General features: G+C 45.1%; 1 long non-coding RNA gene and 1 pseudogene across 2 annotated transcripts; both read right to left on the bottom strand.

Moving 5' to 3' along the window:
• Positions 1-22,640: 22,640 nt before the first annotated feature.
• LOC122709201 lies at positions 22,641-55,567 on the bottom strand (annotated as a pseudogene).
• An 8,701-nt stretch (positions 55,568-64,268) lies between these two features.
• Positions 64,269-66,607, bottom strand: LOC122708778. Of its 2 annotated transcripts, none has more exons than XR_006345310.1 (3): positions 66,480-66,607; positions 65,102-65,309; positions 64,269-64,395 (listed from the first exon to the last, which is right to left on the bottom strand). It is a non-coding gene; the product is annotated as an uncharacterized LOC122708778 (long non-coding RNA). The 2 variants fall into 2 exon arrangements; XR_006345311.1 differs by lacking the exon at positions 66,480-66,607 and adding an exon at positions 66,128-66,264.
• Between the last annotated feature and the right edge of the window lie 5,482 nt (positions 66,608-72,089).

The following is a 72,089-nucleotide window of genomic DNA, read 5'->3' as shown; positions in this document are numbered from 1 at the left end:
AGCACGTTTTAAATGTGGGGGTGGGGTGGGGTGGAGAGAATAGGACAGGGAAATAACAGAGCACATTGTATGTAGTAAAGAGAAGTATTGCTTTGTGAAACTGACTCAGACGTGTGTGCACAGTGTGTGTGCTTGTGTGTGCAAGCATATTCTGACTGTGGGTTGTAAGCAGAAAAGTTTAAAAGCTACCCTCTGATGTATCAGATACTTATAGAAGTAGAGTTCCTCGGTGTCTGGGTCTGGAGACAAGATCGTTACAGACTGAAGAGACCGTCGGGCAAGCCGTGATCCACGAAGGGCCGGGGAGGGGTCAGGGAGGGGCACCCCAGGATGCGAAGCTGAGAAGGACGGGCTGTGTGGAGGGCAGGGTGGGGGGCGGGACGGGCAGAGCATCGGGTTCCAACCCTGCTGGGTACAGCAGGCCTCAGTGGCAGCTGTGGCTCCCATTCAGTTGAGTGAGGGGCTCCGTCTCCCCCTTACACATGTGGGGGGATCAGGAAGGAAGCAGCAATGTCCAGGGGGCTCCAGAGGCGACTTCCGGCCGCACAACAGCAGACCTGCAGTAGGCAGCTTCCCTTGCTCTAAGTAAACTTGGCAGGTGTCTTGATCATCTCCATTTTTAAGGAGCACGTCTTTCCCATTTACGTCTCATCCTTGGTGGGTCACATCAGTCAAAGAGCAAGCATTTGGAATTCATATCAACCTGTTTATTTTATTTCTAAAATAATTTTTTCACTGAATCTTTTCTTTTAGTGCCCTATGTATTTTATCCCCATTACACTTAACATAAAGTGGGGTACATCTGAAAAAACAAACAGAACGATAAAATGAATGCTGGTTGAAATGCAAGCCTGTGGAAGGAGCAGCTCAGCCTCTGAAGAATAAAGGATGAACCAGCTCGGAGTCCAGCCCGGCAGCATCGCCAGGATGCCCAGCGCCTCCAAGGATGCAAAGCAAATGTCTGAGACCCACGTGATCCTTCACCCAGAGCAGGACCCTCAGGATCACATGGGGAACTAGAACTTTATCTCCAAGACAAACTTTGAAGCTTTAAACAAAAGCAGAGCTGCGCTGACACTGAGCAGAAGGGGCTGTTTCTGTGTAAATAAACGCGTCCCACAGGCTAACGACCTAACTGCCATTTCAGAGGGTCTAACCTTCCTCCGAGGCTGACCCAGAGGGAGGGCCATTTACTTCAAGCTAATATAGACACATCAAAGGATAAATTTTTTTTTTAATTCTTTAACTGGAGGGTAATTGCTTTATAATGTGGTGCTGGTTTCTGCCATACAACATCAGGAATCAGTCATAACTATATACAAATATCCCCTTCTTCTTGAGCCTCCCTCCCACTCCCAAAATGGATAAATTTGAAAAATCATCTTTCTTAAGGAAAAGGGGGAGAAAACCTTATTTTCAGATAAAGGGCTGAGGGGGCATCCTGGTGAACCTCAGTGCTGCTCCAGCTTTAGGAAACAGGGAAGGAACAGTCCATCCTTAAAAAATTACTTGCCTATCACTGGTTTCAATGGCAGGAAATTATTCCTGAGAAAAGCCCTCTGTTATTCTTTCTCAAGTCTCAGGGATGATGAGCAGCAGCCCTACAGCCTGTTCACTGGCTCCCTCCTTCCCTCCCATGTGGTTGGATGGTCTTGAGTTTCCCTCTTCTGAATCTCCAGTACAGTCCAGCAGGACTGAGGGAGTCAGTGTTTCTTCTTGGCACCTCCTCAAGTCCTGCCTTTATTCCGCCCATGCAGACACTGGGGCTGTTCGTAGCACAGGCCTCTGCCCTGCAGCACCTTTTGGCTTTTCCCTCCTGTGCATTAAAGCCAGAGAGGCCCAGGGACGCTGAGCCTTTGCATGGCCAGGCTGGTTAGAAAAAGGGAGAGGGGCTGGGGGGCGCTGAGGGGCCTACGAGTGGGAAGCTCTCAGCAAGATGCTGGCCTCTTTGTTTCCATGGAGGGTTTCTTGCCAGGAGTCCCAGCAGCATCCAGCCACACCCTGCACATCCCACAGCTCCCTCTAGCCGTTCAGGGGCAGCTCATCCTGGGAGGACTGGGAGTGGACTTGGGGGGTGCCCAGGGTCCTGTGGCCACAGCCTGAAGGCAATTACACCTCCCTGCCGCTGCTCCTCCAAGGGCCTGCGCTGCAGTGTGTGAGACAGGAGGCCCAGGTCCACGCTCTCCAGGGTCCACGTTCCCTGCTCACCTTCCCAGGTCTGCAGAGACCAGGCCTGGCAGATGTGGGGACGGATCTGACCATGCTTGAGTTGTTAGGGCCCCAGCTGACCTAAAAGGTGAATTGGAAATAGGCTGAGCTCAGGGAAGCTGCTCACGCATGGAAATGTCATTTGATTGCTTGCTTCACTTATACATTTGCGGGTGTGCTAAGTCGCTTCAGTTCTGTCTGACTCTGTGCAATACTATGGACTGTAGCTTGCCAGGCTCCTCTACCCAAGGGATTCTCCAGGCAAGAATACTAATGTAGGCTGCCATGCCCTCTTCCAGAGGATCTTCCCAACTCAGGGATCTAACCCATGTGTCTTATATCTCCTGCACTGACAGACAGGTTTTTTGGGTTTTTGTGTGTGTGTGTGTGTGTTTCTTATTACTAGGGCCACCTGGGAAGCCTCAGCCTTGTCAAAAACTGCTATTTTCTGTTTTTTTTTTTTTTTTTTTGATAGCAGCCATCTTAATGGGTGTGAGGTGATATCTCATTGTGTTTTTGATTTGCATTTCCCTACTGATTAGCAATACTGAGCATCTTTTCATATGCTATGCATATGTCAGTCCACTTTATGGTGGCCCGTAAGTCCCTTAGGCCCTGTTCACTTGTCTTTAAACTCTTCTATTTCTGTTCCTCAGACTCAACAATTTCACTTACACATTTATACAACACTTGGGGCTTCCCCCGTGACTCAGCAGTGAAGAATCTGCCTGTGATGCGGGAGCCTCAAGAGATGCAGTTTCATTCCTTGGATCAGGAAGATCCCCTGGAGGAGGGCATGGCAGCTCACTCCAGTATTCTTGTCTGGAGAATCCCATAGACAGAGAAGCCTGGCAGGCTACAGTCCACAGGGTTGCAAAGAGTTGGGCACGACTGAAGTTACTTAGCAGCAGTGTACAACACATGCTTATACAATTAGGGGGGGTTAAACCGCTGAAGAAGTCTTACAATTCAGTTCAGTTCAGTCGCTCAGTCGTGTCCGACTCTTTGCGACCCCATGAATCGCAGCACGCCAGGCCTCCCTGTCCATCACCGGCTCCCGGAGTCCACCCAAACCATGTCCCTTAAGCCGGTGATGCCATCCAACCATCTTATCCTCTGTCATCCCCTTCTCCTCCTGCCCTCAATCTTTCCCAGCATCAGGGTCTTTTCAAATGAGTCAGCTCTCCGCATCAGGTGGCCAAAGTATTGGAGTTTCAGCTTCAGCATCAGTCCTTCCAATGAACACCCAGGACTGATCTCCTTGAGGATGGACTGGTTGGATCTCCTTGCACTCCAAGGGACTCTCAAGAGTCTTCTCCAACACCACAGTTCAAAAGCATAAATTCCTTGGTACTCAGCTTTCTTCACAGTCCAACTCTTACATCCATACATGACCACTGGAAAAACCATAGCCTTGACTAGATGGACCTTTGTTGGCAAAGTAATGTCTCTGCTTTTTAATATGCTGTCTAGGTTGGTCATAACTTTCCTTCCAAGGAGTAAGCATCTTTTAATTTCATGGCTGCGATCACCATCTGCAGTGATTTTGGAGCCCAGAAAAATAAAGTCTGACACTGTGTCCACTGTTTCCACATCTACTTCCCATGAAGTGATGGGACCAGATGCCATGATCTTAGTTTTCTGAATGTTGAGCTTTAAGCCAACTTTTTCACTCTCCTCTTTCACTTTCATCAAGAGTCTCTTTAGTTCATCTTCACTTTCTGCCATAAGGGTGGTGCCATCTGCATATCTGAGGTTATTGGTATGTCTCCCAGCAATCTTGATTCCAGCTTGTGATTCTTCCAGCCCAGCATTTCTCATGATGTACTCTGCATATAAGTTAAATAAGCAGTGTGACAATATACAGCCTTGACGTACTCCTTTTCTTATTTGGAGCCAGTCTGTTGTTCCATGTCCAGTTCTAACTGTTGCTTCCTGACCTGCATATAGGTTTCTCAAGAGGTCTTGAGTCCTACATTTTTTACCAGGAGTCCACAGGGCTAGGAACTGGGGAAGTGCTATGTCGCTCAGTCGTGTCCAGCTCTTTGCTGCCCCATGGACTGTAGCCTTCCAGGTTCCTCTGTCTATGGGATTTCCTAGGAAACAATACTGGAGTGGGTCACCATTTTCTTCTCCAGGGGATCTTCCCAACCCAGGGATTGAACTCATGTCTCCTGTGTTTCCTGCATTGATCGGTGGACTCTTTATCACTGAGCCACCTGAGATGCCAGGAACTGGGGAAACACCATACACTTTGTTGTTTCCTTCTGTGTCTGGCTGTTTGCCCTGAACTTGGCCCACTTATGGGTCCAGGTGAAGCTCAGGCTTCATACGGCAGGAACCACCCCACGCTGGGCCATCCAGGCATGACCCAGAGCAACCTGCCCTCTAGAGGAACTGTGAATCCTCTGTAGTTGCCAGGCTCCAGGAGGACTCAGCCGCCTGGATATGGCATTGGGGAGCCTGCACGGCCACAAGTGGATGGTGCATCCATGGCTGTGGCTGGCTCAGCCCCACCAGGCTATCAGCTCCCCTCCTCCATGGAAGGCTGGGCAAGGAGGACTCCAGGTGCTGACAGCTGTGTCCCCCTGGGCTGACGGCGGCCTGTAGTTTCCCGAAAGGCTGCGGGAGACTCTTCCCTCTGCCCTAGGCCCACCACCATCCTGTGGTTCTCCTCACCTCACAGATGAGAACACAGGCTCCCTGAGGGTCAAGGAATTGATCAAGGTCCCATAGCCTGAACGAGGCAGAGTCTTCATGCTGAGATCAGAGGTGAGCTGTCATGCGCAGCACCTTGTATCTTGTGGGTAACTTCATGCTGGCAGGACAGCCCAGCCACCTAAGAGTTCTGCCTCAGTGATACTGAAGCACTGGTGTGTGTGGTCTTTCTCGCACATCCAGAGTGGCCTGCCCTTCCCCAGGGGGCTCTTCACCCTTCCCTGGACTGACTCACCATATGTGCAATGAATTCTCCCACTCAGTGTCTCCCTCCCCCAGAGAGGAGCTTTGTAGGGTAGAATCTGTGGGTCAGGTAAGATCAGGGACCTCTGTTGATTGCTGAAAACAGCACACGATGGGCTCTGGCTGCATACCCGCCCTTGGCGAGACCCAGGCTGCAGAGGGTCTGTGTTGCTTGTTTGCAAGGACAGGGGTCATTTCTCTGGGAGAACAAGCGCAGGTGACCACATGGTTCTTATTCCCATCATTGGGAATCGCCTCCTGGAGAACCAGGAAGAAAGTAATGATGAACTTCGCCCCAGTTTTCCTTTCTTTGGCTGCTTAGGCAGAGATGCCTTAAATTTTCCTTTTGTTCTGTTTGAGGAAATCTTATCAGGAGAGAAGCTTTCATCAAGACGAAAGGATCAAGTCCTGTTTTCTGGTGATCCGAGCCTCCCCTTGGCTCCCGCTGGCCTCCTTCTAGTGTGCAGGCCCCTGTAGCGGCTACAACACACCCTTTGTTCCACGTGCCCAGGGGAGCCAGGGGTAGGGGGTGGGGGTGGCGGGCAGCTGGCTACAAAGACGTTCCTGTGCTTACCAAGCCTAACCTTGACACCTGGCATCTCTCCCAGGACCCCACTTTCCCTGACTCAAGCAGGATTTTGAGTTAATGAAATTGTAGTCCTTTGAATAGACGATGGTTCTCAAGCTCAAATTACATTCACCACTCACTGTGTCTAGATGGCTCCAGCGTTTTTTTAATAAATAATCCCCTCCCAAATCCCCAGGAGATAATTCACATTGTTGTTTTCATAGACTGTGGCCCCAGTGGTAACACATCTGTATTGGCCGAGCCGACCCAGGCTATGCACTGCACTGGGCACTTTGTACTCATTTTCTCTAACAGTCATGGTGATGCAAAAAGAGCCCAATAAGAGCTCAATTTTTCTCATCAAGGGATCGAGGTTTTGTGCAAAGTTGCTCAGCTAGAATGTGGTGGAAGCCAAACTTTGAACCCACAATCGTCTGATGGTAAAGCCCGTGAGCCTTCATGGGGCCCCTCTGAGGGCCGGTCGCCTGCAACTCCACAGAGAAAATTCCCAGTAGCAGCGTCTCCACATGAAATATGCTTCAAATAAGGGCTCCCCAGGTGGCACAGTGGTTAAAGAATCCGCCTGCCAATGCACCAGACACCAGAGACGCAGATTCCAACCCTGGGTCAGGAAGATCCCCTGGAGGAGGGCATGGTAACCCACTCCAGTATTCTTGCCTGAGAATCCCATGGACAGAGGAGCCTGGTGGGCTCCAGTCCAAGGGGTCACAAAGAGTCAGACATGACAACACACACAAATAAGTCAACTTGGTTTGTATTACTTATCTTCAACTGGTGTAAAGCTGCCTCATGGTGTGGTGGTCACGTGAAAGTTGGCCTCCTGTTGCCTTGACACACGATGCTTTTTTTCCCCCTAGAACTGTTCTGTTCCTTCAGCTACAACACATCATACCACTGACTCCACCCCGATTCAAATATTGTGATTATCACAGTGCCAAGCACCAGAAAGAGAACTGAAATCTTTCGAAACTACCCCTACTCAGTACGTTCCCTTTAGAAAGCTGGAAGGGAAGTTCCTGTCCAGAGCCTCATCTCCACGTGGAGTCCATAGCTGCTGTTATTATTATTAATATTTTGTTTTCATTCAAGAGTCTTAAGAGCCAAGGTTAGTACTGGGGCAAATACACAGCCACAAAAAGAAAATCAATTCCAATTGTGATCTACATACTCTGGATTTATTTACCACTTTTTAAAAAGTGGTGGAGAAGGAAATGGCAACCCACTCCAGTACTCTTGCCTGGACAATCCCATGGATGGAGGAGTATGGTAGGCTACAGTCCATGGGGTCGCAAAGAGTCGGACACGACTGAGCGACTTCCCTCACTTTAAAAAGTGGAAGGAAGAGGACCATGTTGGGTGACACCGCGAGAATCACCAGCACATCCAGATGATGCGAAACTCTACAAGACAGTGACCTGGTTTGTTCTCCAACCACAGCAATGTGGGAAGGAAATGAGAGGAAATGGGGGATGGGGGGATGTACAGATGAAAAAGGACTTCAGGGACATCTCAATTGGTCTCAGTGTGGGGCTCTCCTTGAATCCCAAATCAATCAAATGAAATTTTAAAAATTAATAAGACAATTAGAGAAATGGAAACACTGTCTGGATACATAATGAGATTAAGGATTTAAATTATTTTCTTAAAGATGTAATGATAATGTTATTACAATTGTACATTTTGAATAGTCTTTATCTGCTATATATATATATGTTGAAATACACATACAATGATATGATACCTGGTATTTGCTTCACTTCTTGCTACTGTGGGTGAAATGAGCAGCCATCAAATGTTGATAATTGTTGGAGCCAGGTAATTTGGTATGTTGTATTATTGGACATTGTTTGTGACTTTGTATATGTTTGTACAATAACAAGTTAAAAAACCAAGGGAAACCAAGAGCAGACTGTCTGTGCTCCCTTCCTGAGAGGTAGCCTGAGAAGAGGATGAGAACGCGGACTCTGGACTCAGCTGGCTGGGCAGGGCTCACCCTCGTGCCCAGCTGGGAGCTGAACTAGATGGAGCCACCATGGGGAGAAGAGAACCAGTACATTTTGAGGGCAAAGAAGGCAGTAACAAACAGGACTCTGCAGCACAGTGGCTGTCTATGAGGCATTTTCATAGAGAATCATTACTTATTAGCTACAATTCAGGTACTTTTAGGACTAGGGCAGATAACAACATTCACAAACCTTCTAAAGGCATTTGGGCAAAACAGCTAGAGGCTGATGCAGAAAACATAGGGATTTAAAAAATAAAAGGTGTGAAAATGCAAGAGAGAGAATGCATCGGGAGTAGGACCCAGACCCCAAATGGGCCTGGGCCTGGATCCTGGCTCTGCATTACCCCCAACATGCCAGCTGCTCTGGGGTCGGGACGCAGGTGGGGCTGTCCGGCTGCCCACCTGGCTGCCCGACAGAATGGCCAGTTCTTCACGAAACAGGCTCCTTCATCCCTCTGGGTGCCTCTGACCCTCACCCTTGAGCCATCTCCATAGTCTTCAGGTTTCCCATAACAGCAGGGCATGGAGTGGTTAGATCCCCAGCAAGAGAGGACCCTTATCCTTGGTCCTTCCATGGGGGAATGAGGGCTAAAGACTAGGCCTTCGGGTCCCTCTGGGCAGATGTCCAGCACTGAGGGTCCAGATGTGCATCTCAGCTTGTTTCTTCTTTTTTTTTTTAATTTAAATTATTTATTTATTTTACTTTACAACATTGTATTGGTTTTGCCATACATTGACTTGAATCCACCATGGGTGTACATGTGTTCCCCATCCTGAACCCCCCTCCCAACATCCCATCCCTCTGGGTCATCCCAGTGCACCAGCCCCGAGCACCCTGTCTCAATGCATCTAACTGGACTGGTGATTCGTTTCACATATGATAATATACGTGTTTCAGTGCCATTCTCCCAAATCATCCCACCCTTGCCCTCTCCCACAGAGTCCAAAAGACTGTTCTATACATCTGTGTCTCTCTTGCTGTCTCGCGTACAGGGTTATCATTACCATCTTTCTAAATTCCATATATATGCATTAGTGTACTATATTGGTGTTTTTCTTTCTGGCTTACTTCACTCTGTGTAATAGGCTCCAGTTTCATCCAGCTCATTAGAACTGATTCAAACGTGGCACATATACACAATGGAATATTGCTCAGCCATTAAAAAGAATACATTTGAATCAGTTTGCTTCTTATTGGCATGAAACCTTGGGCAAATCATTCCTTTTCCTCATTTGTAAAATGGGGGGAAGTACTATTTAGTAAAATGTGACTAAGTAAAATGTCACGAAGATTAATATTACCCTTTTCTTTTTTTATGTGGATACTAGAAATTTTTTAATTACATTGTGGCATTCAAAGAACTCAAACTAGCTGCGCCCACAAGGATAAATTGCCAAACAATTTTGCAGAGAAAGTCAAGTCATAAAATGACAAATGAAGTGTGAGATTATTCGTTTAAGGTTTAAAACCTTGCAGAATAGTAGATTCAGTGCCTACATATGTGTAAAGTATACATTTACAGTGTAAAACCCATGTTTAGGAGTGATTCAGAACTGCAGAGAATTCATCTTTTGGGCACAATGACCGCTGGGGCCCTTTGAATCTGGGTGCTCTCCAGCCCACCCCTGAGTGAGAATTCTGTAGGACCCAGCTGGAGAAATGCTGACTTAAAAATGTAATGTCTACCGGGGCTTCCCTGGTGGTCCAGGGGCCAAGATTCCTAGCTCCCAGTGCAGGGGCCAGAGTTTGATCCCAGCGAACTGGATCCCACATGCTCCAGCTAGGAGCTCGTGTGCCTCAACTGAAAAAAAAGTAATGTCTGCTGATGGACTTGAGGAATGGCCCAATAGACCAGAGAAAAAGATTTGATAAAACCAGGAAAGGGCAAAAGCAAAGAGAATTTTCCAGCATCGGGTGAGGAAAGACCCAAGGGACCTAACTGTTTCTTAGACCCCTCTTCAGAGGGAGAACTGGCCCCGAAGTAGAATCACGGGGCTCCTCACATGAGTTGGGGTATCCCCAGGAAGGCCCAGAGTGGTGGGCATGCCCGTGACACCAAGTTGCTGGGGCCAAGACCCAGTGTGGCCACTTGGCAAGCTACTTACCTCACTGGCCTTGACCTTCATCTGTAAAGTAGGATGATAATGGTCACAGCTGAATGGGCACCATGAGGGTGAAATGATTAGTACAGGACTGAGCTAGCCCCTCAGATGCACAAAACTCTGCAAGCATTTGTTCAGTAAAATAAAACTAAAACAGAATCATGCCCTATGGATGTCTACACTTTTTCTCTTAATCGGCAAGTCAGATGAACTCTCCCCCTCCCCTCTAGGTTTCCACCGCCAGCATCCTGGCTTTGTCCTTAGATGACCTCTGAGTTCTCACAGGTGTCCACAGCAGCTGAGAATGCCCCAGACAGACTTGACCTTGCTCAGGCAGAGACAGGGTGTTCAGCCTCTGACAGGGCTCAGCTTACACGCTCCCGGAACTCTTGGAACACAGTCCCTAAACGCTGCTGGGACCCTGCTGTTCTCTGAATGCCGGTCTCTCCTGGGCAAGTCTGCGGGTGTGTGAAGGTTCGGGCTGCACCCATGGGAAGTCGCCTCCTGCGCTTTCCCTGGCTCGCCCCGCAGCTGTCTCTAAAGCCTCCTTTCACTCCTCCCCGGGGTTATCACTAAGCCAGACCTGGCTGACGCACGGAGGCACCCTTGGGTGAAACAGCCTGAGAGCGTATGAAAGGGCTTTCAGAGTTTTGTTTCCTCTTTCAGGTTTTCTAAAGTTACTGAACAAGGCACTTAATTCAAAACAACTGAGAAAATTCTAGCTTTTTAAAAATGGTTTTCATTTTCCTTCATGAGACAGGAGGACTCTAGGTAGGAGTCAGGGCTTGATCCTCTCAAGAGACTTCACCCTTTTGCTCACAAGTTAACTTAGAAATTTAGTTAATCTTAGAAACTTTTGCTTAAGTAATTGAAATTTTGTAATTCATCCAGTGCCTGGATTGACATTTCTGTTCCTTGATAAACTGTGTGTTAGTGAATACCGTCAGAACAGTGAAGGGTCCCAAATTTAGGATCCAGAGTGGGAGGGTTCAGCTTCTAGTTATACCGAGAAGTTTTCCCAGCAAGGCCACTAGTTTCTTAACTTGGATTTGCTCATCTGTAAAATAGAAATAATAGTAGAAGTACATACTTCCCCAAAGTGTAAGGGTTCAGTGAGATAATATGAACAAACAACTTTTATAAACTGCAAAGTTATGCAAATAAAAATAGCCCATTTTTTATAAATAATGTGTATTAGGAGTACAAACAGATTGGGAGAAATAAAATATTTAACATAGTTCAATAAGCATTCTATCTTCTGCAGATTATCAACCCCCTTTTTAATTCTGGAATTTTTTAAATTGTTTTTTATTGGCATATGGTTGATTTACAATGTTTCAGGAATACAGAAAAATTATTCAGCATAAATATATATTCTTTTTCAGATCCTTTTACATTATAAGTTATTATAAGACATTGAATAAATCAACCTCTTCTTTTTGAACTATTATTACCAGCTTTCTAATGATCCCTTTTGTAATTACTCCCCTAACAGTGCAAAATTAGGAAATAGCAACACACTCCAGTATTCTTACCTGGAAAATTCCATGGACAGAGGAACCTGGCAGGCTACTGTCCGTGGGGTTACAAAGAACTTTTAAACCCATGGTGAGTGCTAGGGATCTCAAAAACTGTCTACCTCCATGTAATCATGGGGTCACACAGCTGAGTGAGTGAGCACACACACAACCTAACAACCTCTCTTATGACGCCTCCTAGGATGGAATGTGTCCTGTCCTATTATGAGTAAAATTAAGGAAGTCAGTCCATGCTCATTTGTAAATGGAGAAATCAGGATGGTCTACTTAATTTGTAGACAGAAACACAAAATGAAAATGTTGGTCCTTTGTTCAAAACATGTTAAGGGTTTCAAGGTGGTGACATCAGAGCATCAAACCAAGAGTGGGGCCCTTCAAAGCCCAGGGCTCTGCATCCCTTCTTCAGGGACACAGGAAGGTCAAAGGCTCAGGGCAGGGAGGTGGAAAGGGGACCCACATGCTGAGCTCTCCTCAGTAGCTGGAGGGAGTTAACCCACTTCTAATGCCCACTTCAGATGCTTATGATACTGAAGACATTAGAAGTAGATTTATTGATATGACAAACATGTACTGGGTCTGCTCTATGCAAACTTCTAGCCAGGCCCTCAAGCAGTTGGGAAAGAAAGACAGCAGTCAGAAAGAGGAAGAGATAATTTTTTAAAAGTAGAAACTAAGGTCTATGGGAATCTTTCAGAGGGAGTCAGGAATTCTAATGTGGAGAACCAAGGAAGGAAGACATCCTGGAAGAGGGGGCCTTTGAGGTCACCCAGAACCTGGTTAGGACTTGAGCAAAGTCTCATGCACAAGGCAAGCAAACCATTGGGAACCATTACTTCCTCAGGTCTCTGTTATTCTTGCTGAGTCCCAGTGACTCACCCAGGAGTCCTGCATGTGGAAAGGGGACCTGATGGGCTGGCCAGGATCAAGCAGACAACTTCTGAAGAGGAAGGTTTATTTCTTTGGGCTTTATTAAATGTTTATAAGAGGTAGACACTAGTTTTTGAGATCCCTGGCAATTATTCACCATGGGATTAAAAGATCAATTGCATTTTTAAAAAGTTTTCTTGACAGCATATGGAGGTGAAAGCTAGCAGCTCACGGGCTGCAAAGGGAGGTCCTCTAAACACAGGGGATGAAGCCACCTGCCCCAGCTTCCTGCAGGGTGAAGGCTTGCCTTGGCCTCATCTGTCACAGACCCTAGACCTTGAGGAAGAGGCCTGTGGCACATTCATCCTGCTTTCTTGTGCTGTTGGCATTTTCCTTCCAGAAGATTCTTTCCTCCCCTTCCTGCTCCCATTTCTTCCTTCTCCCTGCCCCAACCCCACACTGAGCCATACACTGTCTAAATCCTACTTAAGATAAACAGGAAAGGGGGGTTCAGAGTGTGAGTGGAATAGTCCTTGAAAACTTCAACTCCGTGTATGAAAACAGAAAGGGTTGGGTAGGAAACTAACAAAAGGTGCAGAGAGGTTTCTAAGAACTGAATGGTAGATGCTATTCACAAACAAATCATAGAGATTTATGGATCATGGAAGCATCTCTGTGAATCCCGGGGGGAATCCTCCTACAATACTATGAGGCATAAAGAAGAACAATGCCTGAAGTCTTAAAATGTTACATTTTCCACATGAAATTCAAATCTGGGAAGGTAAATTTGGGAGGGTGTAGGCAGTGAGGATGTGGCTGTGGGTAGAGATGACAAATTCACCATAAGGAAGGGGATGGTCAAAGGAAACCTGGGACATTTTTGAAGGATCCCTGATGCTCCCAGGACTGGACTCTGTGATGCTTCGAGCTTTGCCAGCCTTACCCTCAGCCTTCCTGCTAGTGGCATGGATGCCCACTGGGCACCTCCTGCCCACCGCATGAGCCCTGAAAGGCTCTGCTGAGACTTCTGTCTGCAGGTGGGCAGGGGGTGGGGGAGGGAGGCCCTGCAGTGAAGGTAGAAGACAGGGTCCTCAGGCTTACCTCTTGTAGCAGAGCCGCTCAGTGATGCTCCAAAGGCCACCAGGCAGCAAGGAAGTCAAATCTGATTCTGCTGTTCAGCTTTTCCACTGAAGGACGGTCACATGGACTAGGATCCCATAGAGAACCCTCCAAGTGCTCCTGGGCTCTAAGACCAGCAGAATTTTCAAGGCATGACTGATCCCAGCCATTCTGAGATTCTTCCCCTTCCTGGGGTCTATGTACTCCTCCCCTTCGGAGGCTGTAGGATCAGATCCACTTTGAATGCTGTGTGGAATTGGCCTGGTTTCTCCTCCAGCCTCTTATACCATCTCAAGGGCTTCCCCAACGTGGAAGCAAAAGACCGCCACCATCAACCCCACCTGAACCAGTTCAGTTGCTGCCCTTTAAATATGGCCTGATTCTTTGTAAGTTCTTCTTGATGCAAATGCCAAGACTTCTCTGGACCCTGGAGTGAGTGGTGGGGCAGGTCCCTGGGTTCCGCTCACATCATCCAGGCCCAGCTCAGAGAGAGTGGGCTTCTTACTCCCAAACTAGATGCTGCAGGCCCCCAGCACCTTCCTGTTGACAGGCAGCTCCAGAGAGGGAGAACCATATGGTGAATGAGCAGGAGGCCAAGGAAAGCCTGGAAGGTGCTTGTGTTCATCCACGCACGGACCAGGCTCTGACAGCCCCTTGGGGTGAGTGCTCAAGTCCAGGGCTCCCCAGGTGGGGCTCCCAGGGAATGGAGAGGCCAAGGAGTCCATGGGGGCAGCAACATTTCAGCCCCAGCTCACTCCTGCTTTTCATTGGCCTCCTCCCCAGGGATGTATATAACCTTTCACTTGGAAGCCACAGACCATAACTCAGCCACTTTCCATAATTACAGCCACAGACGTGATGGACCAGGCTGACATCCCCAGCAGTCCAACACCCAGAGCCAACTCTGAATATCTGTTCTGAGGATCATCTCAAATTCTGGGTTAGTTTGTCCCTGTGTCAATGCTGTGCGTGACCCGAGTCAAAAAGTTTTCTCATCAGGCAAAAAAGGATGTGCTGAAGGAATCAATCCCACACAAATGTTGTTTGAAACCTAGAGGATGAGGGTTTCTAGGGTCTTAGAGAGAAACAAAATTTCCATTTTCCATTCTCCTAACCTCTTTACCTGTGTAGATATTTGACCAAGTACCTTAGCTTCTCTGGACCTCAGTACACTCACTTGTAAAGTGAGGACAGGAACCACTTCCCATCTCCCTGCATTTATGCATCATTGAAAGGATCACATAAGATTATGCGGAAATGCCTTGTGCTTTAGGTATAGAGTCTGGGCCGCCTGGAGCAAACCGTTGCCAGCCTGCTGGCACAGAAAGCTGCTCTCTCTCTGCCCAGCCTCCTTCCCCGATCTCTTGTTCCTCCCTCCCACTTCTGGTGCCCCAGGGCCTCGAGTGGCCTGGGCCCAGCCCACTTTGACAGCCCTATCCTGCAACCACCCTCCTCTTGCTGTGCATGTGTCTCCCTACCCTACTCTGGCCCCCCAGGGAGCTTTTACTGAAGCGCCTCCTGGCACATCGATGTGGGCCCAAAGTCTTGCACCATCGTTGGTTTGGTCCAGGCATCTCACTCTCCTCCTCCCAGCCCACCTTCTCCATGAAGAGCAGTCAGGCTGGGCGCAAGTTCTCAATCAAAGGCGAGGACCCTGAGCCTCCTCTGCATGGCTTCCTGATCATGGGTAGAAAACAAGCTTGGCTAAGGTCTGTGGTTGGGGGTGGGTCAAGATGCCTGGGCAGAATCAAAAGGAGCCCCCAAGGCTGGATCAGCTATTGCATTGGTTGCTCTGCTCACTGACAGATGAGTGTCTGCTATTGGGTGGACTTGGAGCACCCAGGACCACTGCAGAATGAGGAACAGGTGAGAAAATGAACAGCACAGGTGAGGGTGCTGCCCAGAGAGAGTGAGGAGAGATGCTGAGACTGTGGACGGAACCTCTAAGAGGCAGGGAGGGATGAGAAGGCTACTCAGACAGCCTCTGGAAGCTTTGCATCACTTTGAGGTCAAACCATTTGGGCAGCCCTGTTGGTTCCTCAGGACTTCCCAGGGGGCACTAGTGGTAAAGAAGCCAATGCAGGAGACATAAGAGACACAGGTTTGATCCCTGGTCAGGAAGATCCCCTGGAGGAGGGCATGGCAACCCACTCCAGTATTCTTGCCTGGAGAATCCCATGGACAGAGGAGCCTGGCGGGCTATAGTTCTTAGGGTCGCAAAGACTCGGACACGACTGAAGTGACTTAGTGCGCACACTTGTCCCTCAAAGCCCAGGCTTCTGGGAGTGTGACCTCAGCCCTTGTGAAGTTTCAGGGGTTCTGCAAACATTTGATTTGCTTTCTTTTTTTTCTTTCAAATTATGGAATATTTTAAAAATATTTCAACCAGACAATAAAAATATAGAGAGTAATAGCCAGTGGTCATGCACTCAACAAACAGATTTTATGTGACCAGAAAATTTTAAAGATTTAAATGTGCAGAGCCAGTAAACACACACACATGAATATGCATATATATGTATATATTCTATATGTATTTTAATTATGAAGTCACACATACCCAGTTGGGCTGAACTATACAAAATGATACATATTCACCAGACTGTCTCTGTACCAGCCTCTAAGTAAAGCCTCTCTCACCCTCTCTGCACTTATTTATTCTTCCTTCCCATGAGTGATGTTTAGACGTCTGTATCTCTGTGTGTGGCCACTGGTCAAGGCGGTCCCTGCAATGCCAGGTCCAGATCCCTGGGGAGTCCCAGTCAGTGCTGTTGTTCTATCTCCGGGACCTCAGTTTCCCTCCATGGGCCTCCGTTTCTTCATCTGTAAAATTGGCGCTAATTGTACCTACCTCAGCAACACAGCCGGAAAGGCAATGGCACCCCACTCCAGTACTCTCGCCTGGAAAATCCCATGGACAGAAGAGCCTGGTAGGCTGCAGTCCATGGGGTTGCGAAGAGTCAGACATGGCTGAGTGACTTCACTTTCACTTTTCACTTTTATGCATTGGAGAAGGAAATGGCAACCCACTCCAGTGTTCTTGCCTGGAGAATCCCAGGGATGGGGTCGCACAGAGTCGGACAGGACTGAAGTGACTTAGCAGTAGCAGTAGCAGCAACACAGCTGAGAGGCAGCTCCTGAATGCTGGCTGGTGGTAGGGCCCAGGCAGTGTTGGCTACTATGACTGATCACTGTCGTCAACTGTGTCTGCTTGGCGTGTGATCTTGTCAAGACATAACTGTGGGTTTTGTGGTTTATAAGTTTTGCATGATTTTGAGTCTACTTTTATGTTTATAAATGCTTTCTTCCCCCAGGCAGAGTGGAACAATGACTCCAAAACTGGAACTTGACTACTTAAAAATGAATTTTTTTTTTTTTTACAAAATAAAATTTTTTAAAGAGCTTTATGAAAATAAATTTTAAAAATGTAAAAAAAAGAGTCAGTGGGGTGGAATTCTCTGACCATCCAGTGGTTAGGACTCAGCATTTTCACCACTGTGGGCCCAATGCCTGGTCTGGAAATTAAGACCCTGAAAGTTACGTGGTGGGACAAAGGAGAAATAAAGCTTGATGCTTGACAGTAAAATGACATCATTCAACTCTGACAATGCTGCAGGATGGAAAGGCAAAGGGGTATGAAGAGACCATCCAAGTTTAGGTGCAATGTCATAATTTCCCGTTGCCCCAGCTCAGCGCTTGGCTGTGGTAGACACTCTCTCACACCCTCTGTGTACTTGTGCTGCCTCTGCCAAATTAAAGTACTTTTGAAAATAAAACAGAGTAAACATGAAAATAGAATTTTCATCTGATTTCAGTGCAAATTAAATGCTACCCAAAAAAATGTAAAAAAGAAAAATGAAATGAGAACACAAAATACACATGTAGGAGTAAGCAAAAATGTGACCTCTGCTTTTTACACACAGGAAACAGAAGTTGTAAAATGTGGGAGGAAACCCTTTCTTATTTGGGGTCACGACATAAATTGTATAAACTGAGTGGGCTTTGGGAAATGCCACCCTCTGGCAACAGAGTCCAGACACAGACCCAGAGAGCTTTTCCAGAACTTAAGGGCTCAGTTCAATGTCTGAGAGCAGGGGCCCCCTGGGGTTCTCTGGGTCAGGGTGCCCAAGCTCTAGGTTTCTTCATCTTACTTATTTTTGCAAAATGCATTGACGTAGGTGAGCAAGACTTGTGTGAGACCTGACACGTTCTCACATGCCAAAGTCTAGTGATTACATGCACTATCAAGTAAGCCAGGAGAAAGGCGGCACCGTCCACAGCCACAGCTGGGCCCCAGGAGGAGGAGCCAAATGCCGTGTGTGCTTTGTTGGCTCTGGGTGCATGTTCCTCACAGTTAAGGTCTGTGAAATGGGCTCACACATCAGGATTGCATGCTGGTCCCTGCTGGCCGGACTCTGACATTGCCGCCCTTGCAACGAAGCCCAGGTTGGAGGCAGGAGGGACACCCTGGGCGCAAGACAGGGTGTGCTTTTTGGAGCTGCATCATCCTCACTTGGTGAGCTCAGAAGATGTTCTGCTGGATCTAACTTTGTGAAGCTTTATAAACATCTGAACCAATTTTATTCTATGTATAGTTTTTATTTTTTGAAAGAAGGTTATGTGGCTTTTAAATTTTAAAATATGTTTAAAAGAAAATTTCTGACAATTATGAAATTAAATTGTAAGGTGTAATTGTAAGAAAGCATTGAATCTTTGTCTGGTGGTGTTTGTCCTTAGTGGTGCTAAAGATTATGTTGTCAGCTTACAGTCCAGACGTCTGTGATTTGACGGAATATGGTAAGTTGCATAGATGAGCATGACGGTAGGATCTTTCCAACTGAATAACGCTATAGAAATTGTCTGCTTTTATATCTGGAGAAAACCACGGTTTAAAAGGATATATGTACCCCAATGTTCGTTGTAATGCTGTTGGCAATAGCCAAGACATGGACACCACCTAAATGTCCATCAACAGAGGGGTAAATAAAGAAGATGTATATATTATATATACAACAGAATATTACTCAGTTATAAAAGGAATAAAGTAACGCCATTTTAAGCAATATGAAAGAGATTATCATAATAAGTGAAGTAAGTCAGGTAGAGAAAAACAAATTTCGTATGATAATGCTTATATGCAGAATCTAAAAAATATTATGTAAATGAACTTATTTACAAAACAGAAACAGACTCACAGATTTAGAAAACAAATTTATGGTTACCAAAGGGGAAAGGCTGGGGGAAGGGATAAATTGGGAGTTTGGAATTGACATGTACACACTGCTATATTTAAAAGCAGATAACTAACAAGGACCTACTACATAGCACAGGGAACTCTGCTCAATATTCTGTAATACCTAAACGGAAAAAAGAATTTGGAAAAGAATATTCATATATGTGTATGTATAACTGAATCACTATGCTGTACCCCTGAAACTAACACAACATTGTAAATCAACTGTACTCCAAATGTAAAATAAAAATTAAAAAAAGAGAAACTGTCACCTTTACTAAGAACTATTTGTAATGGTATGTAAGAACTTGCTTTTCCATAATGAAGTTTCAGATCTGTCTCTAGAGAAGATCTAATTCTGGTAGGAATATTTAAATGAGACACAAAATTACTGTATGTTATATATGTGTGTGTGCGTGTGTGTGTATGTGTACAACTGACCCTTGAACTGCACAGGTTTTAACTACACTGGTCCACCTTACCTTTTTTTCAGTGGTAAGTTCTATAATACAAAACAATCCACAGTTAGTTGAATACACACATGGAACCATGGATGCTGCGGGCTGACTGTAAGTTATACAGAGATTTTCAAATGTCTGGAGGGTAGGGACCCCAAACCTTGCATTGTTCAAGGGTCAACTATATAAATAATACATATTTTTTCACTGATGTAGAAACTCTACCCAGCTAAACACTGCCAGATACAACATGGTTGATCCCATGTTCTGCTGATACTCTTAATGAACAGAACAGATTTGATTTGGGTTGTGAGGGTTACAACATTATGATGATTACAACTGTAGTAGAATTGTTGACAATGAAAAAAAGAAAAGTTTGAACCCAACCTGCAAAATTAAATAAAGTTAACTGATTTAAAACTTTGTTTCACTATCTTGCAGAGATGGGCATTGAAATATCTAAGATTTTGTTTTTTAAATGACATTGATGTCAAAATGTTTCAAAGATATATTATGACAATATTTTTGTAAGAAATGAAAAAACATTCATTTCCTTTAGCTTGTATATTTACTAGTTAATGAAACAGTCATGTAGAGGTTTTTTTTGGTTAGTGGTTCAAACTTGGAATGAAAATATTCTCCTATTACTCTTGAGCATCTTTATCAACGGTTAGCAAACTGCACGCCAGATGCAATTCACTACCTGGTTTTGTATGGCCTGTTAGCTACGAGTGATTTCCCATTTTTAAATGATTAAAAAAAAATAAAAGGAAGAATATTTTGTGCCTTGTGAAAATTATCTGAAACAAATTTTTCTGTGTCCGTAAATTAAGCTGTATTGGAACACACTCTGACTGAATTGTTTACTATGACCTGTGGCTTCTTTGGGGAGATGGGGAAGATACCACAACATCCACAAAGCCAAAAATATTTACTGCTTGACCCTTTACAGGAAACAGCTTACTTACCCCTGATCTGAATGACTTTGATGAAAGCCTCCTGAGGTTGCAATGTGAATTATATCAAAATCATTCCGTGAGCCAGACCTTTCTCAACCGTTATGCAAAGAAAAACAGCTGTGGACAGGAAGCCGTCACAGGCTGTCTCAGGGCGGGAGCAAGGGTTCCTGGCCTCCCCCAGGCCTTCCTAGTCTCCTGCCTCAGTGAGAACTGTGAGGATGCTGATGATCTCAGGGCTGCCAACTCACTAATCCCTTAAAGCAACCCTTGGGTCCAAAACTTTGAAAGAAAAAGCTATATGTGACTAGCACAGCCACGGCTTTCCCGGTCTGCCTCCGTGACACTGTTTTAGGGCCTGTGAAACCCTGATGAGGGAAATCATCCTTGTGCTCATGACTGAGGGTCACTACAATCCTTGGCTATGGTCCCTGCAGCAGGCGTTCCCAGGCTATTGTCAAGCGCCTGGAGCGGGGGTGGGTCTATCTCATGGAATATCTGCTGACACGTGGGCCGGGAGGACTGGTACTGGAGGAGGGAAGCGTGTCCATCGACTGACAAGCCAGCTCATTCTCTGCATCGCTGTGGCAAAGCAGGCTCTGTGACAAACTCTAGACAGATGGCAAAATGACCCATAAGTCATGGCTCCTGCCTGAGACAGCAGAGGCCTGAGGAAGGCCCACGTCTGCTGTGGGGTTGCTGTGGAGCCCACGCTGGAGGTGAGAAGACCCCTCCAGGGCCCCCCACCTGGGTGTTTGTCCTGATTAACAATGGTGCAGCCAGAGTGTCTCCTCCAGCGTGTGACCCGGGCCCAGGGCCACAGGAGGTTTGTGCATCCTGGCTGGCTGACAGCCTCCTCCCCTGACTCAGTGATCACAGAAATTAGGGAGGCCCTGCCATGCCCCAGGGGACAATAAGCCGAGACGGATGGTCTGGCCAGGGAGTGACACTGTCTCCGCTGGGCCATCCCTCCCCAGCTGTGCAGTCATTGAGCTTCGGCACAGAGCGAGTGGCCTCCCGCAGGCAGCCGGGCACCAGGGACTCAGACTCTCCTCCTCCACCCCTGCACCCGAGGCAGGAGAGACAAAGGGAGACACCCTGTGGGGTGGGATTATTGGCATCCCATTTCACACCGGCCCAGTGGGGGCCTGTGCTAAAGTTTCAGAGTCAACAGATGTACTTCTAATTATTTATTACAACTTCTCTTCATGAGAATCGGTTCTTGATGTGAGAATCCAGACTTCCACAGGCAAATCAGACCCACGGTAGGAGGGGAGGCAGGCAGGCAAGCCAGGCACACCTGTCTCCATTGTAACCCAGGCCTGGCCTGGATGCAGGTGTGTTTTCAGGTATAATTCATAGAAAGTCACAGATGTCAGTGTAGAGCCAGGAGAAGGGCACCAGCTGCTGAAATGGCCTATATGGTGACTTGTGGGGTGGGTTGTATTCCCCCATATTCACATGTTGAAACTCTGACCCCTAGCTCCTCAGAACCTGACAGTGTTTGGAGACAGAGCTTTTAAAGAGGTGATTGGGGCTAATGAGGCCATTAGGGTAAGTTCTGGTCTGATACGACTGGGGTTCAAGTAAGAAAAAAAAGTTAAGACAGAGACACACAGGACGGCTGTGTGATAAGATGGCTCAGGGGTAAGATGGCCTCTGACAAGCCAACACGAGAGGCGTCAGGAGAATCTAACCTGACGACAGATGCCTCCATCTCAGACTTCTGGCCTCCAGACCGTGAGATGATAAAAATGCTGCTGTTTGAGCCTCCTCGCCCGTGGCCCTTTGTCACGGCGGCCTCAGGGGATTAATACGGTCACCACAGGGGGCCTGGGAAAGGCTACCCTCTGCACAGGGGACAGACACATCGTGGTCACCATGGTCACCCTCGCGGCTGGTGGCCCAGACCACAGACCCAAAGGGCAGGTTGAGAAGTATCCCCATTGTACCCACACCCCTGGGGTCAGACGTGTCTGGACTTCGAATTCCTTCAATTTTATCAGTGTCACCGAACACACCTAGTGGGTCTGAGATGGCAGCTTAATCAAACACATTCACATTTCTGAAGTTAAACAGATAATGTGTCCATGGATTGATATCTTAATACAGGTACATATTTGAACTAAAGAGATAAATAAAGAATATGTATAACCTCGTGTTTCTTTTGCCACCATGTTTGTTCAGGTCAGATTTTGCCAACAGATGAATCTGTGCCGAATTGATAAATACGTCCTTGATTTGGGGGGATTTCAGAAAATGTCCACAGTGTTACAGACTAGTGTGGGAGCCCCCCACACCCCCTGACTTTAACTTTTATGGAGGAAGAAATCAAGACTTGTGGCTCCCCTGGGCTTCCGTCTTCTCATCTGGGTGTGTGTCTGTCCACACGAGCCGTGGGGCACTCTGTCTGTCTGCGCACAGTTCCCTGCAGGATGATGCATGCTCACTTGCACATCCCCCAACCTTCATCCCCCCATGCTCCCTTCCCCTCTTCACAGCGGTCAGCAGACATCATTTCCTAGGCTCACTTCTCTGACCCTCTTCACTCTCTTAACTTTAGAATTGGAAATGATCTGAAACATTCAAGTCAAGCTGTTTCAGGTGACACTGCCTCACATTTTTCCCAAACCAACCAGAGGGAACTGAGAGGCCAGCCCAGGGCAGTCTGACAGCTTCCAGTGTAGTAATTCCTACTCCAAACTATGAAGGAGAAAACCTAGCACTGTCTGGTCCTAAGAGCAGCTGATGCTTATGAGGGGCCAACTAGTTATTTCTCACCTCATTGCAGTGTCAGAAACCGGGGCCCAGAGGACAAGGCAGAAAACCCAAGTGAAGTGACGATTGTTTTCACACCAGCAACAGGACTGTACTGGGCTTGTCATGCAGATATATGTTCCTGGCACTTTGTGTTACTCGCCCATGTTTGAAATGAAAGAGCAAGATGTTCTGTTTGAAAGGCTGCCCAGAAACATCTTAGGATGATGAGGGTTATGTTCAGAAACTCCTAGTAGTAATGGTTTGCATACAAAGGACCACAGATTCTCATGCCCATTTTATGCCCCCAACATTCATAACAGCACATTGACTCCTGAGTTAACCAAACTTTAAGAAACCTCAAAATATGTGATGTAAGAGAGATTTTTATTTCTCTGCTCTAGAAACTTCCAGATGGAGATTGTTCAAACTTTCCATCTTTAAAAAAATTGCCTCTGGACTAAACTCCAAAACACAAGAGTTCAATCCAAAAAGGATAAAATTTTAAAAGATTTTGATCTGTGAATATGCTGGATTATAGCAAGAAATGAAATTTTCATGCTAGGAAAAATATATCTAAGAACAGTATGTAATTTTGAGAAATTTCACCAGAAAAAAACCTTGATCATCTCCAGTTTTCTAAAAGCCACCCTTCTTTACCTCTACTTTCTTAAGTCCTATGGAAGCCTCCTCTGTACGTGTGAGCATGTGTAGGAACCTCAGACTCTGGGGTTGCCAAACTGGCCAGCCCCTGCCTGGGTGCATGACGGGAACTGTAAACTGTCCTTCCCTAATCACTGCCTCTTCTCTTCAGCCTGAGCAGGGCTCACTGCTGCCCGCATAAATGACCACATGTCACAGCCTCCCTTGTGCCTAGGTATGGACCACTGGATGGAATTTGGGCAAAAAGGACGTGAGCAGAGGTGGATGCAGTTTATCTCTAACAGAACATGCTGGTACCCCTCCACCCTTTGTGGATTGAGGACAATTCTGCAGGGTCTCCAAAAAGGTCACGGGGTCCTTGGATGAACTTGAAGAAGCATTTCCCATGATCTGGGCCATGTGCTTTGGAGCACTTTTATTACCTTTAGATGCTCATGTGAGAAGTTACTTGTGGGTGTGAGTACTTGGGACACAGCCCTCTTCCAGGGCCTTCATGGATAAGCTCTGCTTCCATTTTCTACTTGTTCTGACTAGGTCCTATCTAAGGAGAAGGGCCTCATCCACATTGTGAAAAATGTCATGGGAAAATCTTGGGAGAAAAGACCCTGGAACTGACTGTGCTAGAACAAGAAGTCCTGCTCTTGAGCAGAAGCCAGAACTTGAAGTCAGCTCCTGTCCCCTCACAGGTTCTCATGAATTTAGACATTGCCACTAAGGACCCAAACAACTCCTGTGCTGCTGAAAAGCTTGTGCTTGATGCTGTCCTCACTGATAAGGGTAATTGCAGCCGACAAGAGTGGTCCTGCCACAAAGTTCAGGAATGAGTTCTCAGGCCATCCCTAGGCTTAATCCTCACCCTGTGGTTGTTCAGTCGCTCAGTGGTGTCTGACTGACTCTGTGACCCACGGACTGCTGCACGCCAGGCTTCCCTGTCTTTCACCATCTCCCAGAGTTTGCTCAAACTCATGTCCATGGAGTTGGTATTGTCATCCCACATCTCACCCTCTGTCATCCCCTTCTCTTCCTGCCTTCAACCTTTCCCAGCATCAGGGTCTTTTCTGACCCTGACCCTAACCCCACGTCTAATTCCTATGTAGGTATCCCGTGCATCACTCCCATCACTCCTTCCTTTCCTGGAGGCTTTCCTCTGCAGTGTTGACCAGAAGTAAACTTTCTATTCCACGGTGGGGCAGGTGGAGTGCACTCTGAAATGTTCAACTGTTTACTTGTTCCCTCATCAATAGTGCTTTATCAAGGGCCTACTGTGTGCCAGACACTATGCCTGACTAAGCAGTCCCAGCCCTACTCTCATGACACTCACATTTTAGGGGTGGAAGAAAGCAACCAAAGAAACTTTAAACAATGACATTTCAGATAGTGATTAGTGCTCTGAACACATCAAAACAGGGTAATGTGAGTAAGAAAGAAGTGAGGGCTACTTTTGGAGGAATGGTCAGGGAAAGCCTCTTCTAAGGGCTGGGACCAGACCATGAGCCATGTAAGAGGGGAGCATGTACAAATGTCCTGGGACTTTGAGGGTGCTGGGGAGCTTCAGAAGCCCAGAGAAGAGCACGGGAGTTTCAGAGCAGAGGGCAAGCCACCAGGTCAGAGCAGTGGGGGTGGGGGGGGACCAGATGATGCAGGGCCTTGTAGACTCTGATGTGGGATTTATATTTGATTTTAAGTACAATATGAAGCCGCTGTGCAATATGAAAAGCTTCCGTGGTGGATCAGATGATAAAGAATCTGCCTGCAATGCAGGAGACCCGAGTTTGATCCCTGAGTCAGAAAGATATCCTGGAGAAGGGAATGGCAACCCACTCCAGTATTCTTGCCTGGAGAATTTCATAGACAGAGGAGCCTGGTGGCTAGAGTCCATGGGGTCACAAAGAGTCAGGCACAACTAAGGGACTACCCCTTCCATGAAGCCACTGGAGAATTTTAAACAGAAGAAGCACATGGTCTAATTTGCATATTAAAAAAATGGCCCAGCTGCTTATGAAGAACAGCTTTTAAGAGCCCAAAAATAGATATAGGAAGACCAGTTAGGAGGGTATGGCAGTAATCCTGGCAAGAGGTAATAACTATCATTAACCCCATTTCATGGAAGCCTAGAGAAGAATGTAATTTATGCAAATGCATACAGCAGATAATAATAATTCTCTACTTTTATTTGCAAAATGATTTCAATTTGAAAAGCCTTCTTACCTCTATCAATTCATTTGAACTGCAGAACAACCCAGGAATGAATTATTATTCCCATTTCTTGGAGACTCCCAGAAGCTGGTACTTGACAAGAGATCCCAGAAGCATCAAGCGCTGGAAGCCTCAGTGAAGCCTAGGCCTCCTGCTTACCAGCCTGTGCAGCCTCTCCTCCCCTTTTCTTATACCAGCCCATCCCCCTAGTTATAAACAGCAGGCGCAGAAACCCAACCAACCATCCAAAGCCCCAGGGCCAGTCACCCTCAGGCAATCCAAAAGTCATTCAGATTGCACTTGCTGAGCCCTCATGGGATGCTTCATTTACTGAAAGATTAGGGAACAAAGGAGACAGGCATTTAAAATGTAGTTGGAAAAAATTGGACAGACGTTCCTAAATTATTAAAAATGCTTAGCAAATTGTAAGTGATATCCAATTACAAAACACTTCAGGAGGAACCCCGATTCTTTTCTTGTGGCAAATGGACCCAAATTCAAACAAAGGCAGTTTCTTGAAATGGGTCTTTTTTTTTTTTTTGGTTGCACCAAATGTGCACCAAATCTTAGTTCTCCTGATCAGGGATGGAAACTGTGCCCCCTGCAGTGAAAGCACAGAGTCCTAACCAGGACCACCAGGGAAGTCCCTAAACAGGTCTTGAGGGTACTAGGGGAGAATCACTAACCCACTAACTTCCGCAGCACCGTCTGAGGAATGTTCAACAGGAGAGGTCCCTTCCAAGGACCCTCAGCTGTCTTTCGCTGCAAAGAACAAAACACCCTGAAACTTAGTGGTCTGAAGGACTGCAACATTTTTATTCTCATCAAGAGTTTTGTGGTCCAGGAATTTGGACAGGCCAGGGCGGAGCTGGCTTGTCTCTGATTCATCTTGTCTGGGCCTCAGCTGAGAGGGGCTGGAATCCTCCAACAACTCACAAGGCAGGTGCTTGGCCTGGGGTGAACCATAGGCTGAGCTGGACTGGGCTTGTTGGTCAGAGCATATCCACGTGGTCCCTCTGTGAAGCGTGGGATCTTCACAGTGCCCAGAGCACCAAGAGCGAGGGTCCCAGAGGACGAATTATGGAAAGCACCAGGCCTTTTAAGACTGGCCTTGGAAATGCCACAGCATCACTTCCATCACAGCCAACTAAGCAAAGCATCACAAGCCCACTTACACTCAGAAGGTCATGGAACTCCTATCTTTCAGTAGAAAGAGCACAGTGCCCTTTTGTGCTTCAAGCAGTAGATTATCACATATAAAGAATGAATGAGATTGAGAAATTAGATTTATGTCAATGTATTGGAATTTTTTTTATAATTAATAAATATGGGAAACAAAGCAATCTTATTATGTTGAAAGATTTGGAGCACAAAGTTTTGCTGCATTAAAACCAAAAGAATTATAGTCCATTGGGTAGGACACTGTAACAATTTGTTATCACTGATTTGTGTGTGTGTGTGCGTGTGTAGGATTTGAACCCTGTCAGTAAATATGAATTAATAGTGAGTATGGTATGCATATGAACATCAATGGTATGAGGAATAAAGAAATGACTACAATTAAGATTGCCTGCTCAGGAAGGTTTTAACATAGATCTTTTTTTCTGGAAGGCTCGTTTCAGTCAGGTTTTAAAGGATGCAGGAAAAATACTTACTTCAAATGAGTGCTGCTAATTATAAATGAATCAGCTCTTTTCACTAAAGCAAGCCCAGCAGGACTTACACTTGGAAATACTTAATGAGAATTAATAGAGTTATTATGTGTTTGAAATAAGAGAGATACTCCTTGGAAGGAAAGCTATGACAAACCTAGACAGTGTATTAAAAAGCAGAGACATGGAGAAGGAAATGGCAACCCACTCCAGTATTCTTGCCTGGGAAATTCCATGGACTGAGGAGCCTGGTGGGCTACAGTCCATGGGGTCGTGAAAGAAAAAAAAAAGCAGAGACATGACTTTGCTGACAAATGTCCATATAGTCAAAGCTATGGTTTTTCCAGCAGTCACGTACAGATGGGACAGCTGGACCATAGAGAAGGCCGAGCACTGAAGAACTGATGCTCTCCAATTGTGCTGGAGAACATTCTTGAGTCCCTTGGACTTCAAGAGTGAACTCATTGGAAAAGACCCTGATGCTAGGAGGAGAAGGGGTAAACAGAGGGTGAGGTATTTGGATGGCATCACTGACTCAACGGGCATGAGTTTGAGCAAACTCTGGGAGATAAACAAGGACAGGGAAGCCTGGTGTGCTGCAAATCATGGAGTCAAAAAGAGTCAGACCCGACTTAGTGACCGAACAACAACAACAATAGAGAGGAAAAAAAGAAGTGCTAGTGTAAGAACCACCAGGAAAAAGGTAAGATTTTGTCTACTGGTCCTCATAGTGGGCCCTAGAACCACTGTCCGCTCAATTCTCCAGTAGCAAGTACAGTATTGAGTTTTAAGCCAACTTTTTCACTCTCCTCTTTCACTTTCATCAAGAGGCTTTTTAGTTCTTCACTTTCTGCTGTAAGTGTGGTGTCATCTGCGTATCTGAGGTTACTGATATTTCTCCCAGCAATCTTTGTTCCAGCTTGTGCTTCATCCAGTCCAGCATTTCTCATGATGTACTCTGCATATAAATTAATAAGCAGGGTGACAATATACAGCCTTGACGTACTCCTTTCTGTACAGAATCACTGCAGATTATGAGTGCAGTCATGAAATTAAAAGACACTTACTCCTTGGAAGAAAAGTTATGACCAACCTAGACAGCATTTTAAACAGAAGAGACATTACTTTGCCAACAAAGGTCCATCTCATCAAAGCTATGGTTTCTCCAGTAGTCATGTATGGATGTGAGAGTTGGACTATAAAGAAAGTTGAATGCCAAAGAATTGATGCTTTTGAACTATGGTGTTGGAGAAGACTCTTTAGAGTTCCTTGGATTGCTAGGAGATCAAACCAGTCAATCCTAAAGGAAGTCAGTCCTGAATATTCATTGGAGGGACTGATATTGAAGCTCCAATACTTTGGCCACATGATGCATAGAACTGACTCATTGGAAAAGACCTTGATGCTGGGAAAGATTGAAGGCAGGAGGAGAAGGGGATGACAGAGGATGAGATGGTTGAATGGCACCACTGTCTCAATGGGCATGAGTTTGAGCAATCTCTGGGAGTTGGTGATGGACAGGGAGGCCTGGTGTGCTGCAATCTATAGGGTCACAAAGAGTCGGACATGACTGAGCAACTGAACTGAACTGAACTGAACTGAAGTACAGTGTGGTTTCAAAGTGTGTGCCAAAGGATGAATAGGTTTTCTTCTCCCACAAGAGGATACAATGCACATGGAAGAAGAAAAATCTGGATTAGTCTGAATTCCAATTAGTTTTAAAAATAGCCTTTTTGAGATTAATTCATGTACCATAAAATCTAACCATTCGAAAATGTACAATTCAAGGTTGTTGTTATATTCAACAACATATAGAAATTGTGCAACCATCAGCATAATCTAATTTTAGAATGTTTTCATTATCTCAAAAGAAATCCTGTACCCATTAGCAGTCACCCCCCCAGTCCCCAATCTCAGTCCAAGGTAAGTATTCTACTTCTGTGTCTAAATTTGCCTCTCCTGGGCTTGTCTTATAAATGGACATAAAGCAATTCTTTGTGTCTGGTTTCTTTCACTTAGCATAATGTTTTCGAGATACATCCATATATCAGTTCTTTATTCATTTTACTGAGAAACAATATATTCCATTACATGGATATACTGCCTTTTGTTTATCCATTTATCAACTGACAGATGTATGGGCTGTTTCCACTTTTGGGCTATGATAAATAATATTGCTATGAATGTTCATGTACACGTGCCATGTGGACTTCATTTCTCTTGCATGTATACCTAAGAGTAGAAGGCTGGATCATGTGATTTAACATTTTGAGGATCTGCCAAAGTGTTTTCCAAAATGGCTGCTTGACTTTACACTCCCATTAAGCTCTGTATGAGGGTTTCAGTTTCTCCAATTGCCAATACTTGTTAGTGTTTGTTTTTTGACTGTAGTCATCCTAGTGAGTGTAAGGTGGTATCTCACGGGGATTTTTATTTGCATTTCCCTGATGATCAGTGATGGTGAACATGTCTTCATGTGACCTTTGGCTATTTGTATATCTTCTTTGGAGAAATGTATATTCAAATCCTTTGCCTAATTGTAATTGGGCTATTTGTCATTATTATATGCTTGAGTTGTAAGAGTTCTTCATAAATTTTGGATACAATTCCCTTATCAGATTAATTTGCTAATATTTCTCCCATTGTGTGGGTTGATTTTTTTTCCCTCTCTTGATAGTATCATTTGCAGCACAAAAGATCTTAATTTTGGTGAAGTCCAGTTTTTCTAATTCCTTTGTTGCTTGTCGGAGAAGACAATGCCACCCAACCCCAGTGTTCTTGCCTGGAGAATCCCAGGGACAGGGGAGCCTGGTGGGCTGCATCTATGGGGTCGCACAGAGTCCAATGCGACTGAAGCGACTTAGCAGCAACAGTTGTTGCTTGTGCTTTTGGTGTCGTATCTAAGAAGCCGTTGCTTAACCATAGGTTGCAAAAATTCATTATAGTTTCTTTCCAGAGTTTTGTGATTTTAGCTCTTACATTTATGTCCATGATCATTTTGAGTTAATTTTGGGGTATGGTGTGTGGTGGGAGTCCAACTTTATTATTTTATTTGTGGATACCCAGTTGTCCAACATTGTTTGTTGAGAAGTCTATTCTTTCCCTCAATTATCTTGGTACCCTTGCAGAAATTCAACTGATTATAAATGTAAGGGTTTATTTCTGGGCACACTATTCTTTTTGTATTGATATATATATATTTTCCTTATGCTATTACCATACTGTCTTGATTACTAAAGCTCTACAGTAAATTTTGGAATCAGGAAATGTGAGGTCTCCAACTTTGGTTTTCTTTTTTTCCCCAAGATTATTTTGGCTCTTCTGGGTCCCTAGCATTTCTATATAAACTTTTGGATCAACTTGTCAATTTTCACAAAAAGCTGGTGTAATTTTGATAAGGATTACATTGAATCTGTGGATCAATTAGGACAATTGTGACCTGCACAATGTTAAATCCTGTTATCCACGAACCTAGGGAATCTTTCAATGTATTTTGTATTTCAATGTATTTCAATGTATTCAATGTATTTCAATGTATTTCTTTAATTTATTTCAATGTTTTTATAGTTTTCAGTACACAAGTCTTATATTTTTATTCCTAAGAATTTTATTTTTTTTATTCTACTGTACATGAAATTATTTTCTAAATTTTATTTTTGGATTATTCATTGCAAGTGTATAGAAATACAATTGATATTTATTTTTCTATCTTGCAATGTTGCAGATATACAGCTTTAATCATTTATTCACTCTGACAGTTTTCTTATGGATTCCCTAAGACCTTCTCCATAAGAGGTGGTGTCAACTGCAAACATAGTTTTACTTTGTATCTGATCTGGATGTGCTTTATTTCTTTTTTCTTGCCTTACTGTCTTGGTTGAAACCTCCTGTCTAGTGTTGAATAGATGTGCAAGAGTGAACACCCTAGTTTGTTCCTAATGCTAGGGGGAAAGCATTCAGTCTTTAAACATAATACTGCTGTTGTTCAGTCTCTACATTGAGTATGACTCTCTGCAACCCCATGAACTGTAGCACACCAATTTCCTCTGTCTTCCAGTATCTCCCAGAGCTTGATCAAATTCATGTCCATTGACTCAATTATGCTATTTAACCATCTCATTCTCTGCCACCCTCCTTTTGCCTTCAGTCTTTCCCAGCATCAGGTTCTTTTCCAATGAGTCCCCTCTTCGCATCAGGGTGTCCAAAGTATTGGAGATTCGGCATCAATCCTTCCAATAAATATTCAGGGTTGACTTCCTTTAGGATTGACTGGTTTGATCTCCTTGCAGTCCAAGGGACTCTCAAGAGTCTTCTCCAACACAACTGTTCAAAAGCATCAATTCTCAGTACTCAGCCTTCTTTATGGTCCAACTCTCACATCCATACATGACTACTGGAAAAATTATAGCTTTGACTATATGGACTTTTGTTGGCAAAATGATGTCTCTGCTTTTTAAAATGCTGTCTAAGTTGGTCATAACTTTTCTGCCAAGGAGCAAGCATCTTTTAATTTCATGGCTGCAGTGACCATCCACAGTAATTTTGGAGCCCAAGAAAATAAAATCTGTCACCATTTCCACTTTTTTCCCTTCCATTTGCCATGAAGTGATGGGACTGAATGCCATGATCTTTGCTTTTGAATGTGAATTTCAAGCCAGCTTTTTCACTCTCTTCTTTCACTCTCATTGAGAGGCTCTTTTATTCCTCTTCACTTTCTGTCATTAGAGTGGTATCATCTGCATAGCTGAGGTTGTTGATATTTCTCCCAGAAATCTTGATTCCATCTTGTGACTCATCTAGCCTGGCATTTCACATGATGTACTCTGCAAATAAGTTAAATAAATGGTGACAATATACAGCCTTGATGTACTCCTTTCCCAATTTTGAACTAGTCTGTGGTTCTATGTCCAGTTCTAACTGTTTCTTCTTGACTCACATATAGTTTTCTCATAAGACAGATAAGGTGGTCTGGTACTCCCATCTCTCTAAGAATTTTCCAGTTAATTATGATCCACACAGTCAAAGGCTTTAGAATAGTCAATGAAGAAGAAGTAGATGTTTTTCTAGAAATCCCTTGCTTTCTCCATGATCCAACAAATGTTGGCAATTTGATCTTTGGTTCCACTGCCTTTTCTAAACCCAGCTTGTCCATCTGGAAGTTCTCAATTCATTTACTGCTGAAGCCTGGCTTGGAGGACTTTTTGAGCATTACCTTGCTAGCATGTGAAATGAGCACAACTGTACAGTAGTTTGAGCATTCTTTGGGATTGCCCTTCTTTGGGATTGGAATGAAAACTGACCTTTTCCAGTCCTGTGGCCACTGCTGAATTTTCCAAATTTGCTGACATATTGAGTGCAAGCACTTTAACAGCATCATCTTTTAGAATTTTAAACAGCTCAACTGGAATTCTGTCATCCCCACTAGCTTTGTTCATAGTAATGCTTCCTAAGGCCCACTTGAGGTCACACATCAGGATGTCCCTGTCTAGGTGAGTGATCACACCATTGTGGCTATCTGGGTCATTAAGACCTTTTTTGTTTTGTGTTCTTGCTGCCTATTCTTAATCTCTTCTGCTTCTATTAGGATCTTTACCATTTCTGATCGTCATCGTGCCTATCCTTGCATGAAATGTTCCCTTGATAAATCCACTTTTCTTGATGAGATCTCCAGTCTTTCACATTCCATTGTTTTCCTCTATTTCTTTGCATTGTTCATTTAAGCAGGCCTTCTTATCTCTCCTTATTCTTTGAAACTCTGCATTCAGTTGGATATATCTTTCCCTTTCTCCCTTGTCTTTTGCTTCTCTTCTTTCCTCAGCTATTTGTAAAACCTCCTCAGACACCCAATTTGCCTTATTGCATTTCTTTTGGATGGCTCTGGTCACTGCCTCCTGTACAATGTCACATACTTCCATCCATAGTCTTTCAGGCACTTTGTCTACCAGATCTAATCCCTTGAATCTATTCATCACCTCCACTGTATAATCATAAGAAATTTTATTTAGGTAATAGCTGAATGGTCTAGTGGTTTTCCCTACTTTCTTCAATTTAAGCCTGAATTTTGCAATAACGAGCTGATGATCTGAGCCACAGTCAGCTCCTGGTCTTGTTTTTGCTGACTGTATAGAGTCTTCTCCATCTTTGGCTGCAAAGAACATAATCAATCTAATTTCAGTATTGACCATCTGGTGACGTCCACATGTGGAGTCTTCTTTTGGGTTGTTGGAAAATGATGTTTGCTATGACCAGTGCTTTCTCTTGACAAAACTCTGTTGGCCTTTGCTTTGCTTCATTTTGTACTCCAAAGTCAAACTTTTCTGTTACTACAGGTATCTCCTGACTTCCTACTTTTGCATTCCAATTCCCTATGATGAAAAGGATATCTTTTTTGGTGTTAGTTGTAGAAGCTGTTGTAGAATTGGTCAGCTTCAGCTTCTTTGGGATCGGTGGTTGGAGCATAGACTTGGATTGCTGTGATGTTGAATGGTTTGCTTTGGAAAGTAACCAAGATCTTTCTGTCGTTTTTGAGGTTGCACACAAGTACTACATTTTGGATTCTTTTGTTGACTATGAGGGCTACTCCATTTCTTCTAAGGGATATTTATTAAATTCTCCCATCCCCATCTATTTTAGTTCACTGGTTCCTAAGATGTTGATGTTTAATCTTTCCATCTCCTGCTTGACTATGTCCAATTTACCTTGATTCAATGAACTTACTAGCCCCAATACTTTGGCCACCTGAAGCAAAGAACTGACTCATTGGAAAAGACCCTGATGCTGGGAAAGATTGAAGGCAGGAAGAAAAGGGGGCAACAAAGGATGAAATGGTTGGATAGCATCACCGACTCTATGGTCATCAGTTTGAGCAAGCTCTGGGAGTTGATGATAGACAGGGAGGCCTGGCATTCTGCAGTCCATGGGGTCACAAAGAGTCAGACACGACTGAGTGACTGAACAGAACTGATGGAACTAACATTGCAGGTTCCTATGCAATATACTTCTTTACAGCATTGGACTTTGCTTGCACCACCAGATACATCCATGGCTGAATGTTGTTCCTGTTTTAGCCCAGCCACTTCATTGTTGTTGGAGGTTTTGGTAATGTCCTCTGCCCTTCCCCAGTAGCAACTGGACACCCCCAGACCTGGGAGGCTCACCTTCCAGCGTCACATCTTTTTGTCTTTTCATAATGTCCATGTGGTTCTCCAGACAAGAATATTGAAGTGGGTTGCCATTTCCTTCTCCAAAATATATTAGCTGTGGAATTTTCAGCGATGTTCTTTCATATGTTAAAGAGGTTCCCTTCTTTTCTTAGTATGTGGAGTGTCATTATCATAAGAAGATATTGGATTGTGTCAAGTATTTTCTACATCTATTGAAGTAATCATAGGTCAAAGTCTTGTCATTTATTTTATTAATAAGGTGTATTATATTGATTGGTTTTTAGATATTACACTAAATTTGCATTTTTAAAACAAATCCCCCTTGTTCTTGATGCATAATCCTATATATATATGCTGGATTCAGTTTGTTAGTGTTTTGTTAAGGATTTTCATGTCTATATTCATGAAGAATGTAATTGTGTTGTTTTCTTGTAATGCATCTGTGTGGCTCTGACATCAAGGTAATACTAGTTTTATAAAACAAGTTGGGATGTATTCTCTCCTCTTATTTTGGGGGGAAGTTTATGAAGAATTGGCATTAATTGTTCTTTACATATTTGATAGAGTTCACCAGTTGAAGCTATCTGGCCATGGGCTTTTCTCTGTGGAAAGTTTAAAACTTACTAATTCAGTTTGTCTTCTTGTTTTTTGAGTCTATTCATATTTACCATTTCTTTTTGAGTCAGTATATTTTCTGTCAACCATTTATCTTATCTGTTATTAAATATATTAGCATATAGTAGTACATTGTTGGAGAGGGAAATGGCAACCCACTCAGTACTCTTGCCTGGAAAATTCCATGGACAGAGGAGTCTGGTAGGCTACAGTCCATAGGGTTGCAAAGATTCAGACACGACTGAGCAACTTCACTTTCTTTTCTTTGTACATTGTATTTCTTGTACTTATGTTTTACTTCTATAAAGTCAGTAGTAACATTCCCTCATTCATTCTTGATTTTAATAATTTGATACTTTTTGCTACTTTTCTTGGTTAGTTGAAATAAGTTTTATTAATTTTGTTCTTCTTTTCCAATTTTTGGTTTGAAAAAGTTTGATATCAATATTAAAATACTGATATTATCTTGGTTTTCTATTGTCTATTTCATTTATTTCCACTCTAACCTTTATTATTTACTTCTTTCTCTTGTTGTTTGAGTTTGCTCTCCATTTACTAGTTTCTTAAGTTATAAGGTTAAGCTAGTTATTTGAAATCCTTTTTTACTATAGATGTTTAAAGCTGTAAACTTCATTCTAAATACTGCTTTAGCTATATTTCATTAGTGTTGGTATATTGTGGTTTTATTTTCAGTAATCTCAAAATATTTTTAATTGATCTTGTGTATTCTACTTTGATCCATTGGCTATTTAGGGATGTGTTGTTTATTGCACATATTTGTGAATTTCTTAAATGTTCTTCTGTTATTGAGGAACTGCGTGCATGCACCCTAAGTCACCTCAGTTGTGTCCAACTCTTTGTGACCCTAGGGACTGTGGCCTGCCAGGCTCCTCTGTGCGTGGGATTCTCCAAACAAGAATACCAGAGTGGGTTGCCATGCCCTCCTCCGTGGGATCTTCCCAACCCAGGGAGTGAACCCACATTTCTTACGTCTCTTGCATTTGCAGACGTGTCCTTTACCACTAGTTCTTTACCACTGGTTCTTCCCAGGGCCACCTGGGAAGCCCTATTGAAGAACTACTTTAGTTCTATGTGGTTGGAGATAATACTTTGTAAAACTTCAATCCCTTTAAATTTATTTAGGCTTGTTTTATGGCCTAGCATATGGTCTATTCTGGAGAATCTTCCACATGTAACTGAGAATTTGCATCCTGCTGTTATATGGAGTGTACAATAGATGTCTGTTAGGTCTAGTTAGTTTATACTGTTGTTCAAATCTTCTATTTTCTTGTGGACCTTCTGTTTAGTTATTCTATTCACATTGGAAGTGGAGTATTGATGTCTCCAGTTATTATTTTTCAATTGTTTATGTCTCCCTTTTGGGCTCCCTAGGTGGCTCAGTGGTAAAGAATCTTCCTGCCAATGCAAGAGACACTGGAGATGTGGACTCAGTCCCTGGGTTAGGAAGATCCCCTTGAGAAGGAAATGGCAACCCACTCCAATATTCTTGCCAGAAAAACCCCATAGACAGAGGATCCATGTCCCTCAGACATGACTGAGGGACACACACACACACACACACACACACACACACAACCTGTGTGTTATTATCTAGTTAGCTATGCCTCCCTTTTATTTTCAGTTTTTGCTTCATGTATTTGGGGGGATTTTGTTACTAGGTACATTTATGCATATAATCATATATCTTTCTGATAAGTGGACACTTTTATCGTTATAAGATATCTTCCCTTGTCACTAGCAATAATTTTTAATCTAAAGTGTATTTTGCCTGGTACTAGTATAACCACTTCAGTTCCCTTTTAATTACTGTTTGCATGTTGTGTACATTTCCACCATTTTACTCTTAAGCTATCTGTGGGTTTAGATATAAAAGTGCCTCTTATAGAGAACATAGAGTTTAATAATTTTTTATTCCATTCTGTTAATTTCAGCTTTTGATTTAAATGTTTATTCCATTTATATTATTGTCATTGCTAATGTCAGGATTTGCACCTTCCATTTTGCCATTTGTCTTCTATATATTTTCTGCCTTTGTTTCTCTATTCCATCATTAACTTCCTTTATGTTATTTTCTAGATATCATTTTAATTCTGTCATACATTCCTTCACTATATGGTTTTTAGTTAATTCTCAGTGGTTGTCATTGGGACTACAATTACAAGTCAATTTGGACTGACACTAGCTTACTTGCATTAGTAGACTTTGCTCCAATATGGCTCCAACCCTTCTCTCTCCTTTATTGTTTATTATCATAGGAGTTATATCTTTATGTATTATAAATCCCTCAATATAGTTATGACTATTGATTTAGAAATTGTTTTAAAAATCAAGGGGAAGAAAAAAAGCATCTTGAGGGCAGCAAGAAAAAAAGGAGAAGGAGAAGAAACGAGGTATAAAATGCATTTATTCTGTCTTTTATAAGTATATAGGTACCTTTTCCAGTGCAATTATTTCTCCATATGGATTCAAGCATAGGGCCTTTTCATTTTAGCCTGCAGGACTTCTTTTAGTACTTCTCATAGGGCTATTCTGAGTGAAGAGTGTTCTTAGTTTTGGTTATTTGGGAATATTTTCATTTTTTCTTTACTTTTGAAAGATAGGTTTATTGGATATAGAGTTCTTGGTTGACTACATTTTTCTTTTAACATTTTCAATATGCTGTCCCACTGTTTTCTGGCCTCAGTGATGTTCAGTGGGGAATCAGCTGCTGATCTTATTGCAGTGACCTTTTTGTATGTGATGATACATTTTTTCTTGCTGCCCTCCAGATGCTGTTTGTGGTTGGCTTTCTACAGTTTGACTATGATGTATCTAGGTATAAATCTCCTTGAGTTTATCCCACTTGAAATTTCCTGAGTTTCTTGGATATGTATATTAATGTTTGTCATAAAATTGGGGTCATTTTAAGTCATTATTGGTCTTCCCTGAGAGCTCAATTGGTAAAGAATCTGTCTGCAATGCAGGAGACCCTGCTTTGATTCCTGGGTCGGGAAGATCAATTCCTGTGTCAGAAAGATTTGTTGGAGAAGGGATAGGCTACCCACTCCAGTGTTCTTGGGCTTCCCTTGTGGCTCAGCTGGTAAAGAATCTGCCTGCAATGTGGGAGACCTGGGTTCGATCCTTGCATTGGGAAGATCCCCTGGAGAAGGGAAAGGCTACCCACTCTAGTATTGTGGCCTGAAGAATTCCGTGGACTGTATAGTCCATGGGGTCGCAAAGAGTCAGACGTGACTGACTGACTTTCACTTTCACTTTTTATTTCTTCAGATATTCTTTCTGCCCTTTTCCCTTTCTCTTCTTCTTTTGTGACTCCCTCTAGGTACATATCAGCATGATTGATAATGTTCCACAGGTCTGTGAGGTTCTGTTTCTTTTTCTGCATCCTTTTTTCTTTCTATTCCTTAAACTGGGTTGTCTCTATTGATTTATCTTCAATTCATTGATTCTTTCTTCTAATAGCTCAAATTTCCAATTTTAATAATGTTTTCATTTTACTTATTATACTTTTAAACTTCAGTATTTTATTTGGTTCTTTCTTAGTAATTTGTATATTTTTATTGATATTTTCTATTTGTTGAGACATCATTTTCATAAATTCCTTGAGTTCTTTGAACGTATTTATAGTAGATAAATTAAAGTGTTTGCCTAGTAAGTGCCATATCTGGGCCTCTTCAAGGCCTATTTTCCAGTGTATGAGCCAGAAATTTCTGTTTCTTTTCCTGTATCACAGAGTTTTTGTTGAAAATGGAATATTTTTGATACTAAAACATGGGACTTTCAAAATGAGACACACATACCACCACTGCTGCCCTACCCCCAGGATTTGTTGTTGCTGGTTTGTTGTTTGTATTTGTTAATTTGATGGTTTAGTTTGTTTAATGGCTTTCCTGGACTAATTCTGTAAAGTATGTTTTCCCTGTTGTGCAGTCACTGAAGTTTCTGCTCAGTTAGCTTGGTAGTCACCTAGTGATTGCCCAGAGTTTTCCTTAAATGCCTTGAACTAATAAGTCTTCTCCCCTTTTCAGGGGGCTCTCTGTGTGTGGTTTACAGCTCTGCTTTAGTATTTACTTCCTGCTTGTGCTGAACCTCAGGGTCAACCTGACTTGAGTGATTAGGACTTTCTCAGGTCTGCACAGGCACCCAGGCTTCCTGACCCCCAGAAATAATGCAGAGCCCCCTAGGGGTATCTCAGTACCCAGATATTCCTTTTACATTTTTTCCCAGACTCTTGATTCTCTCAACTGGTATTGCAGCTGATAGTTCTTGTCAAATTCTCAGGGATAGAGCTTTTCTTGCAGAGTGAGTTCTGAGTCAGGCCAAATATCAACAATGGGGCTTCCCTGGTAGCTCAAGGGTAAAGAATCTGCCTGCAATGCAGGAGACACAGGAGACTAAGGTTCAATCCCTGGGTTGGGAAGATGCTCTGGAGGAGGACATGGCAACCCACTCCAGTATTCTTGCCTGGGAAATCCCAAGGACAGAGGACCCTGGTGGGCTACAGTCTGTGGGGTTACAAAGAGTCAAACATGACTGAGCAAGCACACAAGCCCACATACAGGGGACTTTTCCAGAAATCTTCAAGACAAGTAGATAATGGCAATGCTCTGGAGAAGAGACATTTTGAGGAAACTCAAACCCAGCCTGGTTCCTCTGCTGGCTACAAGGTTGGTGGGTTTCACAACCACTGGGATTGTCAGGCTGCTAGTTATCAAGGCTGACGTGGAACTGGACAGGGTGGGAGGGGAGTTCAAAGGCCACAACCCTGTTGCTTTTACCTTCAGCAATGTATCTTGGATAAATTCTCCTTTGAATTGTTGCAAGCCTTTCGCTAATTTACAGAATCTGAAAGTTTATTTCCCATTGTTTTTGTGGAGGTCCTTACTATGCTGTCTGTAAATCCTGCCCCACTTCTATCATTAGACAGGAGCCGCTGTATTTGACTGTACTAGAAAGCCCTATCTAGACGTATTTCTCCCCCAAAAGGTATTTTGGAAAAATAGCTGACCATTTAGGTCTTTCAGTTTAATTCAGTTCAGTCGCTCAGTCGTGTCCAACTCTTTGTGACCCCATGGACTGCAGCATACCAGGCTTCCCTGTCCATCACCAACTCCTGGTGAGGTCTTTGATGAAAAATAGTCTATAGTCAAATAAATTCAGAACTATCTTTTGCTTTCATTCTTGGAGAGCCCCAATGCATGCCAGCATTTTCAAGGTCCTGAGAAGTACTGCTCTATGAAACCTGCTTAATTTTGTTTACAAAGGATTTTCTTTTTTCTTTTCTTTTTTTTTTTTTACCAGCTGAAGAAGCCTTTTTTATTACTTTTATGTACAGAAAACTCAATAGTGTACACTCAGCCCAGCTTGGTGGCCAGTTCTTTGGCCTTAGCCTTTTTCAGCTTGGCGATGTGAGCCACTGACTTCGGCCCCAGGACATTGCCACCCCAGTGACGACGGATCTCATCGTATCTGTCGTTGTAATTGGTTCTGATGGCTTCCACCAGCTTGGCCAGGGCACTCTTGTCCTCCGAGTTGACTTGTGTGAAGGCTACGGTGGTGCATGTCTTCCTGTGGATCAGGCGCCCCAGCCGGGCCTTGCCCTTGATGACGCAGTAGGGAACCCCCATCTTGCGGCACAGGGCAGGCAGGAAGACCACGAGCTCGATGGGATCCACATCGTGAGCGATCACAACCAGTTGAGCCTTCTTGTTCTCCACCGGGGGGTGACAGTGTTGACCCCTGCTCTAAGGACAGGTGGCCTCTTGGTGGGGACATCGCCTTTGCCGGAGGCTTTCTTCTTGCTCCTTCTCCTGCTTTGTCTCTGGTCTGTACTTGTGGGCCAGCTTAAGCAGTTGAGTAGCTGTTTGTCGGTCCAAGGCCTGGGTGAATTGGTTAATTGCAGGAGGCACTTTCAGCTGCTTATAGAGAATAGGCGTTTGCCGCTGCAGCCAGATATAGCAGGGCGGGTGAGGTCCCTCTTGGGTTGGATGTCCTGTCCAATGCCAAAATTCTTGGGCCTCTTCTTGAACAGGGGGTTGACCACCTTCTTGGCCTCCTGCTTCTTCACCGCGGCCGGGGCCGGGGCCACCTTCTTCCCCTTGGCCTTCTTTCCCTTCGGCATCTTGAAGGGCTGGCGTAGAGCTACAAAGGGTTTTCTAAACACATTTCCCTGCATAACTCCTTTGTTTTTCATTTAACACTTCTAAGTGCTCCTCAGAAAACACCATGCAGGTGTATGCATATGTGTGTGCTAAGTCACTTCAGTCACGTCTGAACCAATCTTAAATGTGAATTCCAAACTTAGTTTCTGGCACTACTTTTTGGAACTAATGTAGTTGGCTGTCTGATGAGAGTGTCCAAGTACTCACAAAATACAATACACTTTGGGCCTTAATTTCTGCTTTTTAATACTTTGTCTGATTTCTATCTTTTTCTGGGTCTGGGGATGTGGGTTCAGTTCATCACGGATACTCATCACATTTCAATTCATCACAAATATTCTGAATGATCTAAGAAAATTATTTTATCTATTTGTGGCTTTCCTTCCTTCCACCTGAGAAAAGGCATGTGAACTAGTCTCTTTTAAAAAGAAAGTGTATAGAGATTTGTGGAGGAACGGATGGGTTTCATTCTCTATGAACTTCGTAATCTATAATGGATTCTTAGAGATAGGCAGGGGAGTGCAAAATCCGTTCTACGTAGCTACACACACAGAGACACACTTGGCCATGCACACACACACGTATGCACATGCATGCACAGAACTCTCTGGCAGGTGTGCTAAAGCCCGGTGGGTATGGGGTGGCAGGTCTCCCCTACAGAGTTTGTCTGTTCCCAAAGAAACCTCATCCCTTTATCACAGGAGGCCGTGCAAAGCTATTCTTTTCTGTGAGTGCCGTGGCCCTGGGTAGGTCTAGCAAGTCCTGCCCAGGAGGCCTGGGCATCTTCACTGGAGAGGGTAAAGTGCTCTATGTTCTCTTCCTGGGACTGAAGAATCAGGAAATTGGTACCAGTCCTGCCTTTGTCAATATTCTGGGAAAGCTGCTTCCCTTCCCTGTGTCTTCTTAACAGTAAAACGGACAATAAACAAAATGATTTGTACAGACATTTCCAGCTCTGGAGTTCTCTGAATTTATGATAGACAATGTCTTTACAGAACAGGGAGTCCTGGTGCTCTGCGTGGCCATGGTCCCATGGAGGGCCTCCTCCCGTACCTCTTGGCAGGCCTGTCTGGGCTGGGTCTCTGGAAAATGGCCTCTCTCCTGGTTTCTGTCAGCATAGCTGTTGCGGACTTCCTGCCATGTGGCCCATAAACTCAGTGCCGGAGCCAAAAGTGGAGAGAAGGCAGGGAAGGAGCTGACAGACAGGCCTGCCAAGTCCCACTCCTTTCTCAGCTACAGGAGGGGACGAAGTGCAGGAAGCCCCTGGCCCACCCCCGCCCCCCCCACCAGTGTGCAGCGTGGGGACTCCTGATCAACCAGGTCCCCTACATCACCAGCACCTTCGCTACCATTTTTATGGGAAGCCTGGGCCCGCAGGGGGATTGTAATGTACACAGGGCATCAGCCAGCCCCTTCCCAGCGCCCTGCCCTGCCCCCAGCCCAGAGCGTACATCAAAGCGGTGGGCCCCGTGTGGCCTCCTGAGGATGTCCCGTGGGGCAGCCTGGGTCAGAGCAGAGGGCTGTTCATGCAGAGGCATCCACCATTTACAACTCTCATTAGATACCTTTACAGTCGCCATGAGTTGATTAGAAACATACACACTCACGCAGAGAAAACAAAATACTGAAAGCTTTGCTTATTTTGCAGATGTAGTGGAGTAAGACCGCAGTGTGACTGCTGATCACAAGAGTGTCCAGCGCCTCTTTCCAAAGGGACAATTGGGCCCACGGGGGCTGTGCAGAGACCCAGCTCCCCATGGGGGCTCTTGGACCCCCCCCTCCCCCCCCCCCCCGGCTTCTCCGTGGATACCTGAGGCTGCCTGCCCGGATGGGCTGAGCTGGAGTGCATGGGACAGCCTGGGTGGCCCTTCTGGCCTGAGGTTGTCAGGTCAGTGGGAGGCCTGGGGTCGCGGTGGGGGGCTGGGAGGGCACAGGCTGTTACAGACCGTCACTGCAGGCCAGGAGGCTCACTGGTCAGGACTGCCCAGAAAGTCCTCTCGCAAGAGCTCCCGACCCACCTGAGCCACTTTCCCAGCGCCCTGCATGCTGAAGGGCCCCCAGCTCCCCCGTCCAGGAGCCCACCTTCCGACCTCAGAGCCGGGCTTTCTCAGGTTGCCCTCTCTCTGCTCCCAGCTCTCGGGGGGTCCTGCCAGCTCCCCACTCCAGAAGTGCAGGACCAGTGCATCCTTGCCACCAGCGCCTGCCCTGCAGCCCCTCCTGCCTCCCCTCTTCCTGCCCAGCCTGTTCCCCCCCAAACAGCAGCAGCCAGGTTTGGAAAGTGTTAAGTCAGGCTCTCCTGCCTGAAATCCTCTATGGACTTCCTATTGCGCTCATAAAATCTAAGTCTCTCCACAGCAAAAGGCCCTGCCAACCCCAGTCCTCCCCCCGACCCCAACCCTTCCCACTCTGCTCTTCATCTGAATCCTTCTTTCTACCCACAGGGCCCTTCTGGTCACAACCCTGGCCCCTCCCAGGAAGTTTGAACTTGCTCTTTGCCTGGACCACTCAACCCCCATGTCCTTATAACCCCCCTAGGGATGGTTCCTTGCCACCCCTAAACGGACCACCCTACTTCCCAGTGTATTATTTGCAGGCATCACCACACAAAATTTAAGTGATCATTCTCACGATATTTGTTTGCTTTTAATTCAGGTTCCCTGTGAGAGTGAAAGCTCCCAGTTCTGTCTTGTTGGCTCAGGGCCTAGAAGGTTGTTGGGCACAGAGGAGACGTTTACTGAAAGAATGAAGAGGCTGAGTGGGACCAGCTTCGCTGCCAGCCCGCTCACCTCGAAGGAGTTCCCGCCACTGGAGACAGGCCTGCAGCCGTCACTGCAGCCAGAGGCTGGAAGACTGCTCCTGCTGGGGCAAGCCTTCAGCAGAGACCCATTAGCTCTCCCACAGGGAGACACACACCCACCCACCGGGGAGGCTCGATCTGCAAGGACCAGGAGGTGATGAGCGGCCATGAGCCCCAGCCTGCTCTACCTTCTATTTCTAAGCCCCAGACTGTGCTACCTCCCTTTCCCTGTCACTCCCCACCCCTACTTATGAGTGTCTGTGAGCAAAGCAAAAGAAGAAACAAGTTGAAAGGTAGCCCAGTAATTTGATTTTCTTCCCTTTGGCTTCCTCTATTCTCTAATAATTTTATAATGACTACATATTTCCTTCACAATTTTTAAGAAAGGGAAAACATAATCATTATTTTAAAACACCACTCCAGTAGATTAACACCATCAGAAAAGGAGAGAGAGAAGGGTAGTAATAACAGTTTACCTTTAAACTGTCCTGGAAGTAGATGCAGCCCCATGCATCCACTCCTTCCCCCCATCCCAGCTCAGAGTCGGCAGGCTGCCCACCACCACTCATCCAGGGATGTCTCTGCTCCATTAGGAAAGACGCTGTACCTCACACAGCCTACAACGTGTACTGTCTGGCCCTTTGCAGGAGGTTTGCCACCTCCTGTCCTAGAAAGTCCCCTGCTCCCTGCACTTCCCCGAGGTCCCAGCATGATACAGGGCCATCACCTTCACTGCTTCTGAGACCTCTGGCCCTGTTTGGTGAGTCATCTGTCTCTCTGCTGTTGGTCACAGTCTAGATTCATCTCTGTGTTACAGAGGGCCTGGCATGTTTTGGAATTTTGGTTAGTCCATATTATTATTAATAATATATCATTATTTCAGTCCTGCTTAAGTGAGGAAGTCTCAGCTGTTATTCCAAGTCAGGTGCAGCTGAAAAGGTGGGTGTCCACTGAGCTGAGTCCCCACTGGGAGCTCACAGCCACCTCCTCCTTAGCAGGGCAACAGGGGCCCCTGCCTCTGAAAGCTCTCAGCCCAGCAGGTCAGCTCTAGGCCGCCGACCCCAGCACCTACTCAAGGACACCACAGGGAGGCCTCTGCAAAGCCAGGGGTGCCACCAGGAAGGGGGTAGCAAACTCCCGCCAGGCAGGATGAGTGGGATGGAGTGGTGGTCTGAATTAAGCAAGTCTGCCATGCAGATTCTTTTCTTAAGAAATGCCATTTTGTTCCATGCATCTGTAGGCAACTGAACTCGGGTTGATGAAGCATTTCTAAGCCAACACCACGTGGAGCACGTAATGAAGTGTCAATTGACTTGTAATTTACAGCAAACACCATTGGCACAAAACAGGCAGCCTGGGCCAAGGAAATTTAGTCTGCCCCAAGCTTGTGTTTACTATGAATTAGCTTTTTAGCACTCTTCTCATAAGTGACACAAAGGCAAATAGCAGCTGAGCAGAACTCCCAGCTGGACCAAGTGACTCCAAAAGAGGAACCTGATTGCAGCAGCAGGGCAATAATTCATGTGCCGTGTGAAGGTGTGTCTGACTCTGCTAGGCGGGCCTCCAGAAACTGGGTGCGCATGTGTGCAAGCATGCGGAAGCCCACATACCTGTGTGTGGAAGGGTATTCTCTGTGAAGAGGAAGAGCACTGGGGGTGATGAAGCTCCTTCACTGCATCCCACGCTCTTTGTGCCAGAAACACCTGTTAAACACAAGGCCTCAGTACTGGGAGTGGGGAGGAGTTGAGAACAAAATAGACAAGCCTTCCTTAGCTCAGCCAAGGGTGTGGATTATCTTTAGAATATTTTCCAGAGAACTGGTAGTCCTTCCGGAGCAGTGACTCGAGGCAAATTAGCTCATCTGGTGGCTACTCTGTGGAGACACCAGGGGATCTCAGCGCTGGAGCTTAATTAGAGAACCACAGGCAACCAGGTCAGCTGGGGGCCGAGGGGACCCTGACTAATGGCTTTAATGACTGTGCTCATTAAACCCCTGGAAGGAGCTGCAAGCTCCTATGTCCCCGCCGTGAGCAGGCTGCATCTGGCATTTTCTCCAGAACCCTGACCTGTGGATGCTGTCTGTATTTCCCCAGGGTTGTGGAGGAATTGTGGAAGTCCCTCAAATGCAGAGTGGACTGTATCTGGGGACAAGGTCTTTAAAAGGTAATTAAGTTAAACAAGGCCATTAGGATGAGCCCTAATCCAATCTGAGTGGTGTCCTTATAAGAAGAGGAGATTAGGACACAGACACACACAGAGGCAGGACCGTGTGAGGACACAGGGAGGTGACAGCCATCTACAGACCAAGGAGCGAGGCTTCAGAGGGAGTCGCCCTGCCGACCCTGATCTTGGACTTCCAGCCTCCAGAGCTGTTTGGGCCACCCCATGGGAGGGCTTTGCTGTGGGTCTCTGAGCTGACACGGACACCCTCGAGTGCTGCTTGTGCTCTGCTTATGTCGCTGACACCTGGTCTCCTCCCACTGTCTTGGTTGGGTTGGCCTCTGCCAGTCCTTAGAGATTTAAGACCACTCCCTCACTGTATCCTCTTCTGGATTCTGTCAGGAACGAGGATGCCTTTGAACATCGAAGCCCTTGTGACAGGGCTATCTTTGCTGACGCCACTTGGCAGCCCCAGGTCCATCTGGACCTGAGAAGGACCACAGGGGGGCTCCTGAACACAAGCGTCTTGCTGTGTCCCTTCTCTGAGTGCCAAAGGGCTAGTTCAAACAGTCTAACCAGGGAAAGGAGGGGATACAGAGACAAGAGAGGAGCAGCCAAGAAACCACAGTGCAGGCTCGGGGTAGGGCCCTGGTTCCCCCTCAATGAATACACATGTCAGGAGCTTTGAGCTCTTCTGCAGAACTGAAACCCTCACCAAATGGAAGATGTTAACTACGTGATGAAGCATTCTTCATTTCAGAGAAGGTCACAATTTGCCCATCATCACCTGATGACAGATGATCTCTGGATTGAAGGAATGCAGGCCCTGCATGTTCACTCTGATTCTCATCAGCAATTTTGCCCTTGGACTATGGCATTCCTCATAGGCTCACCTCGGCTGGGAAACACAATTTTAAGAGAATTAGGCCACTGGGGCCTCCTTTACCTGGCAAATCAATAAAGCTATTCTATTCTATTTCACCAAAACTGTCGAGATTTCATTTGGTGTTGTGGTACAGAAGCCAGATTTAGCTTCAATGCCAAGCTCCAGGAGGGCTCCTTGGCCCTGGTTGATGCCAGGTAAACATTGGTGTCCCCAGGAAAGGATGCAATGGAGACTAAGCCCCACAGTTCGTCTCCCCCAGGCTCATGCATAGAAGCCTCTTCTATCCCGGCAGCATCCAGTGGCCACTCTCCTTCTCTCTAAGGTCACTCAGCTCCTGAGTCTCCCTGGACCCAGTGGCTGCACAGCCTCTAGACTCAGGCCCTTGATCTTCTGCTGGTCCTGCTGCCCCAGACCCTACAAGGCACCACAGAGGGGACAGCTCCCCTGCCCTCGCCTGCTGCCTCCTCCATCATTCGGCTCTATGTCTGCTGCAGCCCCATCTCTGCTCCATACATGGGGAATATCCTCCATGCTGCGACCTTGTCTACAATATAATATATTTATTTATTAAATTTCTTTTATTTTTGACTGCAGGGTACTTGTGATCTTAGTTCCCTGACCAGGGATTAAATCTGCATGCCCTCCATTGGAAGCATGGAGCGTTAACCACTGGAATGCCATGGAAATTCCTACAACATAATTTAAAACAGATGAGAGGGGGGAAACAGTAGTTTTGATTTGGAGAAAGTGTATTACCTTAGATAGATTGTTTTTGCAGCCCCTACAGCATCTTCCTGTTTTGGTAATTTTTTGTATATGCTAACCTTAAAATAAATTACGTCTCTAGAATGTACAGCAGCAAAAACTACTGTGGGCTTCAGGCACAGGGGATGTGACTCACCCTTGATCCCTGCATGGGCATCTAGTGGCTTCCCTGAGCTGTCACTTCCTCACTCATCACACAGGGATGATGATGCTACAGAGAGGCTGTTTTGAGGACATGTTGTGAAACTTATTCAAGCCGTTGCTCTCGCTGCTGACTGTTGCTGTTAATAGTAGAACTATTTCCCCTCAACTTAGTTTTAAAAGACTGAGTCAACACCAAATTCTTTAGTATGCTCTATACTCAGTGATCAATGAAAAGAAATAGAGGAAAACAATGGAATGGGAAAGACTAGAGATCTCTTCAAGAAAATTAGAGATACCAAGGGAACATTTCATGCAAAGATGGGCTCAATAAAGGACAGAAATGGTAGGGACCTAACAGAAGCAGAAGATATTAAGAAGAGGTGGCAAGAATACACAGAAGAACTGTACAAAAAACACCTTCACGACCCAGATAATCACAATGGTGTGATCACTCACCTAGAGCCAGACATCCTGCAATGTGAAGTCAAGTGGGCCTTAGGAAGCATCATTACGAACAAAGCTAGTGGAGGTGATGGAATTCCAGTTGAACTATTTCAAATCCTGAAAGACGATGCTGTGAAAGTGCTGCACTCAATATGCCAGCAAATTTGGAAAACTCAGCAGTGGCCACAGGACTGGAAAAAGTCAGTTTTCATTCCAATCCCAAAGAAAGGCACTGCCAAAGAATGCTCAAACTACTGCACAATTGCACTCATCTCACACACTAGTAAAGTGATGCTCAAAATTCTCCAAGCCAGGCTTCAGCAATATGTGAACCATGAACTTCCAGATGTTCAAGCTGGATTTAGAAAAGGCAGAGGAAGCAGAGATCAAATTGCCAATATCTGCTGGATCATCGAAAAAGCAAGAGAGTTCCAGAAAAACATCTATTTCTGCTTTATTGACTATGCCAAAGCCTTTGAGTGTGTGGATCACAATAAACTGTGGAAAATTTTGAAAGAGATGGGAATACCAGACCACCTGACCTGCCTCTTGAGAAATCTGTATGCAGGTCAGGAAGCAACAGTTAGAACTGGACATGGAACAATAGACTGCTTCCAAACAGGAAAAAGAGTACGTCAAGACTGTATATTGTCACCCTGCTTATTTAACTTATATGCAGAGTACATCATGAGAAACGCTGGGCTGGATGAAGCACAAGCCGGAATCAAGATTACCAGGAGAAATATCAATAACCTCAGATACACAGATGACATCACCCTTATAGTAGAAAGTGAAGAACTAAAGAGCCTCTTGATGAAAGTGAAAGAGGAGAGTGGAAAAGTTGGCTTAAAGCTCAACATTCAGAAAACTAAGATCATGGCATCTGGTCCCATCACTTCATGGGAAATAGATAGGGAGACAGAGGAAACAGTGGCAGACTTTATTTTTCTGGGCTCCAAAATCACTGCAGATGGTGATTGCAGCCAGGAAATTAAAAGACACTCCTTGGAAGGAGAGTTATGACCAACCTAGACAGCATATTAAAAAGCGGAGACATTACTTTGCCAACAAAGGCCCATCTAGTCAAGGCTATGGTTTTTCCAGTAGTCATGTATGGATGTGAGAGTTGGAGTGTGAAGAAAGCTGAGCACTGAAGAATTGATGCTTTTGAACTGTGGTGTTGGAGAAGACTCCTGAGAGTCCCTTGGACTGCAAGGAGATCCAACCAGTCCATCCTAAAGGAGATCAGTCCTGGGTGTTCATTGGAAGGACTGATGTTGAAGCTGAAACTCCAATACTTTGGCCACCTGATGCGAAGAGCTGACTCATTTGAAAAGACCCTGATGCTGGGAAAGATTGAAGGCAGGAGGAGAAGGGGACGACAGAGGATGAGATGGTTGGATGGCATCACTGACTCAAGGGACAGGAGTCTGGGTGGACTCAGGGAGTTGGTGATGGACAGGGAGGCCTGGTGTGCTGTGGTTCATGGGGTCACAAAGAGTTGGACATGACTGAGCGACTGAACTGAACTGAATTGAATAGTCTATCACAGAATGAATGGGTCATTGCTTTTTTTAAATGAACTAAGTGAGCGTGGGGGAAAAGTGATGTCAGTCTTGGGGATGCAGCAAAAATGGTTTTAGGTAACCTGCTGTATAGCCCAGGGAGCTCAGCTTGGTGCTCTGCGATGACCTAGATGTGTGGGGCGGGAGGGGGAGGGGTGGTCCAAGAGGGAGGGGATATATGTATGCATATAATTGATTCACTTCATTGCACAGCATAAACTAACACAACGTTGTAAAGCAACTATACCCCAATACAAGAAAATTTTAAGTGCAGCATCACACACACACACACATGCACACACACACAAAGGAAATCAGAAAGGAAACATTGCCTGGATTTCAAGCTGCCATGAGGGGAGAGAACACCTGACTGATGGCTGTGTCTCCAGGTGGGTTCACTCACCCAGGACAACTGGTTACCCAGTCTCGCTATTGGGTCATTACTCAGTGCTTTTACTGTGCCCAGGACAACTGGTTACCCAGCTTCCCTGCTTTGTCAGCACTCAGCACTTTTACTGGATTCTGTTCTGGAATAGACTATGTTTTTGTTGTTGCTCTTGTTACTGTTTGGCCTTGTACCCACTGCCACCAAACATCCCCGGGCCTCGTGCATAGCTATTAACACCATATTAATCAAGAGGGAAACCCAGGCGGAAACCTCATCCACTGGGGCATATATCTGAATAAAGACGTCAGCATCACTGTCTTGTATTAAAGCAGCTCGTAATCCAGGTGATAAAATAAGTCCAATACATATTTTTTTAATTTAAGAATATGCAGTATTAGTGATGGGAGAAGGCTGGCATGAAGGCATTGAGTGCCCTGGACCACAGGGCATGGAGAGACGGCCAGGGATGCCGTGGAAGGGGAACCACGCATCACAAGATACAAACCCAAGGAGGAGAGCAGGCCAGGCATCAACATGCCTGAGTGCGGGTTGTGTCACCGCAACTGTGATGCTCACCATGCCCTGTCTACACTGATTCATCCCTGTAGAACCCAGAGAAGGGGAGAATCTGCTCCAGCCCAAAAGATAAGCTTCTGGCTCCTGATTGAGCTAGGCTGCCCTGCCTGCTGCTCCCTCCCTCCATGGAGCAAGCAAAGCCCTCCCTCCCTGGGAAAGTAGGAAGGAAAACAGGATGGTTCTGATCTGACCTGATCCCAGGCGTACCACACACATCATAACAGAACGTCCCTCAGGCCTGACCTACCATTCTTGGATTTATTCAGGTCATTTGCCAGGCAGGATGGCCTTGGGTGCTATTTCTTCAGAAGATCCTCTTTAATATGAATAGTTACGATAATAAAATCCAGACCGTATGATTCTTATGCCATCTTACTGCATTTGAGCAGATAAAGCAATCAGTCTCAATGTGTACCTCATACAGCACGTGGCATACACTGTCACATGACATGCAGGGTGAGCCATCCTGTCCACTGCAGCTCCAATGCAGGAAGTCCTGCAATGTGGTGATGATGCCACTACACCATATGATGTAAGTGGTCTTGCCAGGGTCATTCACTCTATCTAAACAGCCCAAGCATCAAATGCTGCCTTCCGTGGCTTTAGGAAGGAAGACACATGGAAACCTAGTTGGTATTAAAAAGAGAGCAGACCAGACCAGGATGCGTCCCACACAGTATAGATCAGCTCATTTGCGAACTTTTGTTTCTCCCTTCTTTGTGTGTGTGCATGAGTGCAAGTGCACACTGGGTCACAGTGTAAGGTATATTTTTTACATTCTGATATGAACTATGATCAAAAAAGTTTGAAAGCCCTGAACTGGGAGGCTGGCATTCTCTTTCCCACTTTTGTTTCCCTCACTGCCTGTAAAGTGTCTGCCCCAATAAATGCTCATGGGGTTAATACATGAATTAATATGTCACTGAAGGAGTTAAACTGATGAATAGGCAGAGTGGCTGCCTATTCTTCTCAACTTTCCCTGTTCCAACAACTTCCAGTCCCCAAAGCCGCAGGCAAGGGCATTTGCAAAGGTGAGGGCTGGCCTTCGTCACGCCTTGCAGTGCATGGTGTGCGCCTGAGCTGGGCTTGGTGCCTATGCTGGGATGAGCACAGGTGAGAGGAAAGCTGCTCCATATGATGCCACAGTCTCTGGTGTGACACCTGACCCCTGCTCTTCATTTGCCAGTCTGATCCTGCTGGGCTCATGAAGGCTGACACTTTGCCTGGAACCAGTCCAGAGTTGAGATTTGCTTTTCAAAATGATGAATTTGGAAGGGGACCACCCCAGTCATCAGCTGAAAATGCAGGGGACCCAGAAGTGACTGCATCTCGGCCACATCTGTTATTGCTTTTCCCTGAAAGTCTCTGAACTTTCCTCTGGAGAAAACTCTCTACACTAACTGGTTCCATTTGTCACTTACTTTCACTTGGGGGCACTTGGGAAATGAGACAAACATTTGACATGAGACTAAGTCCTGGGCCAGGTTCATTACCAATGAACTGTACCAGCAAACCCATACAGAGCCAGGGGTCCTCAGCCTAAATGTAGGAGCTCCCCTCTCTCAGGGGAGGAGTAGGGGGCACAGTGACTTGATAGCTGCTTAGGAAAAAAGAAAAGAAAGCTTTGGGAACATGGACTGCCTGGTAACTGGAAGAAAAGAGCAGGGCTGGCCAGTGGGCTTTGCTCAGGACCACCAGTGTCTCTCCTGGCTTCCTGGAGGTGGGAACAGCTGTATCTCATTTGCTGTGCTTTACACTTAGTGCGTGAGCTGTGGACAGTCTAGTGCACACTGGACATTTGGTTGGCATGTGACTAATGACTGTTGCTTAAGGAATGACCTTTTAAAGTATCTTTACGAAGCAGAACTTCTATGTGGTCTGTTGATTTCAGAAAGCAGAGTAATGATGACTCCTGAAGTAAAGCAATTCACATGGAAATTTTAAAAAAGAAAACGAAGGAGACTATAGCAAAGATCAACAAAATTAAATGCTGGTTCTTTGAGAAGATAAATAAAATAGACAAGCCATTAACCAGACTCATCAAGAATAAAAGGGAGAAGAATCAAATCTGAACAGACAAGAATGAGGTGAGGAAATGAGCCATGAGGTTGCTGAGGAAAAGTGTTATGATGGAGGGAACATCAAAAATAAGTATCCTCCAGTGAGGGCAGCCTGGCATGTGCAAAGACCACATAGCCATCTATAGATTCAATGCAATTCCTATCAAGCTACCAACAGTATTTTTCATAGAACTAGAACAAATAATTTCAGAGTTTGTATGGAAACACAAAAAAACCTCAAAGAGCCAAAGCAGTCTTGAGAAAGAAAAATGGAACTGGAGGAATCAACCTTCCTGACTTCAGACTATACTGTAAAACTACAGTTATCAAGACAGTATGGTACTGGCACAAAGACAGAAATATAGATCAATGGAACAAAATAGAAAGCCCAGAGATAAATCCATGAACTTATGGACACCTTATCTTTGACAAAAGAGGCAAAAATATACAGGGGAGAAAAGACAATCTCTTTAACAAGTGGTGCTGGGAAAACTGGTCAACCACATGTAAAAGAATGAATCTAGAACACTTTATAACACCATAGACAAAGTAAACTCAAAATGGATTAAAGATCTAAATGTAAGACCAGAAACTATAAAACTCTTAGAGGAAACATAGGCAGAACTCTCTCTGACATAAATCACAGCAGGCTCCTCTATGACCCACCTCCCACAGTGGTGGAAATAAAAGCAAAAATAAACAAATGGGACCTAATTAAACTTAAAAGCTTTTGCACAATGAAGGAGACTATAAGTAAGGTGAAAAGGCCAACTTCAGAATGGGAGAAAATAATAGGAAAGGAAGCAACTGACAAAGAACTAATCTTCAGAATATACAAGCAGCTCATACAGCTCAATACCAGAAAAATGAACAATTCAGTCAAAAAAGTGGGCCAAAGAGCTAAACAGACATTTCTCCAAAGAAGACATACAGATGGTTAATAAACACGTGAAAAGATGTTCAACATCACTCATTATTAGAGAAATGCAAATCAAAACCACAATGACATATCATTGCACACTGATCAAAATGGCCACCATCAAAAAGTCTACAAACAATTAATGTTGGACATGGTTTGGAGAAAAGGGAACCTTCTTACTGTTGGTGGGAATGCAAACTGGTACAGCCACTATGGAGAACAGTGTGGAGATTCCTTAAAAAACTGGAAATAGAACTGCCATACGACCCAACAATCCCACTGCTGGGCATACACACCGAGGAAACCAGAATTGAAAGAGACAAGTGTACTCCAATGTTAATCGCAGAACTGTTTACAGTAGCTAGGACATGGAAGCAACCTAGGTGTCCATCGGCAGATGAATGAATAAGGAAGTTGTGGTATGTATACACAATGGACTATTACTCAGCTATCAAAAAGAACACATTTGAGTCAGTTCTAATGATGGATTAAACTGGAGCCTATTATACAGAAAGAAGTAAGTCAGAAAGAAAGAGAAACACCAATACAGTATATTAATGCATATATATGGAATTTAGAAAGATGGTAACAATGATCCTATATGCAAGGCAGCAAAAGAGACACGGATGTAAAGAACAGACTTTTGGACTCTGTGGGAGAAGGTGAGGGTAGGGTGATATGAGAGAATAGCACTGAAACATGTATATTACCATATGTAAACTAGATGACCAGTGCAAGTTCGATGCATGAAGCAGGACACTCAAAGCCAATGCTCTGGGACAACCTAGAGGGATGGGATGGGGATGGAGGTGGGAGGAAGGTTCAGGATGGGGGGCTACATGTGCACCTGTGGCTGATTTATGTTGATGTATGGCAAAAACCACCCCAATACTGTAATTATTCTTCAATTAAAATAAATTAATTAATTAAAAATAAATGAAAAACTTAAATGTTCCAAGAGCTATCATGATCTAATTAATTAGGAGAAAAGCAGGGCTAGAGATTCTGGTTCTATTTCTAAATTCCCAGTGTTTACATAGATCCGCTGGAGAAGGGACAGGCTATCCACTCCAGTATTCTTGGGCTTTCCTGGTGGCTCAGCTGGTAAAGAATCTGCCTACAGTGTGGGAGACCTGGGTTCAACCCCTGGGTTGGAAAGAACCCCTGGAGAAGGGAAAGGCTACCCACTCCAGTATTCTTGCCTGGAGAATTCCAAGGACTGTATAGTCCATGGGGTGGCAAAGAGTTGAACACAACTGAGCAATTTTCACTTTCAGTGTTTACACAATGCTTGGCACATAATTGTACAATAAAATTCTAATGAATGAAGACAATTTGACTTTCAGAACTAGAGAAAGCTTCCTCCCTAACTCCATCTCCCACTCACACTCTGCCCAGTCAACACACACACGCACGCACTCTTTCTCTCTCTCATTAAGTTTCTGGACCTGAAATTCCATAACCGGAGCTACTGTCTTTTAAACTGAGGCCTTAACCTCTTTAAAAAACTTCTGTAGTGTTGTACATAAATTCTTATTGATTATAACCAAGAGGGACTGGTTTGCCCAATTCTCTTTTGAGAGCTTGTTTAGACGAGGCCAAGGGGAGAGCAAATACAAAGGAGGAAGCAGGTGATGCAGTGCCATGGGAGAAGGGAGGGGTCAAGTTCTTCTCCACTGTCTGCCTCACTCACCTCCCCAGATGAACTTTGGGCTGTTGACAGCGCTACAGACCAGAAGCTTAGGAGAGGTGAGTGATCCAAGATCACGGATGCCTGGATCCTGATCCCTGCAATGAGGTTACCCTAAGCGGAAAAGGAACGGGTTCTGTCACTGAAAAGAAACAGGGTGTTATTTTCCACAGAAAAACTGCAGCTTTTCAAAAAGAATGGATAAAACTCTAGACTTAGATCACAGGTCTGTAAGTGGCAATGAGATTCTGAGGGGACCAGCTGGCCCACGTGAAAGCCACTGCCCAGAGTGAGGAGAAAACAGTGTCTGGCTGGAAATTGATGGGTAGACTCAAAAGTGGGTTCAGACTCTTCCATCTGATGGTCTTCCTCGCTCTGCCTCCTGCAGGGCAGAAGCATCACAGAGATGGCATGGGGATCTTGGATCTTGATGACTTGCTGGAACCATACAGATCTGGGCCTGAACCCAGACTGTGACTCCCAGGCCATGCACAGGTCTGCACTGTCACCCTTGTCAGGAGGCACATTCAGGGAAATTCAGAGAGGACGGCTTTGTTTACAGGCCCAGGCTTTGTTTGGCAAGGTGGTGCCTGTGATTGCATATCAGGTTCAGAGATCCCCATATTTCTAGGCTTCATGGACAGTACATCCAAGTAATACTCTGTCCCTAGAGCTCAGGTCCCAGCACCATATATAACCGACCCTCGTCTCTGCAGTGCCTTCGGGGCCCCAGCAGCAGCAGTAACCATCTCCCGGTGCACATTAGGGATGCCAGGCCTTACCCATCTGGGGGGAGACACGGGGCCAAAACAAGAACCATTCAGAGGAGTCAGAGACAGACTTGCAGCCCAGGACAGTGGTCACGTGGAGAGAGCCACACACCACGGGGAAGGTCAGTCTCACCCCGTGCACCCGACCGGCCTCCTGTTTCTGCATCCCGAGATGGGGGCCCCAGAGTCTGCGAGAAGCACGGAAAGACCATCTCTGAAAAGTATGCCATTTCAGCTTGGACAGCAAAAGCACACTTCCCAGTGTGACGTCTCCAAGGCTAAAAACGCATCTCCAAACTTCCCAAACTTCTTCATCGGGGCAGCAACAGCACAAGTTTCCTACAGAGTCCTGGGCAGGTCTCTACCCCAGGACCCAGGACAGAGCCAGGGATGGAGGAGGTATGGGGGCTGCATGAACAAACAGTGAACGAAATATTCCTTTGCTTAATCTCATGAGAAAATATTTATTCACTGACTTATGAAAACAACTGCTGAATGCCCAGTAGACAACCAGAATGGTAATACACTGCTCTCTTTCCTTATAAGGTGATGGAGAACTAATGAAACCCAGAAGCAGAGCTAGCCCGTGGATAACACAGATCATATGGGGAATCTTGCAGGGCTGTGAGTGAGGTTCATGTGTGAAGCAGACAAAGGAGAGGAGGGCGGAGGGCAGGAAGCAGCGAAGAGGAGCTCCCACCAGAGCGCAGGCAGGCTCTCCCTCCGCGGGTGACAGCATGCAGGCCATGGAGGGGCTCTGGTTCTGGTCACTAGCACTTTGGCCCCCTGACTGCACTGGGGCATCAGGATGGAAGTGGAAGCAGGAAACGCAGGGCCAGGCAAGGATGTGACTTCAGAACCTGGCCCAGCCTCGGCTGCTGAAGAAATCAGGGCTGCTTCACAATCGTGGTCCTGGGGCTCCCGCAATTGTTGCTTAGTCCCTTGTCGGAGCTTCTGTGCCCTTCAGACTTTGCTGGAAGCTGAAAAGAAAGAGCAGGAGGGGGAGCCCAGGCCTGGGCAGGACAGGACGGCAGGGCCAAGGCGAGGGCCCAGGTGTCTGTCATTGGGTAGAGGAGCCCTGCATGTAACTTCTGTCTTTTATAAACTGTGTCCTCGCTGAGCCCTTTCTTCCTCCACCATGTCCTGTCCTTGCCTTCTCTTTCCTTCTTTTAGATTTCCTCTGGTCAGTGAGAGTCATGTATTAGCTTGCCAGGGTCACTGGGGTTTATAGGGCATCCTTTCTTCTTCCACGGGAGAGGGACTCCCACTTCTAGAGGCTCTTACATTATCTCATTTCATTCTTACTCAAAGCAAGAGGCACCCCCATTGTACAGATGGGGACACTGAGGCTCTGAGAGGTGAAGCATCTTGCCCTAAGTCACACAGGAGCAGCTAGAGGGAGTGCACACAAATATCTGTGCTTTCCCCTCCTCAGACAGGACCACACCTCGCCCATGATCTGTGGGTGCCTCCCTCCCACTTCCATTCTCCTGCCACCCTGGGCCCGAGTTTCCCGGGACTTGTCTCCAAGGTTAGAATCCCCAAGAGCTTTAGATGAGAGGGTTTATTAGGTGGGACTCATCCTAGAGTAGAGGCCAGAGCTATTTCCAATGTGATTTCAGAGCCAGGGGCCTGTGGCAGATGTACCCAGACCCTGAGAGTCGGGTTTTGCTCCTGAGCCCTCCATCAGCCCCACACATCAAAGAAGGAGGCTGTCATCATCACCCTTGGCTCCCCAGGCTGTGTTGATGGCTGCCAGGGATAATTAGCACCCATGGGGCAACCAGCACCCCAGCACCCCCAATAGCAGGGTGCTCTGGTCCGTGAGGCAGCTCAGATCAATGATGGAGAAAGGCAAGGAAGCAGCATCAGCAGAGGTTGCATGAGCCCAGAGGGTTGAGTCTGGAGCCAGGTGAGAAAATGCAGACACAAAACCAAACCTCACACAAAGCTAGCGGCAGGAGCCACTTGGGACCTCATGTTACCTCACTAACAGTTGTCAAGGGCTGGAGACAATTCTCCTCCCTGGGAGGGGTAATAAAGAGTCCCTAAGTGGCATCCCCACAGCGGCCAGAGGTATTAGCTCCAGAGGTGTTAGAGCTGCTCTGGGAGCCCCCCAGGGGAAGGGGAGGGTGGAAGGCGGGGGCCCAGAAATTGGGTCCAGAGGAATAATGAGAATGAGGATTCGGTGTCCGCTGCCCCGGGCTCTACTTTGGGGGCTTATCTCTAAAGAGCTAGTGCGTTCTCTGGGTGCATAAATGCAGGTCAATAAAGAGTAGACTGTATACATATTTGTCTAACTGAAGCACTGCCCGGCACACCTGAAACTAACACAACATTGTAAATCAATTCTACTCCAATAAAATTCAAAAAGGAGAGTGGCCTGGATGGGATCAAAAGCCCCAGGGGCCTGTCTGGGGGCAAGGAGGCACTTGGGGTCATGCCCCAGGATGTTTAGACAAAAGCAGGGTTGGAATGAGGCCTCCGGGTGAGCAGAGATGGGGGGAAGTGGGAGTGGAGGGGTTTCTAACTGGGAGTGAAGGGCCCCAGGGAGGTCGTCCAGGGAGCACACATCCCAGGGATGAAGCACTCGGGTCGTGTGTCCCTGAGCACTCGGGTCACAGGCCAAGGGGGTGGAGACCCACCACCACCTAAAGAGTAAATCTCTCCTTTGCATGTTTCCTCTGCTATTGTCTCAGTGTCACTGACAGTGTTTTCTCGTGAAATCAATCCTGTTACATCCATAATTAGCAGAAAGGGAGCATTTTAAACTTGTCACACTATAGCTTCAGAAGGAATTTGCCATATTCCAATTATAGTTACCATTCACTGAGTATTTGGAATGTACCAGATACTATTCCATTTAATATTTAAAATAACCCTGCATGGTTATTATCACTCAAAAAGTTATTGAGGCTTCCAGGGGCCCTGACTAGGCTAGAGATAGACATTGGGGAAGAGGCAGGGCCGGGTGGGAACACTGTCTGCCTGAATTCACAGCCTGCTGTCCAAGACACCATGCCCCTATTCTCTCTATAAAACCTGGTCTGAAAACTGCCACAAGAGCATGGCGTAATGGGTAAGACCGTAAATAAGATCATCTGGAGAGCTCAAGGTGAGGCAGGGGGGAATCCAGGCCATCCCTCCCCTGCTTGGGTCAGAAGTTTAGCGATTCTCTGACTCACAGTATTTGTGAAATGAGGTAACAGCCCAAACCCAGTGAGTAGATCCCCAGGGCTCAACATCACAAAAAAGGGCTCAATTCAAGTTGCCCATCCATATGGACTTCCTTCAGGAAGCCGACAGCTGACTCCCACCCACTGGCTGAATTGTCTTCCCTCAGAGCTAGAAGGGAGCGAAGTCAGACTGGGGGGTGGATGGCAGAGGGGCCCCCTAATGCTTCTTCAGTGATGCCCCACATAGCCTCCTGGTCTGGCAGAGGGCTCCTGGACCAGCATGAAACAACAGAGGGATTTTTTCTCCAATTAAACTGAAATTAAATTAACAGACAGAACATTCCCTATTTTCGCATTTCTTCCAAAGGTTTCTTAAAGCCGTAACATCTCCTGCCACTGGTCTGCTAAGAGGTAACAGAGAGCAAAACCAGCTGAACCAGGAGTATATTAATTCAGGGACCAGATCATAACCAGCTCATAGTGCTGACTTTAACAGTTTATTTTTTACATGCACATCTGCTCATGATTTTGAAACAGACACTTTGAATGCAGAAATGGTCTCTGCTAGTACTTATATTCCTGCTACATATGCTGAAAGTGAAATGATCAGAATCGTGGGGTTGGTGGGGGCAGCATATTTGTAGAATGGGATTTGATGGGGCTTACCTTGCCAGGTTGTGGAGGTTCAAGACGATCAAGAAGGTGCCAGAGCAAGAGCAGGGGCTGGAGGGAGGTGGCATCATTCTTGTCTCATAGTCATTCTGCAAGTTTAAGTCGTTCACTGCCCGAAGAATTTTGACAGACTGCCTTCGATACTGTTACCATATTTATTCAGGGGCAACCCTCAGGAGCACAGTCTTGTCCTCTGGCCTACAGGAGAAGGTGCCTGAGGGCCGTGATGGGAAGCGAGGTTGTGTCTTCTTTTACTTTCTTCAGCAGCAGCAGCAACCTCAGCATGAGCATCCCGGTTCCATCATCTCCATCAGGAGGCGAAACCACGTGCAGTTACAGACAAGGGTAAGTGCTCAGCAGCTTAGGAGATGGAAAGCCTATTTTTCACTCTTTCAATAGACCAAGGTGGGTTGGCAGGACTTCTGCTTTGCAGGAACTGAGAAAGAGGCAATCTGTGCACTGGCTTTTAAATTTTCTCCCTTGAAGAGGTACACATCTCTTCTACCATGTTTCACAGGCCAAACCAGTAACACAGCCTCGCTTCATCTGAGAAAGCCTGAGTAGCACAGCCCTGGGACTGGGGACCGGGCCAGCAGGAGCCACACGTGTGATGCACGGTCCCCATCACCTGAAAATATCTCCCTGGCCAGGCTTTGAGCCACAAAAGGATTGGAAGGCTGCCTTCTAGAGGGTCATCCAGCTGGCCGGGAGAAGTCTCAGAAGTTCCAGATGATGTGAGAAGTCAACAAATGACACAAAGCCACTCTCTGGCCATTGAAAGGCAGTCAGAAGGCCTCTGACACCCTCTTGAGGGGCCACGCCTAGAGTGTGGGAGCCAAGACAACCGCATGGGTCCAGGGCAACGACTTGGATCAGTCCAGAAGAGGAGCAGCAGGATGAAGGCAACCTGAGGTGGAGGCGGAGGGTTCTAGGCAGGAGAGGAAGAGGGGCAAGTTCTCTACGGGTTCTGGGGACCGTGATTCAGCCCAGGACAGGATGGAGGGTGGCTCTACGGAGGGTAGCTGGTGAAGGCAGGAAGCAGCAGCGCAGCGTGGAGGGGAGCCATCTCTTTGAAGGCCTCAGAAGTCACTCAGGCTCTTGTTTAGGAGGGTGCCATGTGCAAGGCCATGCTTTACAGAGATCACCGTATCAGCACAGCAAAGGATGAACAGAGGAGTGCAGCCCAGCAGCCAGGCATGGCTGTTCTTGGTGTGAGGGGCTGAGGCTGGGTGGGAGAATGGTCTGGGAGTCAAAGGAAAGGGGAGCCATGGCTCACCACTACTTGGACCACTTTTTCTACTGCAGAGAATTAGATGCACTGGACAAACTAGAAAAAGATAAAAAATGTGTTTGCAGGCAGAGGATAATGTGAGAAGGCAGCGAGAATGGGCCAGGCCACCAAGAGACAGCCAGAGAGAGGTGACCCCAGCACTGGGGCTGTAGCTCCTACATGGCCACAGCCAGTCCCAGAGCAAAACAGAGGCTGCTCAGCTGAGCAACCAGAACTGTGGGTGCTCCCATGAGAGAGAGACAAAATGAATGCAGAAGATGCCAAGGAGTGCTCATCAAGAACTTGCCATTTCAGATGGAGCCCAAGTCCCAGCAAGGGAGTCAAACAGGGCTGGATGGACAGCGAATCCCCGAGTCAGCACCATGGCTGGCTTTTCACCAGCTCTGTCCCCACTGCATCTGAGTGCTCATCGCTATTCTAACTACAGGGCACTCTCTCTCACAAAGACTAGAAAACTCCAACACAAAATTCTAGCAAACTGAGCCCGGCAAAATATATATAAAAGATAGGGTATCGAGATCAAGTTTCAAGGTTAGCTTTTTAGTTTACATTTGAAACTCAATCAAGATAATTTATTACATTAACAGCTAATGAAGAAAAAAACATATTATTGGCTCAATAGTATAAGAAAAAGCATCTTATAAAATTCAATCTTTATTCATGATTTTTAAAAGCAAACTCAACAAACTTGCAATGGAACATAACTTCTTTATCTGATTAAAAATACAGTAAGCATTATACAAAATGATAAAGTTAAGTTTTCCACTCTGAGGTTGAGAATGAGATGTCTGCTCACCATCTAAATTTCTATTAAACATGATCCTGGAGATCTCAGTCAGTGAAATAAAGCATACAGAAAATATAGGGAAATAAAATATATACAGATTAGGGTGGAATAAAGCTATTATTCCCAAATTACATGATATTTATTATATGTAGAAAATCCAAAAGGATCTATACATAAACTAGTAGCATCAATTAGTAAATTCACCAAAGTCTCTGGGTACAAGGTTAATATATAAAAATCAATGATATTTCTACATAATATCATCAAACAATTATTAAATGAAGTAAAAATTAGTTCAAATAGCTACAAATAAATCTAACAAAGGACAGAAAACTTCTACATGTAAAACTGTAAAACATCCCAAGAGAAACTGAAAAATTAAACAAATATTTGATATTCGTACTCTGCATATACATTAAAAAAGCTATATAGTGTATGTTGGCTGTATATTGTCACCCTGCTTATTTAAATTATATGCAGAGTACATCATGAGAAATGTTGGGCTGGATGAAGCACAAGCTGGAATCAAGATTGCCAGAAGAAATATCAATAACCTAAGATATGCAGATGACATCACCCTTATAGTAGAAAGTGAAGAACTAAAGAGCTTCTTAATGAAAGTGAAAGAGGAGAGTGAAAAGGTTGGCTTAAAGCTCAACATTCAGAAAACTAAGATCATGGCATCTGGTCCCATCACTTCATGGCAAATAGATGGGGAAACAATGGGAACAGTGAGAGATTTTATTTTGGGGGGCTCCAAAATCACTGCAGATGGTGACTGCAGCCATGAAATGAAAAGACACTTGCTCTTTGGAAGAAAAGCTGTGACCAACCTAGACAACACATTAAAAAGCAGAGACATTACTTTGTGAACAAAGGTCCGTCTAGTCAAAACTATGGTTTTTCCAGTAGTCATGTATGGGTGTGAGAGTTGGACTATAAAGACAGTTGAGAGCCGAAGAATTGATGCTTTTGAACTGTGGTGTTGGAGAAGACTCTTGAGAGTCCCTTGGACTGCAAGGAGATCCAACCAGTCCATCCTAAAGGAGATCAGTCCTGGGTGTTCATTGGAAGGACTGATGCTGAAGCTGAAACTCCAATACTTTGGCCACCTGATGGGAAGAACTGACTCATTGGAAAAGACCCTGATGCTGGGAAAGATTGACGGCTGGAGGAGAAGGGGACAAAAGAAGATGAGATGGTTGGATGGCATCACCGACGCAATGGACATGAGTTTGAGTAGGCTCCAGGAGCTGGTGATGGAGGAAGGCCTGGTGTGCTGCAGTCCATGGGGTTGCAAAGAGTGGGACATGACTGAGCAACTGAAGTGAACTAAACTGAACTGATGATATTCGTGGATTGAAGGCTAGATAGAATTTTTAATTCTTTCTGAAAAAATTTTGTATAGAATTAATAAAATTGTAATCAGTGTCCCAGCAGCATTTGTTGTAAAAACAGACAGACCAATATTATATTATTTTATAGTGAAATGCTAAGGGTTCATGCATCCTCAGTCACTCAATCATGTCCAACTCTTGTGACCCCATGGACTGTAGCCCACCAGGCTCCTCTATCTTGTCCAGGCAAGAATACTGGAGTGAGTTGTCATTTTGTCCTCCAGTGAATCTTCCCAACTTGGGGACTGAACCCAGGCCTCCTGCTTCTCCTGCACTGGCAGGCAGATTCTTTACCACTGAGCCACCTGGGAAGAATGTTAAGGGCTAGAGATTGCTAAAACAAACTGGAAAAAGTTGAAGAGCAAACACAACCAATATCAAGACTCATTGTTACTGATCCAATTTCCTACAAACTGACAGGCCAATAAATCAAGAGAGGAGTGTTGGGGCAAGTATAGCAACTTTATTCAGAAAGTCAGCAGACTGAGAAGATGATGGACTTGTGTCCCAAAGAACCATCTTTCCCAAGTTAGAGTTCAGGCTTCTTTTATACTAAAAGGGAGGGAGGAAGTCTTGGTTATGACCAGAATGTGTTAATTTCTTCTTTCCTGCAGCCATTCACTGGTTGGCCTGGTCAGAATGTTTCCTGTGAGATAAACAAATGTTATTTTAGTTTAACGCTCATTACCTGGGAGGCAGGGTTCACAGAGATGGGCTGTTATGTATAATTCAAGCTTATAGGCAACATCTTCTTGAATCTGTAGCAGAATACAAAGTTTCTTTCCTATTATATTATCATAAGGTGACAGTAGACAGTGCAGTACTGTAGCCAGAACATGTGGTTTGACCAATGAAACAGAGCAGAATCCAGTCCCACACTGCAAGGACATGTGCAAATGACAGACGTGGCACATAAAACGAGGGGGAAAGATTTTTTTGTTTAATTAAGTAATGCTGGGTCAGTGGGATATCCATTTGAATATCAAAAAATAATAACCTGCTTTCATAGAAAGCAGGTGGACTGAAGATCAAAATGTGAAAGATAAAATAATAAGGTGTGTAGAATATAACATTGGAGAAAGTCTACAGGACTCTGTGGTGAAGAATCACAAAGGAAAAGATTAATAAATTGGACTATATTAGCATTCATGACTTCTGTTCATCAGAACACACTATTAAAAGATGTCTGCAACATGTAAAAAGAAAGCTCATATCAAGACTATATAGAGAACTCCTGTGGATCAGTGTAAAAAGGACACTCACCAGTAGAAAAATTGGCAAAAGATCTGAGTAAGTGCTTCCCGAATGAGATCATGCAAATACGGTAATAAACATATGAAAGGGTACTAAACCTTATTAACCAGCGGGGACATTCAAATGGAAGCCATAATGAAATCCCACCGCACAAACACAGGAAGAGTCCACACTGGAAGATTGACAGTATCCCAAATTCAGGAAGGTGTGACGCCGCAGGATCAGCCATCTGGGCAGCTGTTTGTCAGACCCAACCATGTTACCCCATGAGCCAGCAACCCTACTCCTAGATTTTTCTGCCTGTCCCTGAAACACATAAACCAAAAGTATATCTTCTCAGCATAATTTATAAAAATTAAAACCAGAAACAACCGAAACTCTTCTCAGTAGAACTGACAAATTGTAGTATATTCATACAACAGAGTCCTCTACAATGATGAAAATATGCTATGTGCAATTACATATATGAATCATAACCATAATGTTGAACAAATAAAGCTAGAAACAGAGGGACACATATTGTTTAATTTTTTACATAAAGGTTAAAAACAGGCCAAAGTAATTCAAGTTATTAGAAGTGAGGGAGTGGTGACTTTTGGAAAGCAGGGGCTGCATGCGGACTGGGGTCCCAGTCATGGTATTCTGCCTTCATCTCGGTGGAATGACAAGGGTGGGCTCCACTTGAGCAGATGTGCTGACTGGGCTGTACACATGTGACTGGCGCATTTTTTGGTGTGTTTGTTCTGTGTCAACAAAAGTTTACTTTTAAAAAGGAAAAGGTGACGTTTGGGGTCTCTGTGAAAAAGTGAAAGTGTTAGTCACTCAGTCCTGTCTGACTCTTTTCCACCCCATTGACTATAGCTTACCAGGCTCCTCTGTCCATGGAATTCTCCAGGCAAGAATGCTGGAGTGGGTAACCATTTCCTTCTCCAGGGGATGTTCTCAACCCCGGGATCAAACCCAGGTCTCATACATTGCAGGCAGTTACCATCTGAGTCACCAGGGAAGCCCCTTGGGGTCTCTATATCACCCCAAATAAAATGTGTAGTGCATGAAATGCTTACATTTAAGAAATTCGTGTTTTAATATACTCCCCTCCAGACCACACATACACACATACTCACATTTGTGGATGAACTCATTAAAAATACAAGTATATGCCTGGAAGTGACACCGTCTGTGAAGGTAACACCAAGGCCAACAGTGCTCCTCCCACCACTCAGAACTGCCAGGTCGCCAGCAACAGACCTGCAGAAACTGCCTAACTTCCTGCTCACAGCACTAGCAGGCCACCAGAGTTGTTCTGTTTCAATGCTGAGGAAGCAGGAGGTTTGCTGATCCCTCCCAGTCCTGGCACAGACCCAGGCCTGGCGGTTGAACCCCTCCTCTGCGCTTTTTCTTAGAGGCCCATGGCCTTTCCTCGGGGATCAAGAGGCTCATCCTGGCCCGCCCTTCCTGGGAATGATATTTACTTACACAGCAGATAACTGGAGGCGTCTTTCTGGCCGTCATTCAACGTACAAAACAGCAGAGGGGACACAGGCCACTTTGAACTGGGGACTCAGCCTCTCCTCTCTCTCCAGCCCCTCCACCATACCCAGTCAGACTGACCCTTCAGAAAGGCAGTTTTGGGGTTTCCATGTCATTTTTCTTTTGCACAACATGTCAGACTCTGAAAAGTCCCACTCAGGAAGTTCGTTGAGCGGCCCCTGGGCAGATGTTTTTTCGTCTCTCAGAGTTCAGCTCACACCTCCTCCTATCACATTTGAAACCTCTGAACGGAATAAAGCCACATTCTTTTTAGGTGAGATAGCAAGTTCCAAATGATGAAAACAGCTTGCAAAAAATGTGCTAGAATAGTTTGAAAATGGTTTGTACTTCAAGGAATGTGGGGAGGGTGAGGTTTTCAAAACTGATTTTTGCTTTGAGAGAAGAATTGCTTTCAGTTGCTGTCAGAAATTGCTCGGCTCTGCCCTTGACAGATGTGCATTATTTCTTCTTGTGGGAGAAGAAGTCACTAAAAGGACGAGGGAGAAAGCCCTCCTTTCCCTTCCTCTGACCCCCATCCTATGTGCCCTCAGGGTCTAGCCCATCAGTGGCCTCCACCTCTACCTGGATCCCTGCTCCAGTCCCTAATCTCATTCCTCTCTCAGAACCCCTTACTGTGTGTGTATTTCCTTTGAAACAAGGTTTTACATCACTTCTGCTTATCTTCCGAAGAAGATTGTGAGCTATGAGAGTATTTAACAAAGATGAAATGGACACTTACCACCAGAAGTATTAGGTGACTTAAGTAATATTTATATGTATAACTGCATGCATTTCAGAGCAGAAATGTTTAAAATTCTAATTAGAATGGCTTTGGTTGCAAGAAATAGAAAAATCTGATTCCAATGTCCTCCTCAGTTAGGGATGTATGATGTCTTATGACAAGATGACCTAAGGTGTGGCCGGTCTGAGTTTGGCTAATCTGGCAACTCAACAACAGCTTTGAGGATCAGAGACCTTCTTCTTTCTGCTCTGCCACCTTCTACAGGTTGGCTTTGTCCCCATGGACAACTGCCCCAATGTGCAAAAAGGCTACATAGATCCAGGCACTGCACCCAAACAGAAAGTAAAGGGCTGTCTTTTCCTTGTGCACTTCTTAAGTGTGAAAAATCTTTCTCAGAGCAACTCCTCCCATCCCCCCAGCAAGCCTCTTCTCACATCTGCTTCACCCATGCTAAAACAATCAGCAAGGGGAATGGATTGCTGCAGTGTTTAGGACTTGCCCTGAGCTGAGGACAGGATCTCTTCTCTAGAGGGACACCTAAACAGAATTGAGGTTCTGTTAGCAAAGAACACAAGGAAACCTTCAGGATAAGGCAAAGCTGTGTCTACCACACAAAGGACTAGGATAGAGGTTTCCCTAAAGAAGAAAAGCAAATGGGCAACAAGAACAGAAAAATGCTTCTCATCATTAGTCATCAGGGAAATACAAGTCAAACCACAGTGAGATACCACTTCACATCCGTTAGAGTCGTTACGATAAAATAAAAAATAAAAAGAAGATAGCAATTGTTGATGAGGAGGTGGACAAATTAGAACATTTGTTTACTGCTGATGGGAATGTAAAATGGCCCAAACGATGTGGAAAACAGTTTTTTAGTGGTTTCTCAAAAGCTTTAGCATAGAATTATCCTAAGACCCAGCAATTTCATCCCCAAATATATATATTATATATATATATATATACGCAAAAGAATGGAAATCAGGGGCTCAAATAGATACTTACACATGAGTATTCATAGCAGCATCATTCTCATGAATCAAAAGGTGGAAATGACCCACGTGCTCATTGCCAGCTGAGCAGATAAACAAAATGCACCATCTGTGAGACAATAGAAAAAATATCTATATTAATATATATATTGGCCTCTGCCCCCCTAGTTCCTGGCCACAAGCTTCTAAAATTCTTATAATTTTCTAAGTGATAAAGCACTAGAAGCATCTTTAATTCTGATGTGGTGACTCTAGGTGGGCATCTGGCTGGCTCCTGGATGGGAGTTGGTCACCAGAAACATGAAGCCATGATTAGAAGCTTGGATTTTTCAGCCAGTGCATCCCCACTCTCCATCCCCCAGAGAGAGGGCTGTTCATTGTTGGGTTGCTCAGTCATGTCTGACTCTGCGACCCCATGCACTGCAGCACACCAGGATTCCCTATCCTTCACCATCTCTCAGAGTTTGCTCAATCTCATGTACATTGAGTCAGTGATGCCAGCCAATCATCTCATCCTCTGTCATCTCCTTCACCTCCAGCCTTCTATCTTTTCCAGCACCAGGGTCTTTTCAAATGAGTCAGTTCTTCCAATCAGGTGGCCAAAGTATTGGAGCTTCAGCTTCAGCATCAGTCCTTCCATGAATATTCAGGGTTAATTTCCTTTCGGATGGACTGGTTTGATCTCCTTTCGGTTCAAGGGACTCTCAAGAGTATTATCCAGCACGACAGTTCAAAAGCATCAATTCTTGGCACTCAGCCTTCTTTATGGTCTGACTTTCACATCCATAAACAATTACTGGAGAGACCATAGCTTTGACTAGATGGACCTTTATTGGCAAAGTGATGTCTCTGCTTTTTAATACACTGTCCAGGTTTGTCACACCTTTTCTTCCAAAGAGAAGCATCTTTTAATTTTGTGGCCACAGTCACCATCTGCAGTGATTTTGGATCTCAAAAAATAAAGTCTCTCACTGTTTGCATTGTTTCCTTATCTATTTGCCATGAAGTGTTGGGACCAGATGGCATGATCTTCGTCTTTTGAATGTGGAATTTTAAGCCAGCTTTTTCACCCTTCTCTTTCACTTTCATCAAGAGGCTCTTTAGTTCCTCTTTGCTATCTGCCATAAGAGGTCATCTGCATATCTGAGGTTACTGACATTTCTCTAGGCAATCTTGATTGCTTTGTCCAGCCCAGCATTTCACATGACGTACTCTGCATATAAGTTAAACAAGCAGGATGACAATATACAGCTTTGAAAGTACTCGTTTCCCAGTTTGGAACCAGTCTGTTTTTCCATGTCTAGTTCTAACTGCTGCTTCTTTATGTGCATACAGATTTCTCAGGAGGCAGGTAGGGTAGTCTGGTATTCCCACCTCTTTAAGAATTTCCCACAGTTTGTTGTGATCCACACAGTCAAAGGCTTTGGGACCGAAGCTCCTGCACTTAGGACCAGACCTCACTCTATCCATCACTTCATCTGGTTATTCATCTGTATCCTTCGTCATGTCCCTTAATAAACTGGCAGAAGTAAGTTAATGTTCCCTTGATTTCTTTGAGACTCTCCAGCAAATTAATTGGGCTTCCCTGGTTACTCAGCGGTAAAGATTCTACCTGCAATGCAGGAGACCCAGGTTCGATCCCTGGTTCGGGGAGATCCTGTGAAGAAAGGCATGACAACCCACTCTAGTACTCTTGCCTAGAGAATCCCACGGACAGAGGAACCTGGGAGACTGCAGTCCATAGGGCTGCACAAAGTCGGACATGACTAAAGTGACTAAGCAGCAGCAGTAGCAGCAGCAAATTAATCAAGCCAGAGGAGGAGCTCAATTCAGTTCAGTTCAGTTCCTCAGTCATGTCCGACTCTTTGTGACCCCATGGTCTGCAGCATGCCAGGCTTCCCTGTCCATCACCAGCTCCCGGAGCCTGTCTGTCTCTACAACAAATGCTGCTGGGACATTGATTACAATTTTATTAATTCTATACAAACATTTTCAGAAAGAATCAACAATTCTGTCTAGCCTTTCAATCCACAAATATCATCAGTTCAGTTCAGTTTAGTTCAGTTACTCAGTCGTGTCCTACTCTTTGCAATCCCATGGGCTGCAGCATGCCAGGCTTCCCTGTTCATCACCAACTCCTGGAGCCTACTCAAACTCATGTCCATTGCATTGGTGATGCCATCCAACAATTTCATCTTCTGTAGTCCCCTTCTCCTCCCACCTCCAATCTTTTCCAGCATCAGGGTCTTTTCCAATGAGTCAGCTCTTCACATCAGGTGGCCAAAGTATTGGCATTTCAACTTCAGCATCAGTCCTTCCAATGAATATTCAGGACTGATTTTCTTTAGGATGGACTAGTTGGATCTCCTTGCAGTCCAAGAGACTCTCAAGAGTCTTCTCCAACACTATAGTTCAAAAGTATCAATTCTTCGGTGCTCAGCATTCTTTATAGTCCAGCTCTCACATCCATACATGACTACTGGAAAAACCATAGCCTTGATTAGATGGACCATTGTTGGCAAAGTAATGTCTCTGCTTTTTAATATGCTGTCTAGGTTGGTCATAGCTTTTCTTCCCAGGAGAAAGCGTCTTTTCATTTCATGGCTGCAGTCACCATCTGCAGTGATTTTGGAGCCCCCAAAAATAAAGTCTCTCACTGTTTCCATTGTTTCCCCATCTATTTGCCATGAAGTGATGGGACAAGATGCCATGATCTTCATTTTCTGAATGTGGAGTTTTAAGCCAGCTTTTTCACTCTCCTCTTTCACTCTCATCAAGAAGCTCTTTGGTTCTTCGATTTCTGCCATAAGGGTGATGTCATCTGCGTATCTGACATTATTGATATTTCTTCTGGCAATCTTGATTGCAGCTTGTGCTTCATGCAGCCTGGCATTTCTCATGATGTACTTTACATATAAATTAAGCAGGGTGACAATATACAGCCTTGATGTACTCCTTCCCCAATTTGTAACCAGTCTATTGTTCCATGTCCAGTTCTAACTGTTGCTTCTTGACCTGCATACAGATTTCTCAGGAGACAGGACAGGTGGTCTGGTATTCCCATCTCTTTAAGAATTTTCCACAGCTTGTTGTGATTCACATAGTCAGACGTTTTGGTGTAGTCAACAAAGCAGAAGTACATGATTTTCCGGAACTCTCTTGCTTTTTCGCTGATCCAGTGGATGATGGCAATTTGATCTCTGGCTCCTATGCCTTTTCTAAATCCGGCTTGAACATCTGGAAGTTCACAGTTCATGTACTGTTGAAGCCTGGCTTGGAGAATTTTGAGGATTACTTTGCTATCATATGAGATGAGTGCAATTGTGTGATAGTTTGAACATTCTTTGGCATTGCCTTTCTTTGGGATTAGATGGAAAACTGACCTTTTTCAGTCCTGTGGCCACTGCTGGGTTTTCCAAATTTGCTGGCATATTGAGAGCAGCACTTTCATATCATCATCTTTTAAGATTTGAAATAACTCCACTGGAATTCCATCACCTCCACAAGCTTTGTTCATAGTGATGCGTGAGGGTCTAAGGGAAACTTCTAATTTGTAGGTAGGTTGGACAGAAGTTGTGCATAGCCTGGGAATCTCGTACTCACAATAGACATCTGAAATAGGGGCAATCTTATGGGACTGATCTCTGAACTTGTGGGATCCAAGAGTATACCCAGGTTGATGATATAAGAATTGAGTTAAATTATAGGACATCCAGCTGCTGTCACAGAGAATTGCTTGGTGTGGGGGAAAACGCTACACATTTGGTGACCAAAAGGGTCATAAGTGGAGTTTTCTGTGTGAAAGTAGAGAAACACACAGGAAGA

This window comes from Cervus elaphus, chromosome 15 (assembly GCF_910594005.1).
Source record: "Cervus elaphus chromosome 15, mCerEla1.1, whole genome shotgun sequence".
NCBI classification, from domain to species: domain Eukaryota; kingdom Metazoa; phylum Chordata; class Mammalia; order Artiodactyla; family Cervidae; genus Cervus; species Cervus elaphus.
The sequence above is the reverse complement of the archived record's forward strand: the minus strand, read 5'-3'. Positions and strand labels throughout refer to the sequence as shown.